This window comes from Pelmatolapia mariae, linkage group LG6 (assembly GCF_036321145.2).
Source record: "Pelmatolapia mariae isolate MD_Pm_ZW linkage group LG6, Pm_UMD_F_2, whole genome shotgun sequence".
NCBI lineage: Eukaryota > Metazoa > Chordata > Actinopteri > Cichliformes > Cichlidae > Pelmatolapia > Pelmatolapia mariae.
The window spans coordinates 43,432,220-43,503,971 of record NC_086232.1 but is presented as its reverse complement, the minus strand read 5'-3'; the positions used below and the strand labels follow the sequence as shown (position 1 = coordinate 43,503,971).

General features: G+C 44.2%; 3 protein-coding genes and 1 long non-coding RNA gene across 4 annotated transcripts; 1 reads left to right on the top strand and 3 right to left on the bottom strand.

Moving 5' to 3' along the window:
- The first annotated feature begins 1,663 nt into the window (after positions 1–1,663).
- mtmr7b (myotubularin related protein 7b) lies at positions 1,664–13,631 on the top strand. The gene is made up of 14 exons (XM_063477091.1): positions 1,664–1,993; positions 2,739–2,864; positions 4,624–4,786; positions 5,016–5,173; positions 5,878–6,006; positions 6,092–6,226; positions 6,329–6,461; positions 6,918–7,027; positions 8,500–8,625; positions 8,707–8,756; positions 9,218–9,418; positions 10,127–10,261; positions 11,484–11,610; positions 12,360–13,631. The coding sequence occupies exons 1-14, from the start codon at positions 1,970–1,972 to the stop codon at positions 12,711–12,713; spliced, it is 1,971 nt and encodes a 656-aa protein (XP_063333161.1). The 5' UTR covers positions 1,664–1,969; the 3' UTR covers positions 12,714–13,631.
- Positions 13,632–17,190: 3,559 nt separating this feature from the next.
- Positions 17,191–18,804, bottom strand: LOC134629846 (E3 ubiquitin-protein ligase TRIM21-like). Its single transcript, XM_063477356.1, has one exon. The coding sequence runs from the start codon at positions 18,802–18,804 to the stop codon at positions 17,191–17,193; it is 1,614 nt and encodes a 537-aa protein (XP_063333426.1).
- Positions 18,805–21,895: 3,091 nt separating this feature from the next.
- On the bottom strand, positions 21,896–51,610 carry LOC134629592 (NLR family CARD domain-containing protein 3-like). The gene is made up of 12 exons (XM_063477071.1): positions 51,526–51,610; positions 46,476–46,595; positions 46,308–46,391; positions 45,734–45,850; positions 41,285–41,357; positions 40,918–41,122; positions 36,626–38,423; positions 33,588–33,758; positions 28,134–28,304; positions 26,966–27,139; positions 24,475–24,521; positions 21,896–24,328 (listed from the first exon to the last, which is right to left on the bottom strand). The coding sequence occupies exons 2-12, from the start codon at positions 46,550–46,552 to the stop codon at positions 23,799–23,801; spliced, it is 3,447 nt and encodes a 1,148-aa protein (XP_063333141.1). The 5' UTR covers positions 46,553–46,595; positions 51,526–51,610; the 3' UTR covers positions 21,896–23,798.
- A 4,532-nt stretch (positions 51,611–56,142) lies between these two features.
- LOC134629629 (uncharacterized) lies at positions 56,143–59,341 on the bottom strand. Its single transcript, XR_010094077.1, has 3 exons — positions 59,123–59,341; positions 56,797–56,843; positions 56,143–56,650 (listed from the first exon to the last, which is right to left on the bottom strand). It is a non-coding gene; the product is annotated as an uncharacterized LOC134629629 (long non-coding RNA).
- Between the last annotated feature and the right edge of the window lie 12,411 nt (positions 59,342–71,752).

Below are 71,752 nucleotides of genomic sequence, written 5' to 3'. Positions count from 1 at the left end.
CTCAGTCTTCCCCAGACTTCACATGCCTGATAGAGTTCAGCATCCCGGTGCTGACTCACTGTCATACTGGCAGACACACAACATCTTTGCTGTGGTTTCTACACATGATACCCAAACAGTGTGTCCTCTGTGGGTCCACACGGGGACAGGAAGTGCGAAGTCATTCATGTGTGCAACAGTCACTGGAAGTCACTGGAGGACAGGAGGAAGACTTCATATTTATATTTCTGATTTTGTTTCAGTCAGTTTGTAGAGGGCTTCCTCTCTGAGCTTAGTTACTATTAGCTTTGTTATTATTTATTATAATGTGAGTGGCCTTCATCAGCCAGGCGGATGAGAGGCTCTGAGATGATATTTCAGCACAAACACACAAAACTTTCACTGATGTCATCCAGGTCTCAGGAAACACAGTCACTGATGGCTCCTCCGGCTCCTCGTCCTGAAGAACTCATGAAGAACTCATGAATTATCAGCACTGAATGACAGCTCAAACATCTGAAACCGGTCGAGTTCAGCTGCTTCTTGAATGACTTCAAGAACTTTTCCAGGCCAGAGGTTCAAGACGTGAAATCACAACCTCTATAATACCCTCAGAGAGAGAGAGCAGCCATAATGTCCTTCGACATGTACGATCACAGTAAAGAACTCTTCTTCTATTCTAGAGCTCATAACATGAAATCATAACCACCATTTCACTGTTTGGACACCTGATGAGTCACACTGAAACCTGACTGCCACACACACACACACACACACACACACACGCACACACTTACCCTAACCATCAAAAATGAATCCTAATCCTAACCATAACCCAACTGTAACCCAGGGTTACAGTTATTATTATTATTATTATTATTATTATTATTAACTGTAACCCTGACTCTAAAACCACATTTTGAGCCTCAAAAATGTCTCCAAACTCGTGAGGACGGGCACTTTGTCCCCATAAGTGACGTTTGGTCACGCTGGTGTAGTAGCGTGCAAATTCTCTGTCCTCACAAAGATGTCGAAACATGTACACACACGCGCACACAATATTTAAACAGCGTTAAATCAAACTCACGTTAATAACACAGCGTCAGTTTGAGGAATTAACTTGAAAATCTTTCAAACGAACGCACCCCGCCCCCCCCCGCACCCAATATAAACCCACTTGTGTTTAGAAACACGTTATTAAAATTACAAAATAAGGCGAGAAATGTAGCATGATACAAAGAAACAAAAGAGGACCGTAGTGTCTGAATATATGACACACAGCAGTAAATACTAAACATTTATATAAAGGAAACACAAAAACACGATTATTACATCAGAAAAAAACAAACAAATAAACAAAATACAAGGTAAAGTTTGCGCACGCGCTCTTGCGGTTTGGCGCGCACGAGCCTGGCGCGATATGTAATCAAGTTCACCAAAATAAGAAAAAAAAACACTTTTTACCTTTCAAAATAAACCGCAGGTTTCCTTTTGATTTCACCATAAATCAATAAATTCAAAAATAATATTTTAAGAAGTTGTAAAAAGTTATACGAATAAAAGTTTTTAAGCAGCATCTTTTATTAAAGATGGACTGCCGCTGCTGCTAACGTTAAGGAACGTGTATTAGTCTACATTTTATTTTGAAAGGCATCACCGGATGTTATGAATGCTGACGTGATGGTGGTGTCGGGAGCAGCTATAAGGGGCTCTGTTAGCGGCCGGGCCCGGGAGACGTGGTGGGAGCTCGGGTGCTGGCGGTCTGCGGTGACACGGACTCGGTTTTGTCTCGTTTAGGCTAACCGAACCGGGACACGGAGGGACGGAAGTCATGGGAGTCGCTTCAGGGCAGCTCTGGAGCAGCCGCAGCGGGGAACACGGCTCATCTCTCGGCGTGAAGCAGGGAATTTAACCGCTGGCGAGGATAAAGGAAAACGTCGGGCCACTGTCTCCATCACCTCCTCCACCTCCGCTGTGTCAGCCGGCAGTGATGGAGCACATACGGACACCCAAGGTAAGATCTTATTTAAATAAATAAAATAAAATAAATAAATGATGATGATGAGCAGCAGAGGCGGCGCGCGCGACCAGCAGAACGTGAGAGGCTAACACTGCGTGTCCGATAATGGAAGCAGCCCCGACGTTAGCCGTAAACACCTGCCGCGTGTGGCTGTAAGGATGCTCCCACGCAGCTCGTCATTTTCATTTTAATTATTATTCTTAATAATCAGCACGAGCACATCTGCACAGGCATGAGTCAGCACTGTGCTGCTGACCTCCATCTTCCTCCTCATATGACTCCTTTCTCCTCTAAAACGCATCATCATCATCATCTGTTTATGGAGGGTTAGAGAGAGTTAACGGTCCTCACACAGTCTGCCTGACATTACGGAAATATTTATATAATACTTATTAATAAAAGCTAGCCCGCAAAGGGCTTTTCTCTGCGTACGCAACCAGATTTACCTGCTCTTCACCGGATGTCACAGTTTTAGACCCACTGTGGAGATCACACGGAGAAATCCGGCTTAAACGGGCCTTCAGCATGTAGTTAAAGGAGACAGTCTGTGCATTTTCCCAGTTTTTGGCCTTTTTGTGAATAATAATGTATTAAAAGCTTGAGTGAGCTTAACCTTGCACATGCTTACCTCTCAGGTGATCTGGAGGAAAATCTCTGGATTACACGGAGCGTCATGTAGACACAGAGGATGCTTTGATCAGTGCATGTGGTTGACGTGTGCGTCTCTGACTTTGTTCAGGTGGAAAACGTGCGTCTGCTGGACCGGTCGTCAGGCCAGAGAAAGGCCAGCGTCGGGACTCTGTACCTCTCTGCCACACACACCATCTTTGTGGAGAACAACCCGGAGACGCGCAAGGAGACATGGGTAACCTGCAACAGCGTGAATAATAATTGTACCCGCCTTCACCCACGACCACATTGTTACCTGTCGAGCTCTCAGATTAGCGTATGAGGCAAAGCCTGCACGCAGTGAGAGCTGCAGGAGGCCGTGTTACAGATGGAAGACGCCATATTTGGATAAAAGAACGTTAGCTGGCCGTGTTAGAGAATCATACCAGGGAACACACAGCTGCATGCTATCAGTGCTCAGTAACGTCCCAATAAAACCCTGAGTTTCACTCAGACTTCTTGGCTGGTTGCTCAGATAATTGCATTAAAAAGGCTCCAACAGCACAAAGACCACACAGGTTTGTGCAGCAGGCTGTAAACATGATTAGTTGTGTTGTAAAAGTGGAGATGTTAACTCTGAGGAGCTCCAGCGGAGGCTGCAGGCAGGTTTCAGAGGCTGAAACATCAGCCGGTATACGAGAAATGTGGAGTCTGAGAATAAATTTGGAGCTGGACTCCATCAGCCTGGGTGGATTTATCCAGCTGCGTGTGTCGGGCTGCAGAGATGCACACGAAAATATGAAGGCGTTTTTGACAGAAATGTGATCCACAGAGAAACATTTATTTGACAGTGAAAGCTGCTGGAGAGCATCATATTAATTACAAAGCCCTGAAAGAAGGAGGTTAAATATGGATCCTCAGAGTGACAGTGAGACGAGAATTAGAGGTTTTTATGCTCAGATTAAAGGAGCAGCTTTCAGAAGCTGTGCACAGAGTTCTCATTCAGATTCATATTTCTGTTTTAAAAGCAGGAATTTCTCATGCAGGCAGATATTTCCTGCCAGTCTGATGAATCCTGTCTGAGCAGAAGCAGTAAAAGAAAAATAATAATCTGTGTTTATGCAGCTCCTCGTCTCCTCTGCTGTTAGCTGCACATTCATCATGATGAGGAGCGGCGTAGCTTCATCGGGGATATCACTGATATCAGTGGTGTGCAGTGTTTTCACAGAGTTCCGGGGGCTGGGTGGTTTTCCAGACACGGGAAGAAAAGATGCCACCCTCCCCCCTCTTAGGAGTCCGCCTCGTCCCCGTGGACCGGAGTGGATGATGAAGAGATCCAGGCGTGTCACATTTCACTCAGCAGGCTCAGACTGCTGACTGGATTAGCAGAAACAAAGGACAGAGTCAGAGCGAGGTGTAGATTAGCTTCTGCAAAAAAACGTTACTTTTCTCTTTCACAGCACAGCACGTAATTTTGTTCTTCATTAAATCTATGCTGCGTCTGATTGGCTCTGACCCAAACCAGTTCATGTTATGGTTCAGTGTTGGTTTGGTTGGTCTCAACCTCCACACGTGTGTCTTTTATCTCATGTTGGTTGAATTCCCATAATTCTTCCCTCCAAATAGTCCAAAGAAACTATGAATACAAACACAAACGGCCGACAGTGAACGCAGCTTCTCTTCTAACTACCACAGAGGCGTACCAGCCTATCAGAGGCAGAGCTGGAGCAAAGTTTCATGAGGTTTGTAACTCCAGCAGCCCAAAATGATCAGTCATATCCCAGCTCTGTAAGGTATAAACAAGAAACGAGGAGAAGAACCCCAGCACAGCTGTACTTCCTGTGGGCCGGGCACTTCCTGTTAGGAAATCAGAGAGGCTACGCTAGCAAGGCCACGGCGGGCTGCTCCATGATGGGTGTGCTTTACAGTAATGTTCTCTGCTTGGTGATGCAGGTCTACAGGAAGTAACTGCGCGTGTGTGTGCGCACATGTGTGTGTGTGTGTGTGTGTTACAGGTATTGCACAGCATGGTGAGCAGCGTGGAGAGGCCGCCCACCACCCCCTCAGGAGGTCAGCTGATCCTTCGCTGTAAGGACTTCCGGATCTTCCAGATCTTCATTCCACAGGAGCGAGACTGCTTGGACGTCCACGCCTCATTGGCCAGACTGTCACGGCCAGGTGTGTGTGTGTGTGCGTGTGTGTGTGTGCGTGTGTGTGTGTGTGTGTGCGTGTGTGTGTGTGCGTGTGTGTGTGTGCGTGTGTGTGTGTGCGTGTGTGTGTGTGCGTGTGTGTGTGTGTGTGCGTGTGTGTTTGTGTGCGTGTGTGTGTGTGTGTGTGTGTGTGTGTGTGTGTGTGTGTGTGTGTGTGTGTGTAAAACACAGATTTTTAAATCCTGGTCTCCTCTCAGAGAAGTACAGCGAGCTGTACTGTCTGTCCTTTAACCCCAACGTGAACAAAGAGGAGAGGGAGGAGTCGTGGAACTTCATCGACCTCGCGGCCGACTACAAGAGGATGGGCGTCCCTAACAACCTGTGGGTTGCCACGGCAGCAAACAGCGAATACAGGGTCAGTCATGATCATGTGACACAATGTTAATTATTTGACAGATAACGAGTACATTTCTGCACTTTGACATGAAGCTGCTGCTTATACGCCCGACGGCTCTGAGAGCTCGGCGCCTCCAGAGGCCGTCCCCATCAGTCTGACTACAAATACTCGCCATATCGCCATATTCAGACTCTGTTCATCACGTTTAAGCGTTGCTGTCTGCACGCTCAGACTGATGAAGGTGTTTTCCTCGTTTCATGTGTTTGTGTAGTTTGCAGAGCTTCGTCTCTGCTGCGATCTGAACCTGTGAATATTTGTCTCTTTAAGTCAGTGAGTAGTTTTTAAAAGGTTTGGTAGATTAGCTCAAGCAAGCCTCCCTTCAGCCTCACTCACAGTTATCATCAGCTACGTCACAGCACCACCATGAATTTCCTCCAGCTCAGGGTCCAGTCAGGCTTCCAGGTCACCTGTGGTGTTGACGGTCTCTGAATATTTCATCAGGAAGGAGCAGTAAATATTCTCAGAGGGGACGATTTTAGCAAAGCAGCTGTTTGTCTCAGTCTGCAGCGTTCGTGCTGGAACCAGCTGAGCAGCTCGGCGTAATCATCGTAACATGATGTTTAAAATGCACCGAATGAGCTTAAACAGTGTGTGTGTGTGTGTGTGTGTGTGTGTGTGTGTGTGTGTGTGTGTGTGCGCGCGCGCGCGTGCGTGTCCTGCAGGTGTGTGATACATACCCTTCAGAGCTGTTTGTTCCAAAGTCGGCCACGCCCGCCATCATCGTGGGCAGCTCGAGGTTCAGAAGTCGAGGACGATTTCCTGCTTTGTCGTACTTCCACCAGGACACACTGGTCAGACACAGACACAGACACACACACACACACACACACACACACACAGGAAGGTGGGATTCTGAGTGTGTTCTTCGCGCTGCAGGCCGCCGTGTGCCGCTGCAGTCAGCCGCTGTCGGGCTTCAGTGGGCGCTGTCAGGAGGACGAGATGATGCTGCAGGCGCTGATGAAGTCCAACCCTGGAAGTGACTACATCTACGTGGTGGATACCAGGCCCAAGGTAACACACACACACACACACACACACACACACACACACACACACACACACACACAGCATCATGAAGAGGTGTTGTGACTAACAGAGTGTGTGTGCGTGCAGCTGAACGCGATGGCGAATCGAGCGGCAGGTAAAGGCTACGAGAACGAGGACCACTACACCAACATCAAGCTGCAGTTCATCGGCATTGAAAACATTCACGTGATGAGGAGCAGCCAGCAGAAGATCATCGACGGTAACCACGCGTGTGCGTGCGCGTGTGTGTGTGTGTACGGGTTCGTACTATCCTGGTGGGGACCAAAATCTGACTTTTACTATCCTGGTGGGGTTTTACTGTCAGGGTTACAATTAGGTTATGGTTAGGTTTAAGGTAAGGGTCAGGGTTAGGCATTCATTTTTAATGGTTAGGGTTAGGGTAAGGGGCTAGGGAAAGCATTATGTCAATGGGATGTCCCCACGAGGATAGCAAACCAGACGTGTGTGTGTGTGTGTGTGTGTGTGTGTGTGTGTGTGTGTGGTAAACAAAGAGCAATCATCAGTAATGAGGAAGAAATGTTAAGCTTACCAAACGATCAGTAAATACAGACTTCCTCTGATTGCATCTTTTCCTTTGTTTGTCTCTCTCTCTCTCTCTCTCTCTCTCTCTCTCTCTCTCTCTCTCTCTCTCTCTCTCTCTCTCTCTCTCTCTCAGTGGGGGAAATGCGATCTCCGTCCATGACAGACTTCCTGTGGGGGCTGGAGAACTCTGGTTGGCTCAAACACATCAAAGCCATATTGGATGCCGGCGTCTTCGTAGCCCGGGTGTGTGTACGCGCTAGAGCAGGGCGATATGACCAAAAATATTTATCACGATATACATTTGAAAATTTGCGATAACGATATAACTGATGATATAATTGACACGAGACAAAATACTTTACAACGCCACAACTTTATTAGTGCAAAAAACCCATCAATGTATTTTCACTTAAACAAGCAGCTGTTTTTTATGTGCATTAAAGTTATATAAAACTGTAACAGTGCAAATGCAAATTCCTGCTGACAGTTTAACCAAAAGGCATTTCCAGTGGAAACTGGCCGACATATCCTCAGCATAACCATGTATAACATCCACAAAACTTAAAAAGAGGTTATACACACACAATACGGTAATATTATGTTGAAGCACAGTACGTATCACTCCGCGAGGCTCCTGCCTACGATAGCCGTAATGCTCCGACAATCCATCAAGCTGTGCGGCTTCGTAGCTTAGCAAAGTCGTACTAAAACATTTGACAGATTTTCGAGCGCCGTGTAGCACATAAAATCATTTCGAGGTCAGTAAACACAACCAGAGTTCATACATAAGGCACACGGGATTATAAGGGGCACTGTCGATTTTCAGAAAAATCAAAGGATTGATTTTAAGTGTGCCGTATTTCCCAAAAAACACGGTAATAACGACGGCCCGCTAGCATGCTCTACCAAAAATAGTGCTTTGTTGTGTATCTGACGGACGAAAGCTAAACCAGTTCCACACCACTGAAGCTGCAGCATTTTTACAAACCAGTTCTGGTTCATCCGTTTCATTCAACGATCCTCTTTCGTCCTTCTCATTCTCCGTCGCCGCCATGCTTTTTCTGCCATGTGTGTATGAAAACAAAGGCACTGCACATGCGCGTTTTACCCATATTCTATCGCCATATTTCATTTTCCTATCGTTGCCCAACATTATACCTGTGTTACCGTGAACGGTATGATTTGGCCCAGCCCTAGTACACACACACTCAGCAGAGCTAATGTTTTATTAACTAGCGGTCACTCGGGGGGGGTCTCAGTCAGGTGGATCCACTTTGCGCTCGTCAGGTTCAGTTGATGCTTCGTAATCGATGAATGATGTCACGACTTTTATTTATCAGACGTGAGAAATAAAAACTTAAACGTTGTTAATGATACGAAGTCGGGGCCTTGCGGTGGGGATGGTCAAAGTGGACGCGCTGTGCTGCTGTTTGTGGTGGAGGACGCCCAGCGTGGCTGACAGGCAGGCGGGCTTTACTACGCTACATGTAAATGCCTCCACAGGTAGAGCTGTGCACACCTGAGCACAGCCTCCATGCTCTGATTGGATTTGCTAAACTCAAAAAAACACCCGTTGCCAGCTTGCCTCACGGTAACCCGTCGTGTTATGTTTTTTTAAAACGTGGTCATTACATCAGGACTTTGTCAGGTTCGGTCAGCAGTCGCAGCTCCATCAGGCACTAAAGTCAGACTCCTGCTCTCTGCGCTCTCTCCAGGCGGTGGCGGACGAAGGCGTCAGCGTGCTGGTTCACTGCTCAGACGGCTGGGACAGGACCGCTCAGGCCTGCTCTGTGGCCAGTATCCTGCTGGACCCGTACTACAGGACCATCAGAGGCCTCATGGTAACGCAGACGGCCGCGCTGATGATCGCCTGTTCTTCCTCTGCCGTCTCACATCCATACCTCCTCCTCTTCTTCTTCTAGGTGCTGATAGAGAGAGACTGGGTGTCGTTTGGCCACAAGTTCTCACACAGGTCAGTAACTTTGAGTCTGGTCTCTCATTCGGACGCTTCTCTTGCATCTTTCTGTCCACACATGTTTTTAGTCCACGATAAAGACGTTTCAGACACTTTGGTCCTATGGTGTGAGAAAACCATGAAGAAGAAGAAGAGGGCGGCAGTGCCAGTTCTGTAATGAGCTCCGAGGTTGAAACTGAAAGAGAAGCTGAAGACGAGGGTTGATCCGAACAATCGAAACGAGTTTCACTTCAGAGGAAAACAGCAGAACCTCAGTTCTAATGTTTCAAATCTCATGATTGTAGAGACGTGAGCACAGACTCCAGTAAACGTGAGACATCAGGTTCATTAGTTTCTGTTAGTGATGTCAAGCTTACCTGTACAGGTGACATTCAACAAGAGCATCAACAGTTTAATTACTCTTTCATATTTGCTCTTTACCTGATTTAACACATGAATATTGCTCTGTGCCCTTGCAGGTACGCTCACCTGGACAGAGATCCCAAAGAGGTGTCCCCCGTCATCGACCAGTTCCTGGAGTGCGTGTGGCAGCTGTCAGAGCAGTTCCCGTGTGCCTTTGAGTTCAACGAGCGCTTCCTCATCGCCATCCACGCTCACGTGTACTCGTGTCAGTACGGGACCTTCCTGGGAAACAGCCAGAAGGAGCGTCGGGACATGAGGTGAGGACGAGCGTCCCTGATTCACAGGCTCTTACTGTCAGCAGGCGAGTTGGCTTTTCGGGGTCTGAATGGATTTAAGAAATCAGTCCTGTTTATGCGACGGATCCAAAGAGGAAAAAGTAGAAAGCAGCGACTGGTCCTGATGTAATGACCAGCAGGAGTGGGAACTCCAGGCCTCGAGGGCCGGCGTCCTGCAGGTGTTAGATCTCACTCTGGGTCAGCACACCTGGATCACATGATTAGTTCACTACCGGGCCTCTAGAGAACTTCAAGACATTTACATCAGCTGTGTTGGATGAAGGACACATCTAACGCCTGCAGGACACTGGCCCTCGAGGCCTGGAGGTCCCACTCCTGTGTTAGAGGAAGAAAATCAGTCGTCGTAGCTTTTATTTAAATGAGACGAGTTTCTGAAACTGGACAGAATGTGTTGATGGACTGATGTCCTCACAGTCCTGGCACGTCTGTGTGGATATCTGCCCGCTGCTCGTTTTTATTTAAGGAAGTAAGAAACAGGAAGTGCAGAAACCTTAAATGTTTTTAATGAGGAACAGTCCGTCGTTAACCACCTGCCACTCTGCAGGGTCACGACCTCGTCACAGACCACAGCTCGTGTCCACAGGCGACGGCGAGCACGCCGCTTGTAATCCACTTTTATTCGTAGCGCTCCAAAAACCAACAGTCAGGCTGTGCGATGTGTGTCTGCAGGCTTCATGAGCGCACTCACTCGGTGTGGCCTCAGCTGTGGAAGGACCGAGGCGAGTACACCAACCCTCTGTACAAGGCCGAGCTGAGCCAGAGTCAGGGCGTGCTGAGACCCAACACCTCCCCCTACTACTTCAAGTGAGTCACTGCAGCAAAAACACCAACATAACCGCGTTCTCCCTCACAAAACAGGAAGTGTAGTCCTGGTTCATTCCAGCTGGCTGCGTTTCCCAACAGTGTGTCTGATTCTGTGGATCCTGATAGCTTAGCTGGAAACATGATGACGATTCCTGTTAAATTTATTTATTTAAGCAGCAGGAGGTTAACCCTTTAAGACCCACCGTAGAACCAAGTCCGCCAGAGCTTACTTTATATTTTTACATGCTGTAGTGCCACTTTTGGGAGCATTTCAAGTTGCTATACATCAATATAACCGTTATAGTCCAAATATTGATAATATGTATGCATTAAGTCAATAATAACTACATAAATTACAAAAAAGAGCAATAAACTAGAAAAAAACATAGTTTTTGGGGTTTTTTACATATATTTCTAGTTAGAGAAATTTAAGAGGTTTGTCCCTTAACACTGTAAATACAAAAAAGTTGCACAAAATAGTTTCTAACAACAGGAAATGTATTTTGAGTGTCTTCATAGTTTTATTTTTGAGATGCACCAATTTGTATATACTGCTGGAAAAACGGAAATAAATATTATAATACAAATTTGCAAAGAAAACAGCATATGCATCAAAATAAACTATTTCCAGCAGTGCAACTTGAGTTCTAAGCATCCCAGAAACAATTCAGAAAAACATGGAGTCAAACATGACTTTTAAAAACACCAGTATAGGCTTATAAGGCCCCGAAGGTAAAAAACTAAATTTTCCGCGAAAATGACGTCACTTCCTGTTTCGGCCAGGTAATGGTGGACATGCGATAGTTTGCGCTGACGTCTATTCCAGTGTAGGAAGTGTTACGAACAGCTGATCGGATCAGCAAAGCGTGTTTCTGGAATATTATGTTTTTGTTGCTGCAAGTGGTTTTTATGCTGTTTTTGCAAAGCTGTATGTGGAAGGAAACCGTGACCTCGGATAAACTGATGGCATAAGATGTAAGTACAACTACTACAGTTTCATATGCAAAAAATACAAAATTATTGTGCTTTCTTACGTGGTTCCGGTTCTACAGGGATTTAAAAATAGTTACGCAAAACGGAGCGTGCCCGCTCCAACCGGCTTTAACGGGTTAAAGGAAGCTGCACTGAGTTGCTGGTTTTGTGCATTTGTTTTGTTTGCCTGAATCTCTGAAACATGCAGAGAGTTTCTCTGCTTTTATATTTTACATTTATTCTCCTCCAGGATGTGGAAGGGTCTCTATAACCACGCTGAGAAATCGACGCCTCCCCGCCAGTCACCTGCCGACTTCCTGTCTGCCGTGAGGGAGGAGTCCCAGCAGCTGGAAGAGGAGCTGACCAATCACCAGGAGGTACCGCCAGGAGGAACCGCCCACCACCACCACCCGGGCTCCAGACAAGGCATACAACACACGACACGCCTGTTATGACATCAGCACAGATCGTTAACTTCAGCTTCGCTGCTTAAACTGCGATCGTCTACTTTTTAAAACTTTTTACCCAAAAAATTAAAAATAATTCAGCAGTTATTAAACCAATTTAAAAAAGTCTGCAGAAGTTTCTAGATTAAATGTTTTTTTTAAATGTCTTATGTTGGTAGCAAAGACTGTATATAAAAGAAGGAAACTGGCTCTATATCTCACAGTTACATTAGCATGTTAGTATTAGCCGCCCTGTTGGGTTGCGTAAAGGTGACTGTATTTGGCTACCATAGACTGTGTCACACATACCTGATGTTAGCGCTCAGTAACTTCTAATTGGACGGTCTGCTAGTCCAGTAACCTTGCAGCAGACACGTTATTGGTCAGATGATGTCATTAAAAAGCTGCAACAGCACAAACACGGTACAGAGGTCAAGTTCAGGGTTAGCTGAGGTGAAGTCAGACAGCTAGCAGCTACAGTCATGTTAAAAACACGTTTGTTTCTTCTGTAAAGTTTTAACATGGGAGTCTATGGGACTGAGTCACTGCTGGAGCCTCTAGTGGACGTGAGGGGAACTGCAGCTGGGCTGCAGCCTCGTTCTAACCTCCCTGAGTGTTAGTAAAGTTTTTCCAATTATGAGTCCTCTCAGCTGATTGTAAGCTTCTTGTCGTCTATGCAGAGGATCGCAGCACTGACGGGGAAGCCGATCACCTGGGAGAAGATCGAGGTTCCCCGGAGGAGGACTAGCTGCCTGCTGCAGAGGCACAGCGGGCCGGACCCGCCCACCTTATACAGAGAGCCAATCGCCAGCCCCGCACAGGACAGCAGTCACACACTTTCCTCTGCACCAGCCAATCAGAAGACTCACACCAAGGAGCCGGCCTTCTCCCTGCCCTTAGGGCCACATGCCCAGCTCAAGAGTCACGACCCCGATGACCTCTCCACCTGCAGCGACCTGGAGTCGGGCGTGGCCGACCTCAGCAGCCGCTCATCCAGCGGCGGTGATGTCGGCAAGGACCCAGACTTGGAGTGACACAGACCGGATCGAAGGGACCCCGCTGACTTTTATTAATATTTATTCACAGGACGGCGAGGTGACGTTTTCGGGTTAAAGGGAGAAACCTCGGCGGCGTTTGAGACGGAGGTGAAAACACGGTTTAACTTGTTTGGTTCACAGAACAGACAGGCTGCTTTAATTTAAATGTTTTTAGGTTACTGACATTTGTAGAGAAACGCACGACTGCACAGTGACAGGAAGTCAGACACACACACGAGTTTAAAGCAATCAGAACAAACACACACGAGTTATTGTCTCTTCTTCTCTTCACTGAACTCTTCCTCTCTTCAGACCAGTCTGAAAACTTGTTCCCACCCAGTCTTCCTCGTCCATAACAGGCATAAAAGGTTTCACTGTAGATCATGAAGCTGACCTGCTGTCAGTCCCTCACCGTGCTGTACGTGTTCAGCATGGCCCTCGTTAGCTCGTTAGCTCTTCACAGCAATCACACCTGTGGGATCGTATTTGTGTGGACGACAGGCGGCCGTTTCCTCAGAGTCAGAGGGCTTCGATCTGATCCTGGATCAGCCGTCTGCTCAGTCTGAAGTGCTGATTATTGTTGGGCTGCTAGAGCAGCTTTGATTCAGTTCAAAAGGACCCGCCCCCTTTAAGCCCCTGGTGGGCGGGGCTTCTGCCACAGTTACTTTGGGAACACCGGGGAGAATTTTTATTAGAGACAAACGTAGTTTAAACTGTCACAGTAACACAACCCCACAAACGGACACTCTGACTGAAATGCTCCAAAACACACACACACACACACACACCCACACACACACACACATATAGACACACACACACACACACATATAGACACACACACACAGACACACACACACACACATATAGACACACATATAGACACACACACACACACATATAGACACACACACACACACATATAGACACACACACACACACACATATAGACACACACACACACATATAGACAGACACACACACACACACACATATAGACAGACACACACACACACACATATAGACACACATATAGACACACACACACACACACATATAGACACACACATATAGACACACACATATAGACACACACACACACACATATACACACACACACACATATACACACACACACAGACACACACACACAGACACACACATATACACACACACACACATACACACACACACACATATACACACACACACATATACACATATACACACACACACACACACACACACACACATATAGACACACACACACACATATAGACACACACACACACATATAGACACACAGACACACACATATAGACACACACACACACACATATAGACACACACACACATATAGACACACACACACACACACACTGTGATCGTTCACTTTCTCATCACCTTCTTAACGACACGTTTATTTCAAAGGTTTAAAGGGACTGAAGAACAAACAGGTCAGTGTTTATTTATTTTTAATTTTAGACTTTTTTGTGCTTTATCTGATTTTATTAAACTTTATTTAGATTTTGCCGTGTGAGGAGCTGATGCTGTCGGTCCTTCAGATGAGAAAGTGTAAATGATGAACTCAGAGCAGTGTTCCTCTAAACTTTAATGACCTGTAACTCTGTACATTCCCACGTTAGGCGAGCAGCAGGTTTGGAGAAGTGCGTGCGTGCGTGTGTGTGTGTGTCAGGCGTACGCCGCCTGGATCTCTGTTACTGGGAGCTGGTGATAAACTGGCTCCACCTCCTCTTGCTGCGTCCGTTTCTCTCTGCTGGGAATCATAACTGGGACTCTGACCGACACCTCCTCTGTCCACTGCTGGTTTATGGTTGGAGCGGTTTGACTTTAACTGATGCACTGAAGACAAACTTTGAAAGGACTGTGACTGGATCTAACGAGCTCGTCTCCTTTTTAACTGGTACACTGTAGCCTGTGGTGTGTCTGTACGGTCGCTGTGTGTTTCCTGTATCCACTGATGTAAATGATCTCAGTAAATCCATATTAAAGAGAAAAACTCCCGTCCTCTCCTTCTTCCTCTGTGGAGGTCGAGCAGCCGTTTGATTTACGGCTCATTCACAACGTATCTGTGTCCATCCCAAAGCAGGTTTGGGATCTTTAGTGGAATTTATTTGAAGCTTGAAGCACCTTTTATACCATTTATGGCCTGCACACATCCTTGTTCCCTCTCTTTCTCCATAATGTGTTTGTGCTGCAGACGTCAGTAAAGTTACAGTCACAATACTTGCACATGTAGCTAGTGCTGAGGAAGAGGAGGGGGAGGAAACTCCAAATCCAGAGAAGGTGGAGACTTTAAATAACCAACAATAAGCAAAACATTGTGTGGAGAAACAGCACCACACATTGCATCTGCAGGGTGAGTATACCAAACCCAAGCTTTGTACCATTAGCTATTAGATCACACTGTCTGTACTCCAGACACTGAAGCTCTGAGCAGCCACATCGCGTCACCAGCTAAATATTAAACTGAGTCTTCCCTCTCATGATGACAGGAGAGTGGGCTTGCTAGCAAAGCTAATGGCTGAGGTCATGTTAGTGAGTTTTTAGATCTTCTTGCACTCAGTAGTTGGTTTAGTACACATGCTTTCTTCTTGGATATTCGAAAAGCTGAGTTTGCACCATAAACATTTTAAGGATACCCTCAGCTGGGAAAGGGTGGAGTGCCCACTCCAGGTCAGGGACGAGTTCCTGGTCCAAGTGGAGGAGTTTAAATATCTCGGGGTCTTGTTCACGAGTGACGGGAGAGGGGAGCGGGAGATCGACAGACTGATTGGTGCTGCTGCTGCAGTGATGCGGACGCTGCACCGGTCCATCGTGGTGAAGAGAGAGCTGAGTGTAAAAGCGAAGCGCTCGATTTGGAGGTCGATCTACGCCCCTACCCTCACCTACGGTCACGAGCTGTGGGCAGTGACCGATCCCACAGCTCGTGACCGTAGGTGTGGATGGCGTCTCTCATCTGTCTCTTCAGATGTTTTTTTAAAAAAGTAGATCGATTAAAGTTTTAAACAGACTATAAAATATACAAAATTTTTTTATTTAAACACATTTCCCATTTAAAATAATTAAAAAAAACCCAGATGTTGACATTTTTTATAGGTAGTATAACATTTTAATAAATTAAAAATATAATAAAACTTTGAGATTCTTTACTATAAAAACAGACTAACAAACCTGATTACTGTATTACAGTGTTGAACCACACTGAGGGTAAATGTGTCGTCTTTACACATGTAAATACTTTTTATTTGAGAAAACAAATATATTTTCTGTACCATAAAAAAACAAAACTTCTCCATATTTTAATTACCAAAATTACAAACTGTTAAAGTTCCACTACTGTACGATATTTTTCTGTCAGATTATTTGTTTGTTTTGTTTTATTTTTACAGAATTTTACAGATTATTTCCCTTTTTAAACAATGTGCTGTAACTGTGAGATCAATGATATGAATGTAGCCGTTAAAACTGGTGGATATAAATCTTCACCTCCAAGTCCGTTCACACACAAGAAGAAGGGGAGTGAGTGGGTCAGCGCTCAGAGACTAAGTTGGCCTTAAACACACCATTTATTTCCATGGAAACAGACACAACCAGAATCACAAATACAGTTTAAAATCCCCCCTATACAATAAAGAGTGTTCTCAATACGCTAAAAACCCTGCCAGCAGAAATAACTATATACTATCAAAACAAAAGCTACACAAATGTTTCCCATATGCTAAAATTCCCCCCCAGTCCCATAATCCCACAGTCCAGCCACACGCGGGCAAATGTCCCTTATCTGAAACAGGAGAGGAATTTCTCTTCCGGGATGGAAACCACTCTGGCCAGAAGACCAAGGAGGGGGCTCCTGTCGCAGACCTGTCTCCTCCTGACAGCGCGTCACCGCACAGTCCCGCCCCACTCCACACCTGAACACGGCCTCCCTCGTAGCACCTCCAGATGCAGGCAGAGGGGCACCCCTGCCCTGCTGTGGATTGCGGGCATCGCCACCCACTGTTGCTGTTCCTGTCGTTGGGACTGGATCGCCGTGTTCCGCTGGCCGATCCGTCGCCGAACGACTCGTGGCGCCCCACAGTCAGGCAGCAGGTCCTTCGACACATATGCTGGCTTACACGCGTTTTTTTTTCTCCTGCTCACCTTTCGTGCGTCGCTCTCTCCGTCTCTGCGCTCACTATCCCCTTTAACAGGTCAGTTTGGCGGCTGATAGGCCGCCTCGGGGAACGCCCCCACCTCACAGGTGCCTACAATTGTCCGCTTAGTCCACAGTGGATTAAAAGAATATTGTGCAACAACACTAAAATACACAATATAAATATGAGGATAAAACCATGCAAATAAAATCAACACTATGTACCAATACACAGTGTGATCCAAAACAAAATATAAAAAGAATTTTCCACTGTGTGACATGAACACCAAACTCATTGAGTGTTATCAGTGAATGTTTTTAATCCAGACGGTCTTCACACAGAATGAGATTGACAGGAGTGATCAGCAGAGGTGCAGCGTTCTTACCATCATCCTTATTACATGGATTCAAGTACAGGTGGAGTTTCTGAGTGAAGGAGCAGCCAGTGAACGAGTAGATCAGAGCTGCAGCATCTACGTCATAGAAGGAGACCAGACCCTCCTCATAGTCCACAAACACCCCCACCTTCTCAGGACCAGACCGGAGACAGAGACGGACTGGAGGGGCATCAAGAGCTGCGTACTCACTTCCATTTCTCAGACATGCAGTCCAGAGACCGTCCCCAGGACTCAGTCTGATTTTTCCCTTCCTGTTGATCGACTCTGTGGCCACTCCTAAATCCCAGTCAGTCTTTCCTTTAACCTGAACCTCAAAGTAAAATCTGCCTGAAGAGAAACTCTGCTCTCCTAAAACACAAACACACTGAGAAAATCTCTCTGGGTTGTCTGGAAGATTCTTCCTCACATCACCATGATTCACTTGTTTTCCATCGTCAGACAGGATGAGGTCAGGATTTGCTGTATCAGGATCCAGAGTCACGTCCACTGCATACTGCTGGACCCTCTTCAGCTCTGCAGCCTCAAACAGCTTCTTCTTCATGTCTTTCCTGAGTGTCTCCACTGCTCTCCCCACTGTCCCCTCATATGATGATGGACGGACTCTGACCTCTGTCCAGTCCTTGGTGGGTGGAGCAGCTTTCAGGGAGGAGAAGCTTTGGAGGAGGTGGAGGTGGTCTTCAGAGTGTGAGAGCTGCTCCACCTCAGAGCTTCTCTCCATCAGCTCAGAGATTTCCTGTTCCAGATCTTTGATGAGACCTTCAGCCTGTTTCTCTGTAGTTTCCTGTTTGTCTTCGATCTCCTTTATGAGCTCCTTCAGGCGTCTCTCAACAGACTCCATCAGAGCCGTGAGGACCTGAACACCTTCTGCTTTCTGTCTGTCTGCAGCATCTTTACTCATCTTCACCGACTCTTTGATCGCCTGAATCTTCAGTCGTCTCTTCTGGATCATCTGCTGAATCTCAGCCTCTGTCTTCTCCAGCTCTGCCTTCTTTCCTTCATATTCTTCTCTCAGAGGAACAAACTCATGAGCCTTGTGATCTAAAACAGAGCAGAGCATGCAGACACATGTCTGGTCGGTCTTACAGAACAGCTCCAGATGTTTATCGTGCTTCCTACACATCCTGCTTTCCAGGTTCTCCACAGGCTCAATCAGCTGATGTCTTTTCAGACTTGTAGCTGTCAGATGAGGCTCCAGGTGAGTCTGACAGTAGGAGGTCAGACACACCAGGCAGGACTTCAGGGCCTTCAGTCTGGTTCCAGTGCAGACGTCACAGGGAACTCCTGCTCTCTGCTGAGCTTCACGTCTCTGAGCAACCTTCTCAGACAGCAAAGGGTTGAGCCTCAGCTGAGGTCTATTGGGAAACGCCTTTTTACATACTGTACACTGACATGGAAAATTAATGTCCCAGTGCTGAGTGATGCACTTTTTGCAGAAGTTGTGTCCACAAGGTGTGGTGACCGGATCAGTGAACATATTTGGACAGATGGGGCACAGAAGCTCATCGTCAGACAGCAGATTGGTGGCAGCAGACATGTCTGCACTCTGAGAACAGAAGTCAAAGTTAATATTGTAATTAAATAATTGTTAATCGTGGGTTGTTTAGAAATATGAAAGTGTGACAACAACCATAAGTTCAAGCAGTGACCTGCAGATATTCACTTCAATTTTAAATTCACTTTTATTTATATAGCAACAGCAGTCGCCTCAAGGTGCTGTATACTGTAAAGAGCCTACAATGATACAGAGAAAAGCCAAATGACCAGGTGACCCCCTATCAGCAAGCACTTGGCGACAGTGGGAAGGAAAAACTCCCTTTTAACAGGCAGAGGCAGAACCAGGCTCTCCCATGTTGGCTTCTCTTCATTGGTTCCCTGTTAAATCCATTCAGGCCATGGAAAAGATTTTCAGTCTGCCTCATAGTAATTCAGGCAAACCATCAGGTGACTCCGGAGGGGAAAGCTGTGGTCTACTCACAAGGTGGGGTCCTTGGGGTCCTAACCCTAACCCTTCAACAGGTGGTCGAAGACATACTTTGAGGACCTCCCTAATGCCACTGATTGATCCTCTGTGAGGCAGAGGCTGGGAATTACTCGACCATCTCTGAGGGTGAGGTCACCGGCGTAGTGAAACAACTCTTTGGAGGCCAGGCTCCTGGGCTGGATGAGGATCGCCCTAAGTTCCTGAAGGGCCTGGATGTTGTAGGGGTGTCATGGTTGACACACTATGATACTTTCAGTGGAGATGTGGGGTGGTGCCTCTGGATAGAAGGAACCATCCCAGTCTGCCAATCTTTAAGAAGGGGGATCGGACAGTGTCCTGCAACTACAGAGGGATCACACTCCTTAGCCTCCTTGGGAGGCTAGCGTACTGGAAAGCACAGTTTGTGCGTTTATAGTTTAACCTCAGACACACAAGGAACAATGCAGATATCATCCTCAGTTCAAGTGTGTGTGGGAATTTGCCCATCTAGTCTACAATTGTGGAATTGGAGAAGACATACAGCGACATCCCTCAGAGGGTGGGGGGTGCTTTGGGAACATCTCATAGTCTTCAGCCTCTCCCATAGTCAAGAACTCTGGGCAGCAACTGAAAGACAACGACTGTAGACACAAGCTACAGAAATGAGCTTTCTCCAAAGGGTGGCTGGTTATTGGATACTTCTCCACATGAAAAGCAGCTAGTTGTGGTGGTTCAGGCATTCGCTTAATTCAAAATCCTGCTGCTCACATACAAGGTCTTAAATAATCAGGCCCCATCTTATCTTAATGACCTTGTAGTACCATATCACCCTATTAGAGCACTTCGCTCTCACACTGCAGGCTTACTTGTTGTTCCTAGAGTATTTAAAAGTAGAATGGGAGGCAGAGCCTTCAGTTTTCAGGCCCCTCTTCTGTGGAACCAGCTTCCAGTTTGGATTCAGGAGACAGACACTATCTCTACTTTCAAGATTAGGCTTCAAACTTTCCTTTTTGCTAAAGCATATAGTTAGGGCTGGACCAGGTGACCCTGAATCCTCCCTTAGTTATGCTGCAATAGACGTAGGCTGCCAGGGATTCCCATGATGCATTGAGTTTTTCCTTTCCAGTCACCTTTCTCACTCACTATGTGTTAATGGACCTCTCTGCAATGAATCACACTTTTTATTGCTTGCTCATAGGGGGTCATTGATTGTTGGGTTTTTCTCTGTATGTATTATTGTAGGGTCTACCTTACAATACAAAGCACCTTGAGGTGACTGTTGTTGTGATTTGGCGCTGTGTAAATAAAATTGTGAGATTTCATCAGAGATGTAAAAATTGCAGCTGATGTTACTGTGTCAAAGTTACCGAGGCTGGAACACAGAAACAGTAAGTAGATGTTTTCCTCACCTAATTTATTATTTATTTATTTATTTTTTAGCATAAAACCCTTTTAAAAATATGCTTTAGTTCAGTTTTTAATCCAGAAATTCAGTAATGAGATTATATAAAGATCACCTGTGCAAAAACTTCTGTTTCTAAAGTGAAACAGTAAAAAATTACAGCACTTTTAATAAATGTTTAGGTGTTTCCAGCCCTGCCCAATTTCTACACCATGGACACCTTATGTAAGTAGAAGGCGTGGGCTAGTTCTTTTAGGTTCAGCTGCTAACAAGATGGTGTATCGGTCAGAATACAGGAAGGAGGACAAGAGGCTGTCACAGTCAGCTGGTTTATTGTCACCTCAATGCTCAGTGTTGCCAGCAGTCTGCAGTAACAAATATGTTGCCATTAGACTAAATATATGTCACACCAGCAGTGGTTCAACTAATATAAACTCAAACAATATCTAATATGATAAACCTACACATGCATGCATGCATATACATGTCCATGACATAATATCTAATAACTCAAATTATGCAAATATTACATAACTTGGTTCAAACACACAGAGAACACCACATGAAAATGCGCTGCTACAACTCAGCAGAAAGTAATTCAAGCCGCGGCAAACCTCGAGATTGCAAATAAACATATTTAAGGTAACTTAGTTTTCAAGTTGCTATACATCAATACAACCATTATATCCCAAATTGTAATAATATGTATGTATTAAGTCCGTAGTAACTACATAAATTGGAAAAAAGTGCAATAAACTACAAAAGAAATTGAAAATAATTTTTTTACACATATTTCTAGTTAGAGAAATTTCAGAGGGATATCTCTCAAAACTGTAAATGCAAAAAAGTTGCACAAAATAGTTTCCAACCACAGGAAATGTATTTTGAGTGTCTTCATAGTTTTATTTTTAAGATACACCATTTTTTTATATGCTGCAGGAAAAATGAAAATAAATATTATAATACAAATTTGTAAAAAAACAAAAACAGCATCAAAATAAAATGTTTCCAACAGTGTAATTTGAGTTCTAAGCATCCAGAAATTATACAGAAAGGCATAAACTCAAAAATTAATTTGATAAACACCAGCATATCTTTGTAAATGCCCTTCAGGAAAAAACTATATTTTCTGTGAAAATGACGTCACTTCCAGTTTCGGGCAGGTAATGGTGGACAGCCGATAGGTCGCGGTGACGTCTAAACAGTGAAGGCGAGATCGATCAACTGCAGACCAGACAACAAACGACGGAGGCTCCAGAAAAGTGCAATCAAACTATGAGTTTATTACACAGGAGAAGAAGCATCAGCATATGTCCTCTTCTAACAAGAATACACTGAATGGGGGTTTTATAGGACAGAAAATGTACGCCCCCACGTACACGTCAAGTACAGGTCAAAAATACATTTTTGACAGACATGGGTACATCTTGTACATTTTTAATAGCTATAATCAGACATATAACTTCTCTCTTCTATAATACTTGCCTTTTAAGGTAATAAACTTCAAGCCTCAGGGTCTCTAGTGGCTAATTATTGACCCTCGTCACCAATCACTAAGTAGACAGAACTGCAGCCAGTCTCCAAAGAAGCAGAAGACACTTGGGCCTTCGCTCAGGCCTGTTGCTAGATTTATGTGTATTGTAAGCATGCATGCAATTAACCTGCTATGTTCTCATCCTCCCTCAACATGTATCACCTGAACATCGCGTCAGTGAAGCTTACAACCCTCCTGAATGGAACATCAACTCTAAACAAGCACAGATAAGCAATGTATATAGAATAAACACAACCTGTAAATAGAAAGGTCAATGTGGTGACAAACATCTTCAATATAACCCTGTAAAAAATATTACTGACAAAATAATGCTGTAAAACATGTTATTAATGCAATTATCATAAGGCAGATTATATGGCAGAAATAAAAGAATTTCTGAATCCTAACAACAGCTGATCGGATCGGGAAAGCCTGTTTCTGGAATATTATGTTTTTGTGGCTGCAAGTGCTTTTTATACACGTTATACAAAGCCATGTGTGGAAGGAAACCGTGATGATGTAAGTGCAACTCCTCCGATTTCATATGCAAAAGAAATTATTGCGCTCGCTTATGTGGTTGTGATTCTACCGGCTTTAAAAATAGTTGTGCAAAATGAAGCGTCCCCGCTCCAACCGGTCATAAAGGGTAATTTCATTAACATGCCTAAAAATGCTTGCTTTTTAAATATTTTTGAAGAATAACAACAGATTGACAGGCAACAGGCCCTTTCTACCCTGCACCCTGGTGAGTTTTAATGGCTTCTAGCACTTTAAACTCTGAGGCGCTGCAGCTTCAGCTTCTTTTGAGCGATTTGCATGATTGACAACTATTTTTATTCATTTGAGTCAATAAAATCATGGTAACGATGCTGCGTTCACGTCACTTCAACCAATCAGAAGTTGTGAGGCGAGCCCCACATGAACCCAAACTGATGACATGTTGTAGCTACAGCGGCTATCGTCTACTGGTGAAAATAGAGGAAATCTGTCCCATAAGGCACTTTCTGTCTTAGAGCATTTGTGCTGCTACACATTTATGTGGTCTTCTTTTGTGGCTGATTCAGTGAATTTTGGTGTTCTGGAATCTGTGAGGTCTCTGCTAGCTAACGAGCCGTTGTTTACCCGGGTACATCTGGCAAATTCTGGCTTGGTTGTTGGTGTTTAGCGCACTTTTGTGCATTTATGTAAATGCTCTTTTAATCATCGCTTGTTTTCGCTGTGTTTGGTGATTTGGGTTTATATGAGCATTTAGCTGAGACTCTAAGCTTTGTGTGGAAACTAGACATGTTGATATTTGCATAAAAGGCTTGACGGCACAGACAGTCACATAAGTCTTGAGCCCCAGTGCCCCCGTGCTGGTGGTGTTAGGGCTTAACTGGTTAAGAAAGACAAATCAAACATTTGGATTCATTTTAATGAGCTCAGACTTGTTGGAAATGCAGAGGAGCTGGATGTGAACTTTAAAGGACTGAAGAGGAAGAAGTTTACAATCATTTAGAAGAGTTTCAAACATCAACTGATTAAATCCATGAATCTGAAAACGTGTTTGTGAGTGAAAGAGACAGACATGTACAGACTGAACTATCTGTTCAACAGTGTTTCTCTAACAGGAGGACACTCTTTACACTCAGCTCAGCACAGGGACACTGAGGCACCACTTTCTAACCAAAACCCAGGATAAAGAGTTTCAGTGAAGGTGGTGTTGAAGGTGTGGAGGTGGATCAGAGTGTCAGAGGAGACTCTGTAGAAGGACAGAGTGCCAGCAGGACAGTCCACATACACTGCTACTCTGTTAGAGACAGAGGAGGAGGAGGAGGAGATGGATGCTCGAATGTTATTGTGACAGACAGCATCAGGACCATCTTTAATGCAGTCCAGACTCCAGGACTGATCGTTGTATCCAAAAACACAGTTGTAAGTCTCTCCTTTCCTTCTGATTCTTCTGTAACTCACTGATATATCAACCAGTCCTCCCCATTCGACCTCCCAGTAACAGCGACCAGTCAGACCATTTGTGCACAGCAGCTGGGGACGAACATCGAATCTGTCTGGATGATCAGGATATGACTGAACCTCCTTCACATGTGTCACCTTCCTGTTGTCGTCAGACAGTTTGAGCTTTGTGTTCACTGTGTTTGTGTCGATTGTGAGTTGACAGGAATCTGATGGAGAGAACAAACAATCCAGCTGCAGTTATTGATCCATCATCTGGTCATTGATTGACACTTTGATGATGACTCCTGACATGATGAAGATGGTTGAATGTGTGCTGCTTTGTTTTCATGAATCACATTAAAAACACACTTACACTTCCTCAGACCTGGTGTCAACCATCGGACTCCAGCAGGCTCCACCCTGAAAGGAGGAGGGGGGTCAGACCAGCACAGTCAGCATGCACACATGGACATTACATGGCTCTCATACACATACTGTTAGTGTTAGGAAGGAAAATGATTAAATAAAGCTGCTTTTGCTTGATGTTATATACACATTCCTATTGTGCTCATAAAGATGTGGCACTCCATGTAATAAGGGTCAAACGCATTAATTCAGCACTATGATTAAACTGAATTATTAAGACTGACATGCAGAGCTTGCAAACATGCTTACACATCAATTGTGGAGTTAGAGTCGGGGGGATATTTTTTCTGGGCTGAGGGAGTCCAAACACAATGTCCCAGACCTCGATAATAAGTAGAAAATAAGAGGCTAAGAAGGTGTTTTTCGTTCTCTATCTTTTTTCCAGGAAAGGAGCAGATGGTAGAGAAGGCCAGATGTGGACGGAGTGGACAAGACCCGCAGGGGAGACGGTAGGACCACCACGTCGCGGTATAAAACTGTATTGCACGCTTACAGGGCCATCCTTTTTGTGAAGCAGACCGCGTGTTCACACTGAGGTCCAGCGCGCAGTAACTTCTAACTTCAACTGCTGAAGCCAATAAAATCTTTCCAAAGATAGTCCTTCTCCTTCCTTAAGAAAGAAAAATGCACACAACAAAGTGGCGACCCCGACGGGATTTCTTCTTTTTGGAAGTGTCAAACTGGACACAACTGGTTTCGGTTCAGCTCACAGAAAGCCTTCAAAATAAAGGTAAGCAGAGCCTGTTGTTTATATCGAAATCTGCATATCAAAGTAGAGGACGTAAGCCCTGACGGTACCAAAATTTTTATTTTATGGCCAAATTCTTCCAGATCTTTGATATAAAGGCTGATTTGTTTTGGTATTGCCCAAAACAAATCAGCGTCTTGCTCAATGGTCAGGTTGGGACTGCCAGTAAGAGTTATAAGACAGGCAAAAGGTACATCAGTCCAAAAATTGGAATAGACGGTCCATATTAGACAATTTTGATCTTACATAAAAATTCTCAGCATATATAAATAAACAGGGATACAGAAAGGAGTTCCAGATGAATAAAAATTCATTCAAAGCCTTCTGTTGATCAACACTTTTAATTTTTTTTTACCTTTTTATTTACCTTTAACCTTTTGTATTGTTTATATTGTCTGTTTTATTACTTGGCGTTCTTGATGCATTCTCAATTATCCAGGAAAGTAAATCTCCAAAAGTTGATTCTGTTCATCTGGACGTAGCGTTTTGTGGGAGAAACGTTTCGTCACTCATCCAAGTGACTTCTTCAGTCTCAGCTGACTGCAGGTTTCCCCAATCTTATAAACAGGACATTTGCATAATGACTGAAACCAGCCCACTGAAGGAACAATGGGCTGGGAGGTCAGTATCATAATTATGCAAATTCTCATCACCATTGATCAACAACCTCATGGACAAGGCCCATGAATACCATTCACAGAGAGTTTGGATACTTAGCTGTTTATTTTTACCTTCATGTTCAGCTCTTTGTGACTGCCTGTCTATAAAAAGCGCTTAATAAATACACTTTACTTACTTATAAATTGGCAAACCCAACAGTTAACGGGTTTGAGTCTATAGTACTTTGCATAACACCCAATAAGAATGTTAGCCGTATTAATTATGTTCATTACAATGTGCAGAAATTGGCTAACCTGACCAGGAATGCAATAGCCGGACTGTCAGAAAAGTTGACGTCAACGTCAGTTATGACAGTCCAGAACAGGATAGTGTTAGATATGCTCTTGGCAGAAAAAGGAGGGGTGTGTTCAATGCTTGGGTTGACTTGTTGTGTGTATATTTCAATTTATACAGCTCTGGACGGGTCAGTTATCAGGGCACTGGAAGGATTATGGAAACTGTCACATGAGATGAAAGAATTGCCTGGGATTGATGTTGTCAGATCCCATGTTTGAAGACTCTTATAAACAGATTGATAACAACGGCAGTAAAGGACGAACATGTGCCACCAAACTATCAGATGCCATTGCTGGTCGGGGTCGGGTAAGGAGGATTCAGGACAGTCGAGAGAGAAGTTGGAGCCCCAGGTGTTGAGAAGTAGAAGGGCTAAATGTGTATTGCTCATTTGGTGCTTAGGCTTTTATTATTAAAAGAAACACTGAATCATTTTAGAAGATAAAATGTCTGTTTGTTTGATGCGTCTGTCTGTAAGACCCAGTAACTACGTGAAGAAGGCCGACAGCTGATTTAGCACCGACTCGACCAGAAGACTCCTCTCCAGTTAAGGCTGAAAGGCTGAGTATCACACTGGATGGGAAGCTGTGGGATAGCAGGCTGAACGAAACACGTTTCTTTGATTCACACGTGGAATATGTGTGAAAGGGAGAGAAAACATTTCAGAATCAGAATACTCTATCATTCCCTGAGGAAGTTAAAATTCATCCTCCTCTATCAGACATTCTTTCCATACCTGAGAGTGTCCAGTCTCCAGCCTGGATCCTTCAGTCCAGCCGACAGGAGCTTCATTCCCGAGTCACCTGGATGATTGTAGCTCAGGTCCAGCTCTCTCAGATGGGAGGGGTTGGAGCTCAGAGCTGAGGCCAGAGACGTACAGCCGTCCTCTGTGATCAGACATCCGGACAGACTGCAGACACAACAACGTGTGAACACTTTTCTTTTTTTTTGTTGCTGTGTTGTTTTTTTCCTTTTTTTTGAGCTTGAATGCCATGCACCCATTCCATGCATTCAGTTAAGGTTGGCTTTATTTATAGCAGCAGCAACACATAATGAGGTATAATTAGTTTTTTTTAATTCTGTTTTTTGTCCATTGTTAATCAGCAGTGCCAGCTTTGCCTTTCACAGTGATTAGACCATGAGGGTTCTGCACAGTATCTTTGCTGTTCCTAGGACTGCTCTCTTCTGGACGCAGATCTCAGACATCATTCCTGGGATCTGCTGGAGCCACTTGCCCAATTGGAGGTCACTGCCCTCGCTGCTCCAATTACCAAGAGAACCACTGTTTCCTTCACCCTCAACATCTTTTTGAGCTCATCTCACAGCCCGTCATATTTTTCAGGTTTCTCATATTCCTTCTATCTCATATTACTATCACTCAGTATAGCTACATCTATCACTATGGCTGTCTTCATCTGCTTTTTCTATCATCTCCTTTAGCCAACTGATGATCTCACCAGTAGGGAAGGCATAGGTATTGATTGCCCGGATCTTGTACTTCCCATTCGGCTGACTGCTCAGAACTTGTGGTTGCAGCTTTCCTGGAAGCCTCATTTGTCTGTGGGATTCCCAGGTACTTGTAACTATTCTCAATGTCTCAAGGTCTTTTTTGCATTTCCTGCAGTTTTTCCTTAATCTGCATTTCATAGCAATGAAAGGGAATTAGTATACCACAAGCACAAAATAGCCCTAAATTCTCTAAATGGACGGTGAATGAATTCACTTTTTAAATTAAATCTAAAACATATAAAAAACATGAATATGAAAAAAGTCAACAGTACCCAGAGTCTAACACTACACAACAAAGGTAAACAAAAATAATTTGACAATTATATGATGGGTAGCTGTTTAAATATTAATACAATTTAAAGTTTTATGATCAGTCGAAATGGCTGATTCCTGACCTGACAGATTCCAGTTTACAATGTGGATTTTTCAGTCCTGCAGAGAAAAGCCTCACTCCTGAATCCCGCAGGTCATTGTTACTTAGGTCCAGCTCTCGGAGACTAGAGGACTGGAAGTTGAGAGCAGACAGAACTTCACAGCTTCTCTCTGAAAGGTTACAGCCACTCAATCTGAAAAGCAAGATTTGTGATAAGATTAAATTACTGTAAATGCTGAACCTAGACAACCCAATTCATGGTTAAGAAAATAAGCTAAAATTTGAGTTGAAACAAATCTAATAAAACATTTAAAATTTTCTTTGTGAAAACACAAATCAAGCTCTGTCTAAATATACCTGTTGGCATAAACAGAAGGCACTACTGGTCACTTTCTTGGCCCAAACAAATCTCTTCTAAGCGACAGTTAAGTGTCCCTTAGCAAGTTGCACCTCCACCAGATGCTTTTGGTCAGTAAGGTTCTGGTATGATCACACTTGTTGGAAGAGTTCATAGCAGAGACATAGCAGAAATGAAAAAGGAGATAACAGACTACACTGAAGGCGAGTTATAAACTGAGCTATGATTAGCTAACTAAAGTATGTGTAATTGAAATAAAGAACAAAACTCCTGTCCTTGAAGACAACATTGTGAGTGAAATCATGAGGCTAGCAAATCTCCCAGACGAGGCTGAAGGATCAGATCTAGAATGCACACAGAAAGTATTCACAGCAGTTCAGTTTTAGAGCCTCATTCCAAAATGAATTAATCACACTAATCATGCCTTGCCGGCTTAAAAGGCTGTGCTGTTAGTCATTAGGTTGTTGTTGTTGTTGGTATGTGTTGGGCTGTTAAATAAAGCAGCATGCTGAAAAGCATGAAACTGTGGTTGGGTCTGCCGTGTGATGTTTACAGTGATGCCAAAAACCTGGGCTTGGGAGACCCAGGACCGGGACCAGCCAGGGAAGGAGCTGGCCTGAAAGGTGGCCATGCTGGTGGCCACGCAGTGAGAGCAGGGTGCCGCCGGTCGGAAGAACTGCAAGACTCATCCGAGTGCCGAATGCAGTGGATCACGAGTCTGGCAGCTCAGATTGGTTCCTGGTCACCACCGCCGCCACCCCCACCCACGACCCTCAACTGCGCAGCACCCGTGCTGGCCTCCAGGGTGAAACCAGCCAGGACGCAGTCTGTCAGCGCACCCATCACCACTCCTTGGGTGGGAGCGGCTGTTGGCCGGCAGAGGCCTGCACCCATCATGGCTCCCCAGAGGAGGGCCGCAGAGCGACCAGTGAGTTTTCACAGACTGGCCTGAGGTGGAGGCGCGCAAGGGTCCTGCTACGCCCGAGGTCACCGTGCCGGCCGGTCTAGCGGTGTCCTCGCCAGAGGTCAGCACACCATTTGGTCCTGCACGCCAGCCGCCTGCCAAGCCACCTGGGAGACTCCGCTTACATCTGCAATTGCCACATGGGTGGCCCCTGTCACCAGCGCCACGGATACGTGGGCAGCCACCTGAACTCACACTTCCCTGTCGCTGAGCCGCTGTAGGGGAGATGGAGTCACCTGCACGGCATATGCAATCACGCCTCGTCTAAATTTATTTAAAATGAAACAAACAAACAAAAAATAAATAAATAAAACATATAAGCAAGTATTCACAACCATGCCACTCAAAATTAAGCTCAGGTATATCCCACTTCCATCATGCTGTGGGGCTGTGTGGCCAGTGCAGGGACTGGGAATCTTGTCAAAGTTGAGGGACACATGGATTCCACTCAGTATCAGCAGATTCTGGAGACCAATGTCCAGGAATCAGTGACAAAGACCACGACCGGATACACTGCTCAAAATCCACTAAGGCATTCATGTTCTGGAACGGCCATCTCAGTCCCCAGACCTGAATATTATTGAAAATCTGTGGCGTGAGTTAAAGAGAGCTGTTCATGCTCGGAAGCCATCAAACCTGAATGAACTAGAGATGTTTTGTAAAGAGGAATGGTCCAAAATACCTTCAACCACAATCCAGACTCTCATTGGAACCTACAGGAAGCGTTTAGAGGCTGGAATTTCTGCAGAAGGCGGATCTACTAAATATTGATTTCTTTTTTTGTGGTGCCCAAATTTATGCACCTGCCTGATTTTGTTTAAACAATTATTGCACACTTTCTGTAAATCCAATAAACTTCATTTCACTTCTCAAATATCACTGTGTGTGTCTCCTATATGATATATTTAACTGACATTTTTTATTGTAACAACCAACGATTTATAGAGGAAAATAATGACTATTAACAAGGTCGCCCAAACTTTTGCATCCCACTGTATCTTATCATTTGCTGGGTTTTTAATTTTCTGAATAAATCTGTCAGCGTGCTGTTTCCGTATCCTCCAAGCAAGGAGTTTCTTAGATTTGGGACCATTTTCATAATAATTCTGCTTAATGAATTTAGCCCTTTTCTCTATTTGGTCGTCATATAACCCATTTAATATCTGTTGTGTTTCTTTAATTTGTGATAAGGTGTCATCACTGTTACTTTTCATATGTTCTGTTTCTAGGTGTTTCAGTCTCGTAGTAAGGTCTTTTAGATACTTCTCTTTTTCCTTTTTTTATATGAAGACCACAAAATTAGCTTCCCTCTAAGAACTGCCTTCGCTGCATCCCATAAAATACTAGGAGAAACACCACCATTGTTATTACAGTCCATGTATTCCTTAAATTCTTCATTTACAAAGTTTTTGAAATTTTGCATCATTTAGTAGACTAGTATTAAGCCTCCATAAAGTCTCTTTGCGATCTGAGTTCAAATGGAGTGTCAGGTACACCCCTGCATGGTCCGAAATATCTCTCACCCCTATATCACAATTTACAATTCTATGCTTATCAAAGTGTGACATAAAAAAATAGTCCAGTCTTGAATACATATGGTGGGAATGTGAAAAAAAACAACGTATATTTCTTTTCCACTGAGTGCGAATCCCTCCATCCATCAACCAACCCTAATTCCTTAAGCATTTTTTTAACATATACTGCTTCTGATTGTGACAATTTAGTTTTACTGGACGTGTCCTGAAAAGGATTCAAGTGAATATTCCAATCTCCACCGCATATTAATACGCCTGATGTTTCTGTTGCAATTAATTCAAAAAGGGTCCTGATCAAATGTTTATCAGTCCCTGGTGGTCTGTACACATTAAAGAATGTAACTTCCTTGTGATCTATGTACCCTTTAACCAGTATATAACGCCCCTCCTTATCTCTGATTTGTGAGGAGAGTTGGAAATGTACTTTGTCAGACAATAAGATGGCCACTCCTCTAGAATGGTTTTTTATATGTGAGGAATAATACACATTTTTAAACCCCATTTTACACAGTTTTTTGTGCTCAGTGACAGAAAGATGTGTTTTTTGATAGAAAATTAGATTTTGTTTTTCTCGTTTCATTTTAGCAAGAGCTTTCTTTCTTTTAATGAGGTTATGTAAACCATTAATGTAAAGTGTAATTACTTTATATTGTTGTCTTATCTCCATCAGCAAAAAGAAAATACACAATACCTGTAAACCTCTAGGTGCTCTGAAAAGAAAACATTGGTCTGCCGAACAAAGGAACAACATACCTGAACAAATAACATATATGACTTCCAATTATGAAGTATACGCCCAACTTCAAAACAAAGAGGAGAGTCCCTAGAGTCCCAGAGAGCCCCTCGTAGTGCTGCTTGGTAATCTCCGCCCATCATAGCAGCGCTCTTGGAGAAAGCGAGTAACATCCCATAACTGGGGTCAAACCTATCACTCTTATTTTACAGAGGAAAACTGCAGTCTTAGGTGTGGAAAAAAATTAGGTGTTACTATCCATACGCTTGAATCCCTGGAGCTTTTCCTGAATGTATTTCATCCATTCCTCCCGGGTCCTCCGTGGCGCCCCACTCGCTCTTTCCCAGAAGGGCGTCCTCGGCTTGGGTACGGGGATGCGTGCTATTGGATTGTCCGCTCCCTTTTCCATCAACACCCTCTCCAGGTCGTCGGATGCCTCTTGCGCATTGTTGTAAACCATTGGCCTGTTTTCATAAAACACACGCAGTCTCGACAGATACAATGTTTGGAAGCGGAGCCCCTTCTCTTTTAAAATCTTCCTGATCGAGTTGTTTGCTTTGCGTTTAGCTAAAATGTCACTGGGGTAGTCTTGGTCGAAATACACACGTCTCCCTTTCAGCAGTATTTCTTTTTTGGTCCATGCATAGCGGAGCACCAAGTCCCTGGTCTTGTATTCCAAAAAATGAATCACGATAGACCTGGGGTTGGAGCCCGGTGGTGGTTTGGCGCCGAGTGAGCGGTGGCACCGCTGTACGCCCAGATTAGTGTGCGAGAGGGACAGTTCCTTCTTTATAAAATTCTCCATGAATTCGAGCATGTTGTCCCCTTCTTCACCCTCTGGTATCCCGTGAACACGTATGTTATTCCTGCGAGAGCGGGCTTCCAGGTGGGACAGACGTGTCTGGAGGTCCTCTTGTAACTGGAGAGTATGGCCGAGCACATCTTTAAGATCGACTGTGACCTCCTCCACCTCGGTTACTCTCTGTTCGACCTCCTCAATCCTGCTCCGTGTAGCTTTAGCTTGCTAGCACCGTCAACTTCTTTCGGTGAAAAAACTCCTTCCTCCGCGTTTTCTTGCTGAATTCCTCTTGTCTTTCTCTTGTTACCCCCGGCATACTATTATGAATATTCTTAGTTGTGTTATAACATGTCAATTTTCAAGGGGTAACCAGACCGCCCAGGAGCTGAAAGATTATGCTGCAACCAGTTTCCTTACCATCCAGAAGTCCTTTTGACTGACTGTGATTTTTAGAGGCACAGACTTTTCTATATACGGTCCCATTTTTGAGAGAGCATTTCAGAGCAAACAGGGAGGTGACCAAAGATCTGATGTTTACTCTGACAGAGGTCTAGCGAAGAGAGAACCTTCCAGAAGGACAACCATTTATGCAGTACTCCACCACTCTGCCTTTATGGTAGAGTTACCAGACGGAGGCACTTCCCAGTAAAAAGCACACGACTGTCTGCCAGCAGCTTACGAAAAGGAACCCGAAGGACTCTCAGACCACGAGAAACAAAATTTTTTTGGTTGCAGCTTTCCTGGAAGCCTCATTTGTCTGTGGGATTCCCAGGTACTTGTAACTATTCTCAATGTCTTAAGGTCTTTTTTGCATTTCCTGCATTTTTTCCTTAATCTATCATTCGTAGCAATAAAAAGGGAACAAAATAGCCCTAAATTCTCTAAATGGACGGTGAATGAATTCACTTTTTAAATTAAATCTAAAACATATAAAAAACATGAATATGAAAAAAGTCAACAGTACCCAGAGTCTAACACTACACAACAACGTTAAACAAAAATAATTTGACAATTATATAATGGGTAGCTGTTTAAATATTAATACAATTTAATGTTTTATGATCAGTCGAAATGGCTGATTCCTGACCTGACAGATTCCAGTTTACAATGTGGATTTTTCAGTCCTGCAGAGAAAAGCCTCACTCCTGAATCCCGCAGGTCATTGTTACTTAGGTCCAGCTCTCGGAGACTAGAGGACTGGAAGTTGAGAGCAGACAGAACTTCACAGCTTCTCTCTGAAAGGTTACAGCCACTCAATCTGAAAAGCAAGATTTGTGATAAGATTAAATTACTGTAAATGCTGAACCTAGACAACCCAATTCATGGTTAAGAAAATAAGCTAAAATTTGAGTTGAAACAAATCTAATAAAACATTTAAAATTTTCTTTGTGAAAACACAAATCAACCTCTGTCTAAATATACCTGTTGGCATAAACAGAAGGCACTACTGGTCACTTTCTTGGCCCAAACAAATCTTTTCTAAGCGACAGTTAAGTGTCCCTTAGCAAGTTGCACCTCCACCAGATGCTTTTGGTCAGTAAGGTTCTGGTATGATCACACTTGTTGGAAGAGTTCATAGCAGAGACATAGCAGAAATGAAAAAGGAGATAACAGACTACACTGAAGGCGCGTTATAAACTGAGCTATGTGTGGCACACCCAAAATGTGTGACCACTTTTGTGTTAATCATCTAATTTAATTTGTTTATTTATTTTCTGTGACTATGAATATTCAAAAGGATTTTGGAAACATGACCAATTCATGCAGTATATTATTTTGGACTGTACAGAAGGACAGGAAAATGGAGCAACACCTCAGGTGGAACTATTATTTCAAGGCCGGTGCACCCCAGTTGCTTTAGGGGGATGGACTTCAGCCCACTATTCAGACGCAATCTGAGAGGCAAACCGAGTGCGCTGTGTCTTCATTGCTCCTGAACTTTACCTGTATTTGCAGGTTAGTACCTGGTAAAAATACTACCACTGTTTGTTACATAGCAATGTTTCATCTCCATGCTAAGTTTTAAGGAAGTAAGACGTTACCTGTAACACTTATGGGCACAGCCGCGCGTTTGACCCACATCAGTGTGAGACAGCGGGGTCAGGCTGCGCAGGCCGCTAGCAGAAACGTCGCGGTAATGTTTTGTTATTGTGGGTCGTAGCGCCCAGAGCATTGTCTTGAAGGAAGGTCATTCATATAGATTTATTTTCTTTTCAATATGAAGGTTGGTACTCCCGCACACTTTACTATTTTATGATACAAAGATGTTTTATTGCTTAAGTGTCATTGATGTTTGAAAAGTATAAAGCTGTTTAATATGTGAGTGTTAATGACAGGTGAAGTAGAAGGAAGTTGCCCATGTTATGCAAAAGTGAGTTTCATCTTCAGTGTGCTGTAAATGATGTGTGTTTATTTTTGCTCAATTTCAGTATTCAGAACCGGTACAGTTGTCCACTTTAATTTCAACCAGATAAGAGTGTGGTTTGCTTTAGATACAGTTGAATATTGCTGTAAATTCACTGTAGATTACAGTGGCTTTTAATCGCTTAAGCTAGAGCGTGTGTGTACTTTTGTTTTGCTTTCACTGAGCGATCCTATGAAGTACATGAAAAATGCTGGAACGTGTAGAGTGTGAATCCATTTATGTTTATGCTTGTGACTTTGGAAAATGGACAGATATGAACACAGGGACTGAAAGAGTCACGCACACTGGATATTGTTAATGTTGTTCATGTTTATTGAAACTTGAATAAGAGATGCAATCTGAGAGGCAAACCGAGTGCACTGTGTCTTCATTGCTCCTGAACTTTACCTGTATTTGCAGGGATTTCTTCTTTGTAGATAGCACAATAATAATGTGCTATCTAGGCGCTGCGAGGGGCCTCTCCAGCCAGAGGTCGAGGAGGTGCTGCGAGGGGCCTCTCCAGCCAGAGGTGGAGGTCGAGGAGGCGCTGCGAGGGGCATCTAAAGCAGGTGGTGGAGGTCGAAGCGTGCAAGGGTCGTGCTACTCCTGAGGTCACCGTGCCGGCCGGTCTAGCGGTGTTCTGAGGTCAGCACGCCAAGTGGTCCTGCACGCCAGCCACCTGCCAAGCCACGTGGGAGCCTCTGCTTACATCTGCAATTGCCACATGGGTGGCCCCCATCACCAGTGCCACGGATACGTGGGCAGCCACCTGAACTCACACTTCCCTGTCGCTGAGCTGCTGTAGGGGAGATGGAGTCACCTGAAAGGCATATGCAATCCCGGCTCACGCTGCAAGCTGCGGAGCTGCAGCTGACGGTGTGTGTACAGCAACCGGGAAAAAGTGTTAAATACAGCAGGATGCAAACTGTGAAACTGTGGTTGGTTCTGCCGTGTGGTGTTTATAACCCATAGTGACAAAGTAAAAAAAAAAAAGTCTGCTTGAAAAAGTTTCAGAAACTTATTTAAAATGAAACAAACAAACAAACAAAAAATAAATAAATAAAACATATAAACAAGTATAAACAAGTATTCACAACCATGCCACTCAAAATTAAGCTCAGGTGTATCCCGTTTCCACTGATCATTTGATAGATATTTCTACAAGTTGAATAGAGTCCACTATTTGATTTCAGAGCAAATAGAGAGGTGACCAACGATCTGATGTTTACTCTGACAGAGGTCGAGCATTGCTCTGTGAAGAGAGGAGAACCTTCCAGAAGAACAACCATTTATGCAGTACTCTGTACACCACTCTGCCTTCATGGTAGAGTTGCCAGACGGAGGCACGTCTCAGTAAAAAGCACACGACTGTCTGCCAGCAGCTTACAAAAAGGAACCCGAAGGAGTCTCAGACCACGAGAAACAAAATTCTTTGGTTTGATAAAAGATTGAACTCTTTGGCCAGAATGCCAAATGTCTAAAGGAAACCAGTTATAGCTCATCACCTGGCCAATACCATCTCTACAGGTGAACAGGTGGTGGCAGCAGCATGCTGTGGGGAAGGTTTATGGCAGCAGGAACCAGGAGACTAGTCAGGGAAAGATGAATGCAGCAATTTACAGACATATCTTTGATAATGACTGGCTCTAGAGGACTTTTGACAGGTGAATTATTTTGAATATTTCACAAATTCAAAAAGGAATGACCACATATTTACTTACAGAGCTTTGTTGGAGGCTTTGACCACTGGCAGCAGCCTCTGAAGAGCCTCCTCTGAAGCAGAGTATTTCTTCAGGTCAAACACATCCAGATCGTTTTCTGATGACAGTAAGATGAAGACCAGAGCTGACCACTGAGCAGGAGACAGTTTATCTGCGGAGAGACGTCCTGATCTCAGGGACTGCTGGATCTCCTCCACTAGAGAACGATCATTTAATTCATTCAGACAGTGGAACAGATTGATGCTTTTCTCTGCAGACAGATTCTCACTGAGCTTCTTCTTGATGTACTGGATCGTTTCCTGATTGGTTTGTGAGCTACTTCCTGTCTGTGTCAGCAGGCCTCGTAGGAGGGTCTGATTGGTCTGCAGTGAAAGACCCAGGAGGAAGCGGAGGAACAAGTCCAGGTGTCCATTTGGACTCTGTAAGGCCTTGTTCACAGCAGTTTGGTAGAAGTTTTTCTCTGTAGATTCTCTTGTTTCAGACTTCTTAGAGGTTGATTGTTGTTCTTCCAGCAGATTGAGTCCAGAGTTGATGAAGGTCAGATGGACATGAAAAGCAGCCAGAAACTCCTGAACACTCAGATGGATGAAGCAGAACACCATGTCCTGGTACAGTCCTCTCTCCTCTTTAAAGATCTGTGTGAACACTCCTGAGTACACTGAGGCTGCTCTGATATCGATGCCACACTCTGTCAGGTCTGATTCATAGAAGATCAGGTTTGTTTTCTCCAGCTGATCAAAAGCCAGTTTTCCCAGAGACTCAATCATCTTCCTGCTCTCTGGACTCCAGTGTGGATCTGTCTCAGCTCCTCCATCATACTTGACCTTCTTCACTTTGGCCTGAACCACCAGGAAGTGGATGTACATCTCAGTCAGGGTTGTGGGCAGCTGTCCTCCCTCTCTGGTTTTCAGCAGATCCTCCAGAACTGTAGCAGTGATCCAGCAGAAGACTGGGATGTGGCACATGATGTGGAGGCTTTGTGATGTCTTGATGTGGGAGATGATCCTGCTGGACTGCTTCTTATCTCTAATTCTCTTCCTGAAGTACTCCTCCTTCTGTGGGTCAGTGAACCCTCTGACCTCTGTCACCATGTCAACACAGTAAGGAGGGATCTGATTGGCTGCAGCAGGTCGTGTGGTTATCCAGAGGCGAGCAGAGGGAAGAAGGTACCCTCTGATGAGGTTTATCAGCAGCACATCCACTGCGGCGGACTTTCTAGGGTCAGTCAGGATTGTAGTTTTGTGGAAGTCCAGAGGAGGTCGACACTCATCCAGACCATCAAAGATGAACACAACCTGGAAGTCTTCAAAGCTGCAGATTCCTGCTTCTTTGGTTTCAGTAAAGAAGTGATGAACAAGCTCCACCAAGCTGAACTTTTCCTCTCTCAGCACATTCAGCTCTCTGAAAGTGAATGGAAATATGAACTGGATGTCCTGGTTGGCTTTGCCTTCAGCCCAGTCCAGGGTGAACTTCTGTGTTAGGACAGTTTTCCCAATGCCAGCCACTCCCTTTGTCAGCACTGTTCTGATTGGTTCATCTCTTCCAGGTGAGTCTTTAAAGATGTCTTCTTGTCTGATTGTTGTTTCTGGTCTGTCTGTTTTCCTGGATGCTGTTTCCATCTGTCTGACCTCATGTTCATCATTGACCTCTGCAGTCCCTCCCTCTGTGATGTAGAGCTCTGTGTAGATCTGATTCAGAAGGGTTGGGTTTCCTGCTTTAGCGATGCCCTCAAACACACACTGGAACTTCTTTGACAAGACAGACTTGAAATGATGTTGAAAACCTTCAGGGGGAATTTCTAAAAAAACAAATTAATTAAATCTCAGTCAAGAACTTATTTATTTATTTTATTTTATTTTATTTTTTTGCCTGTCCCGTTTGGCTCTTTTGCCATCAGAATTGTTGTCTACAGGCGAAGAAAGATGCCCAACAGATTTACTTTACGAAATGGACCATCCCAGCCTTGCTGTAATGGTCCATTTGATTCACCATTTATTATTTATTTTATTTTCATTTGCTGAATCCGGGACAGACTTGATTGGGGGAAAGAAAGGGGAGAAAGAAAGAGGGAAAGAAAAACAACTGAGAAGAGGGAGGGGGAAAATGGGCAAAAAACAAAAACCAACAGAATAAGCAGACAAAAAATGCATATATCGATCACCTGGATCACCTGTTGAGAAAGAAAAAAGAAAACAAGCAGAAGAAAACGAGAGCAACATAATAAACAACATCACAATGATATATGGGAATATGACAGTAAATACTAAATATTAAACATTATTGTGCAGCACGTAAGATCGACAGCGCACAGTGTGCTTTGAGGTAGGAGCCAAAAAGGGTGTAGTTTGTGTGTGTGATCACCTGTGTGTACACCTGTGAGCATGGACACGCTTGTTTTTTTTAAAAGGTTCCTTCATGTAATGATCTGCTAGAGGGTGTGGGGGGGCCACAGTCCCATCCTCCAGGGCATGAAGCAGGTATGGAGGAGATCAAAACTCCAGACATCCAGAGGCCCTCAGAGCACAAGAGACCAAGGAAGACCAACAGAGGGGCAGCCGCGCCACTATCCCAGAAAGAGCTGAGGAGAGTCCCAGATGAGGGATCACTCAGCAGCCGCGGAGCAGAAGCCAGAGGGGGTTGCAGTGACGTGCCCGTGAGCTCCGCCGGCAGCCAGCTGTGCCTGAGTGACCGAGCCCCAGGCCGAGGGCACCCCATCCCCGAAGTGGCCCGAGCGAGCCCCAGGCTCCAGGCCCCGATAAGCAGCCACCAAGGAGTGAGCCAGTGTGTACCTGGGCGCCCATCCCCAGACACAAAGAACCACTAACGCACCGATGTCTGAGGGCGTCTGCCACCGGCAGGGGAAGTGGTGGGGGGAGATAGGCCTCCATACCTTGGAGGGCCTGAGATGTCCCCAGAGAGGTGGCGTCTGATACCCAACCTGACATATAGACACAGACAAACAGGCACACTCAAATACAAACATCCATTCCCACCCTCATGCTCTCATAAGCAATTACTCCACACTCAACCAACGTGGAGACAGACATAAAGAGACGCTGTACACACAATCACACTCCCCAAGCGTACTCTAAGAACCGGGTCTAGGTACCCTTGCCCCCGGAGGGGGAAACTGCACCCAAACCTAGGTGGTGTTACCCTTTTCCCTGCGGTGGGGAGAAGCAGACCGCCCCGACTCCGCAGCAGCAGGGAGGCCCCACATTCCAGACCCCAATCGGGCGGCCAGCTCCTCCTCCCAGCCCCCCCGCTCCAGCAGGCCGCAGAGACCGAGGGTGTGAGAAGACTCCAAAACTTCCTCCGCCCGCTCATATGTAGTGTTGATGTATATGTGTTCTAAGGTGCATTTAAAACCCAGGAGGGCATGGAGCTACCTGCCAGAGAGCAGCAGGTAAGCGCATAGCCCCTCCTGATAGCCCTCAATGTCTACGTGTATTTAAAATTGAGAGGTGGGCAACGACGCCAGGGGTGAGGTGTACACCCTGATGGTAATTTGGAGTCCGTGTTGTGAGCCCACCCCCAAGATCCTATATGTATGTGTTATGAGAGTGTGAGTAATGTGAATGTCTAAGTCGTGGGATAAAATTGAGGCACAGGCAGCCAGAAGGGGACAGAGGGGGGGGATGCCTCCTCTGCACCCTGGTGACACACCCCTACCCCAAGGCCCTGCATGTGTGGGTGATTGTGGTGGAGCGGGAAGAGGGAGGCAGCTGGAGATGGGGAGGGAAGAAAGGGAGGGGCAAGTGACCCCTCCCTGGGGCCAGCTCCCCTGCTGACCCCAGTAGGCACCCCCATACTCTGCAACCCGCCAGGGAAAGGGGGCCCAGGCCCATCCGGACCGGGGCCCAGTGCAGCAGTGCCGCCCCGCCGCACAGAGCCTGGGACAGCCCACCCGACCCCACTACAGAGAAAACTGCACCCACCCCATCATCCACTCATCTTCCAGACTACACAAGACAATAGACGCCCAGGCTGAGATCTTCCTCCACCTCTCCTATATCTCCCCCTCCTGCAGAGAGAATTCCTGAAGAGAGGAGACCTCCTGCAAGATGTAACAGCCTCCCCCACCAGTTGAAGACCCCCTCAGATGGCTCGATGCACTGGCGGCACCCTGCGCCAGGGCTGGGCCCCCAGACACCCACCCGCCCACAACCCCGGCAACACACCAACTAGGACCCGAGCCTGGATTTATTAAGTACACGTGCATGCTGTCCATCTGCAAGATATTAGTTAATGTAGCATTTTTTAACCAGCTCAAATCTTTATCTGTTTCTTACTGCGCTGCAGACGGTCAGCCAGCTCCTCCTCATTCAGTCTCCTCAAGAAGTCCAGTGTGATCTTCACAAATGCCTCTCTGCTTCTGCTCCTCTGCTCATCATCCTCCCTCTGACTCTCTGAGCATTCTGGGTAATCTGGACTCAGAACCTTCTGGATCTCCTTCAGCTCGTTCTTCACAAAAGTGATGATGTTGTCCTCCAGCAGCTGGAACAGAATACTTTATGAATGAGCCAATCAGACTGAAATCATGGAGCCAAGCATCAGATCCATGTTGGACACACTGACACTGCGCTGGTCTACAAAGAGCAGCATGGAGATGACTGTGAACAGAATAGATGTAAAAGTAGTTGTTGTACATGTACAGACCATAAATATGGAGTCCAGGTGTGTTTGATGGGCAGACTGACCAGTGGGAACCTCTGAGCTCTGCTGGTCCACTCTGTGGAGGAATCATCATCAATTCAGCCAGTGATATTTTGACACAGACATTTATTCAGATGACTGCTCGTAGTTGTATATGGCTGTAATTTCAGCTGATCGTACTAAAAATCAACAGCTCAGCTTAGTTTTTTTACTTTGAGTTTCCCAAAAAGCCAACATCAGCTGCTAACAAATTATCTTTGTAAAAAAACCCATAATCAAATAGTTAAATAACAATCAATCGTCTAAGATATGATTAATTCCTCGACTGTACTTGAAGTAGATAATTATGTCTCTCAAACTTCATCATTTTTTGGATCATCGTGTTGGACACGAGTACAGAGCTGCTAACTGTCTCTGACTCATCTGTGTCCTGGTAAACAACCATGTACATAGGGCTGTTCGATATAACGATATATATCAGATGACGATATAAAGACGTCTATCGTTTCATTTTATGCTATTGTTTGTTTCGTGGTGTCGTAAAATAAACTGTTTACGGCAATATTTTTTCACTGTTTTGATGGTCACTGTAGTGGCTGTATTAATTTCTTAAAGTTCTCTCTTTCTCTTATATTTAATATAACCACAATACAGACGGACAAGCGCCTGTTTATATGTGTTGTTGTTAGCAACAACGCCGGTAGCACGGCTGCCCCTCCGTTGGTCTTCCTTGGTCTCTTGTGCTCTGAGGGCCTCTGGATGTCTGGAGTTTTGATCTCCTCCATACCTGCTTCATGCCCTGGAGGACGGGGCTGTGGCTCCCCCACACCCTCTAGCAGATCATTACATGAAGGAACCTTTTAAATACAAGCGCGCTCATGCTCACAGGTGTACACACAGGTGATCACACACACAAACTACACCCTTTTTGGCTCCTACCTCAAAGCACACTGTGCGCTGTTGATCTTACGTGCTGCACAATAATATTCAATATTTAATATTTACTGCTATATACACATAGAGTATCGCGATGGTGTTGTGTTTATTATATTGCTGTTTTTGTTTGCTTGTTTTCTCTTTTTTTTCTCTCAACAGGTGATCCAGGTGATATATATAAAAATATGTAATTTTTTTGCCCCCCCCCCCTTTTCTTTTCCCTTTTCTTTGCCCTTCATCACTATTCCTCTTCCCCGCTGTCTTTGTTTCCCTCCCCCCAGTCATGTCTGTCCCATCTGTAACAACTGAAAATAAAATAAAATAAACAAATAATAACAACAAAGGTCAATCAAATAGACCAATACGGCAAGGCAGGGATGGTCCACTTGGTAAAGTAATTCTGTTGGGCTTCTCTGAAAGGAAACAGGAAACACTGTGCAGTGAACGCTCTGCACAAGAACAACATTCAACATTCAACAACATTTTTGTTTTTTGCCCTTTTTCCCCGTCCCTCTTCCCCGCTGTTTTTCTTTCCCTCTTTCTTTCTCCCCTTTCTTTTCCCCAGTCAAGTCTGTCCCGTATTTAGCAAGTGAAAATAAAATAAAATAAACAATAAAAGGTGAATCAAATAGACCATTACGGCAAGGCTGGGATGGTCCATTTGGTAAAGTAAATCCGTTGGGCATCTGTCTTTGCCTTTAGACAATAATTCTGATGGCAAAAGAACCAAACGGGACAGGCGGCCCAAAAAAAAAAAAAAAAAAAAAAAAAAAAAAATAACGACGGTAAAACCATCGCGTGTCCGCTTGTTTATTTTCCACATAAACCTTTCACAATAAAGCTCAAGATCATGTTGAGACTTTTCAAAATAAACTGAATCACGTGAAAGATGCAGAGTGTTTATGGATGAGAAGCAAAAAAGAGCCGTCAGGTGCTAAAAAATAAACCCTAGACCAGGGGTCGGCAACCTGCGGCTCTGGAGCCGCATGCGGCTCTTTAGTCCGTATAGTGCGGCTCCGCGTGGCTTGGGGAAAATAAATTAGAAGTATTTAGCTGAAGTGTATTTTATTTATGTTAGATCTTTTTTAACTTGTAGTTCTAAATTGGAAGATTGTGATATTGAAATATAAAATAAAATTATATTCTATTATTTTTCTCATGGCTCAAAATAAGAGTCACACTCGCGGATGCCGGTGTACCCGCCGAATCGCCATGCAGTTATCGAGACTTTCAACCCCAGGTAGGCCAATTATGGATCTTCGGATCCACATTATGTCAGCAGCTGTTCTCCGCCGTGAACTATGTTAAAGACAAACACTGCTCGCGCTTCACAGATGACAGCTTACAGTCCTGCGTAAAGATGAAAGTGACTTCGTAAAGCCCCGATTTGCAGACGCTGTGCGCAGAGGTTCAGGAGCAGAAGTCCCATTGTAAACATATCACGGCAGACCCGATGAACATGCTTTTCAGCATCTCTTTATTGACAACTTCTCACACACGGTTGCTGAAGGCATAAAGCCGGCTGTAGCTTTTCAGCTCACAGCCCGACACACACCAACAACAACAGCATAGATGGCACAGACGTTAAGGCGGCGAGGCGTGATTGCGGGTACCGCTCAGGTGCGTCCGCCTCCCCTGCAGCGGTGCTGCAGACCACGCCCCGCCACACACATTAACCAGGTAAAATACATATTTAGGCAGAATTTCTCAAATATCTATTTTTCGTTTTTTAACAGCATAGTGCTTTTTTCCCCAATTATTTTTTAAAAGCCAGGTCAAGGCTCCAAAAGCCCAAAGGCGATATAAGGGTGTTGGCTCACAGTTTTTGTTTGGTACATGGATCATTTTAGTTCAGCTGGGTGTTTTTCCTTTTGTTATATTTCTTTAAGAGTTCAAAATGTGTTAATTACATAAATAAAATGTAATTTTCTCATTAGCACTTCATGGATTTCATAAGCATAAGCTTAGTTGTTCACACAAAGCATAAAAGGTAAAAAACAATATATACAGTGTTGTCTTCATTTCAGATGTCAAAAAGTATTTGCGGCTCCCAGTGTTTTCTTTTGCGTGGAAACCAGGTCCAAATGGCTCTTTGGGTGTTAAAGGTTGCAGACCCCTGCCCTAGACTCAAACGTTAGAACAGGCTTTTCCCCGCAGCACGATGTGTAATAAATACTCACAAAAAAAAACAGCGGCCGTTACAACTTATGACTAAAATGTATCATTTCATGCATCGGTTAAAACACTCGACTCCAGGTACACGACGCCCAGCTGGAAACACTTCATGCAAGTCGAGCTGCCCGAGATTCACAGAATTTTCAGAAAATGTAAAATTTTGGTGATTTATATCGTTATTGGGACGATAGATGTCTTATATCGGGATATGAGATTTTGGTCATATCGCACAGCTCTACATGTACATATCCAAGAGGTTGAAATCTCACAGTTTTGTCATAAAAGAACCACAGAGAGGTCCCTGTATTAAAGTTTACCACTGACAAAGGTTTCATAAGATCAGAGTAGCACACACAATATGATTTGGATCAGACGATGGAATGAATCGTTCAAACCTGAGTCAGGATGCTCAGGTGTCATTTGGTAGCAGAACGTTTCTGCTATACAGAACCAGTATGTGTAATGGTTTTGGCTTCCTGCTTTATTTAGTTTTAAAATGGGTCAGTCAGTTACAGTGTGGCAAGGTTTCTTGTAATTAAAATAATGAACTTTGTTTTTTTAATGAATGATCTGTGGCCAGAGATGCTCTTTAGTTTTTAGTTTCTCCATTTTTGTCGATACATCCGCGAGATCTTCAACTAACACCTCCAGCAGACCTTCAAGAGAGGTTCGCTCTGAGTTCCTGAAGACTCTGGATGTTCTAGCGCTGTGTTGGTTGACTCATCTCTACAATGTTGCGTGGGTATCAGGGGCAGTGTCTCTAGACTGACAGACTGTGGTGATTCCCATCTTTAAGAAGAGGGACCGGTAGGTCGCACCCTTCCTGGTGGGTGATGGTCTCTGTCAGGGCTGCTCTTTGTCCCTGATTCTGTTCATATTTTTACAGACAGAAATTGTAGGTGTAGCCAAGTGCCACGAGGCTTTCACTTGGGTGGTCTCAGAATATCTTCTCTGGTTTTCACAGATGATGTGGTTCTGTTGGCTTCATCGAGTGATGGCCTTCAGCCCACACTGGAATGATTCGCAGCTGAATGTGAAGATGTGAATGTGAGACCTACCTAACCCTAACCTGGCTGAGCTCTACTCTTAAAAACTAAACAAAAACACAGAAAAATCTTAATATCAATAAGATGAAAAACACTACATAGGTGGCACCAACCTACTTACTTAGCGTTTTTAACAGAAAACAAATGGAACTGTCCAGGGTCCACCAGACTTACCCAGTCCTCTTACTCCCACCACAAACCTTACACAAACAGATAAACGAGGAGGTATAACAACATTCAACAACACCAAGCAGTTAAATCAGCTCTCAAAGAGTTGATGTTACTAACCACTCACCTCTCTGCAGCAGACACCTGCTGGTCTTTAAAGGTAATAGGCTCACGTTTAGACCGGTCACTCTTTAAGGACACACAGCTGGGTCCAGCTTCAGGTCCAGCAGGACTCCCATGGGTCCTGTTAGGGAGGAAAATTTTTTTTTTATTTGCAGCCACAGAAGCTGATGAAGATTAGGATACCTTCATCATCCCAAAGACAAACTGAGCAGGCTGAGCATGAGCAGAAGGAAACTCCAAACTAGTGTTGGCAGTGGGCATGCTGGTTTTGGTCAGTTTAGCCACGAGGCTAAAGTCAAACTACCCACTGCTAACATTTGTTTCTATAATAGTTCAGGATCCAGATGTCTGATGTCTAAATTTCCACAACTTCTTAAAATAAATAGTTAAAAACAGCCAATTCTGTCAAAATGTGGCTTCAAACCAGATAAAAATGACAGTTACAGCTGAGCCTGTGTCCTTTGAGACATTTTAGATCGTTTTAAAAACCACAAAGCAAAAATCAAACAAACAAAATCATCATAACTTAAATCAGACAACAAACTGACAGCAGGGACTTCATGTTACTAACAGCTCACCTCTCTGCAGCAGACACAGGCTGGTCTTCTATGGGAGGACTTTTAGACTTGTCAGGCTTTCTGGGTGGAGGTCCAGGTTGGTTCCTGTGAATAATGATGGAGCAGTGATGTGAGTGCTGAGCTGTGACATGAAGAAGAGTCATGGACAGTTAGAGATGGTCATCTCACCTCTCAGCTTTGGGCTGGCTCTCTCTGGCTCTTTTAGAGGGAGGGACTCCCTCCTCTCTGTCCTCACACTGATCCATGCTGCTCAATTCACACCAGCTCACACACACTTTCTACCTTCACCTGCAGAGGAAACACAAATCATTCATGTGCACATCAACTGAGAGCTGCAGAGGTCGTGTCTGATGTGTTGATCTGCTCCATCTGAGTGCAGATAATATGAAGTATCTGCTGTAGTTGTAGGACTGAGCATCACATATCAATAAGGGATCAATAATAACAGCAACAAGCAGCGTTGATCTTAGAGACTGTAGGGACTTCTACAACCAGAGTTAATCAATATTATTTTATAAATTATAAAATAAATAAATGTTCATATCAAATAAATGTACTTATGATAATATCATGTTTCCTGTTTCCTTTCATTTGATAAAAACTGTAAATGTTCAGAGACGATCAAACTGAGTCGGAGTTGCACTGGCACATATGGAAAGAATAAAATACACAATCGTTTACAGCAGCAAACCTCAGAGTAACAGAGTACATGTCCAAATATCATAACTGAGAATCAGCCAGACAGTTTCCTCTGTCACAAACTGCTTTCATCAGTTCACCACAAGAAGTCACAGAGTTGATTTCAGCCTCCAAATCACCCAGTCGTAGTAACCATAGTAAATGCATGTCTGCAGGCGACATCATGAATATTACGAATGAAATAGTTGTTGGGTTTTCTCTGTTTTTCTTGTATTATTGCAGAGTCTTTACCTCACCCAGTCATGATTAAGGAAACACACATTAACTGGTGATGGTCTGAGACATTCACTGGTTGTTGTAAAAATTAAAATCCTCTTTAAATAATCAGTGTCAGGTGTTACAGAGAATACACAAACATCAACTATGGGCAGAACTTTGTGCCATCAGAAACTAAATTTGAATGAGTTAAATTTGAATGGCTCAGATTGAATCTGAATTGTAACTTGAATCAATGCTTTTTAAAACTGAATTTGAATTCACCTAATTTGAAATTCATTATATTTCTTTGATAGTCACTAAATTAAAATTGAATTTTATATTTTGAAAATGAATTCATTTGCTCTGAAACTGTATTTTATCCTTTAAAAATGTAGCTCTCGACTAATTTCAGTTTCAGTTCTCCAGTTCAGTTTTTTGGGACTTACATTTGGTTCTGGTTCCAGAGTAATCGAGCGCAGATTAATAGAACCACGTTTTGCCAGCTTGTTACTGTCGGGAATCTACAGCGTCTTGAGCTGGATTAAGACCTCAGAAGTCATGTTGAATGACCAGCGGATGAACTCCCAGGTTGGTAATAAATGTATTACATGTATAAGAACAAGCGTCATGTTAACAAATGATAGCCGTACAGTAACTTTTATGCTTATTGTAGCATAAAAGTTACCTCAGATCCTCGGACCACCTGAAGACACTGAGAATGGGCGCCCCACTCATTTCCTTTCTAACCTTCTCTGTGAGTTATTGCGCAAAGATGTGCTTCCATCTCCACCTGAGCTCGATAGAAAACATTGCTCCCTTGCAGTTAAGCCGCCCGTGGGGCACCCGCCCTGCCCGGTGATCTTTCGTCTCCACCGATACCAGACCAAGGACCTCACCATATGAGGAGCCTGGAGGAGCAGGAGATTCACCTGCTGAGGCGCAACAATCTGTAGTGTGGAAGACTACAGTCCTGAGGTCTTTAATCAGCGGGCGAACATTATGTTGGAGCTCTACAGGCGAGGCTTTAAGAGGCTCCCAAAGACTCCAGAAGCCTCACAAAGCATTATTACTAAACTGTGATGACATCTTTCTATCTGAATATGGAATGTGTGATGTTTGGTGTACCTTAAATCCTCACAAGAGAGACTACTTCTTCTCACTCGTGCACCATACATTACATTAATTATCTGCAGCAGGTCCACTCCTGTGCCTACGATACCATACTTACTTCAGATCATGCCCCACTTACTCCGTCTCTTCTACATCTTACTGCAAAAGCTGCACAACGGCGTTTCAATTCAACCCTTCTGTCAGACAAGTTTGTAAAGTTTATCCAGCATGATAAGCTTTTACTTTGCCACTAGCCCCTCTCCAGAGACTTCCAGCCTTGTTGTATGGGATTATTTTAAGGACTATATCAGTGGCCAGATTATTCATTATTACGTAAAAGTTTAAAAGCTTTACACCTCAGAGTCACAAACTGACTGCAATGCAATTAATGACTTTCTAGCTAAACTTAACATTCTTGAAATTCCACCAGAATGTAAAACAGGCTGGATGAACCCATCTCTCAGTTAGTTTCCTTGGCTATAGCTTCTGGGGTCATTTGAACAACTTGGTAATAAATACAGTCAACCAGTATCACACATTTTAAGATACTTGCAAGCCAGGCACTTTATTTGTTCCCAGATATCAGTTTCAAGCCCCCCACCTCCACCAGCCTACACTATTAGGAACTATCCAACAATTGAATCCAGCCAATAGGGTGCCTCTAGAGCCAAACGCAAAACATTATGGGAAGAAGACTTGGACATGACATGGGCCTGTATACTCAAACATGTCAACACAACATCATTATGTGCCCTCCACTGTTTGATCCAGTTCAAAGTGGTGCATAGAGCCCACTTTTCAAAATCCAGATTATCTCGTATCTATACTGAACTCCATGATGTAATTAGGGCAGAGCACTGTGGCCAAAAATATTTATCATGATAAATATTTGAAAACGATATAACTGACGGGAGACAAAATGCTTTACGACTCCACAACTTTATTATTCCAAAAAAACCATCAATGATTTTCACTTAAACAAGCAGCTGTTTTTTTACGTGCATGTAATATTATGTTGAAGCACAGTACGTATCACTCCGCGAGGCTCCTGACTACGGCAGCCGTAACGCTCCGACAATCCATCAAGTGGTGCGGGTTCATAGCTTAGCAAAGTCGTACTAAAACATGTGACAGATTTTTGAGCGCCGTGTAGCACATAAAATCTGTACGGTAATAACGACGGCGCGCTGGCAGGCTTTACAAAAAAATGTGCTTTGTTGTGTATCTGACGGTAAAGCTAAACCAGTTCCACACCACTGAAGTTGCAGCATTTTTACAAACCAGTTCTGGTTCATCCGTTTCATTCAACGATCCTCTTTCGTCCTTCTCATTCTCCGTCGCCGCCATGCTTTTTCTGCCATGTGCGTATGAAAACAAAGGCACTGCGCATGCGCGTTTTACCCATATTCTATCACCATATTTCATTTTCTTATCGTTGCCTAACATTATACCGGTATTACCATGAACAGTATGATATGGCCCAGTCCTAGTTGTAATTGATGCAAAACTGATCCTCACTGATTTGTTCCCTGTTGGCCAGCAGGGCAGTTTTACTGAGGCGGCGGGACGCTGCCCCTCCCACTCATTAACAGTTGTCATGTGACCTCATGTCTAAAAAAAGAGAGGAGGAAAAAAGAGGAGCATCATGTGACTGAAGTAAATTTCAGCTTTCTTCTTTAAACACAGTTACAAGTTTAACGTTTTTTTTTTTTTTTTTTAATTGAAAATCATTTCAAGAACTTCATAGTCATCATTATTGTTTACTGAGTGTTCATGACTGTTTTCTGCTTGGTAACAGAGGAGGTGGTTTAATCAAACTCTCCAACTTCCTGTGGTCACAGTCATGTGACTGTTAGCTGTTTAGTGTTTCTCCAAAATAAGGACTCATAGAGCTGTTAAAAAAGAGGAAGTGTGCTGATGTCACACTGTCTAGAATGAGGTGCAGTATAAAACAGTGAAATCTCAGACTGTTGTCTTCTTCCTGCTCTGGTCAACGGTCGTCTTCCTGTTTATTTAACATCTGATAAATTTGATCTTTTCATTTCTGATCTTTAAATGTTTGCTTTGCTGGAACTTTTGCTCGAGTAGAAGGAAACTGAAGTGGCTCCTTCTGAGCTCCTGAAAACATGTCTTTTCTTCTCTTTGTGTTCTGGTACTTTCTCAGCTGCAGGGGCTCTCCTGGGGGGAGGTGAAGGTGCCCCTGTCCTCTAACATCCTCTCAGTGTTGGGATGGTGAATGAAGGAGTTTTGTGTAGCTCCAGCAGAGACACTAAAACACAACAGTGATTGTGTCTAAACAGACAAACATGAACTAAATGCAGTGAAGCTGCTGTTTGTCTGAGTGTAATCAAATGTCTGAGGGAGCTCACTGCACAGGAACATTTATGTCTTTCCTCTTTTATTCACTGTGAAGGCTGAACCCTCTCTGAAGTCAGCAGCATCATTTCACACAGAGGTTTACAGTCGCACATTTTAAACAGGAAGTGATCACAAGTCTCCAAAAGTCTCTGAATCCTGAAACACTGAGAGGAAATCTGCTGTTCAGCTCAGCTGCTGATCATAGTGTCAATATTTCAACCCATCCTCACCAACTCCAGATGTTTGCAGCTGCACGTCTATCACATCAAGAAAGTTCTGACAGCAAAAACTGACCAAAGGCTGAAAAGACGCATGTTGATCTGTGAGCAGCAACAACCTTTAGACAACAGGAACCCATCAGCAAGAAATTTACATCAGTCCTTAAAACAGGATTCAAACCGTCCACTTACAGAGCTGCTAAAAACTGCTCTACATGCTGAACCACAAACTCCACCCTGTACAGAAAAAGTCTTCACTGTTATTCTTCTACAGATCATCACTGAAAACATTCAAACTGACTCATGGCGTCTTTTTTCCTTCGAACTAGAAACATTAAACGTGTCCTTAAACAGCAGCTGAAACTTCCAGAAACTGAAGACAACCACCGTTTGAACACAAACAGTGTAACAGTGGAAATCATCATTTAGACCTTTTCATTTAATTTTAAGACAAAGTCACACCCACACTGAAAGGAGGATGTGTGTTTAGCACATGCGCTTAACCAACAGCCTCGTTGGTCCAGCTGTGAGTCCGTTACCGTGAACTATGGAGCGGCAGATGTGTGCTGTTCGTGCTGAACTAAGCTGCACACAGCTGATGTTAGTCAGGAAACATTACACACTGCTAAGGTTACCTTCACACGGAGCTTCACACGGAGACGATCAGCCAGCAGAAACAGGAAGTTCAGGAAAGAGAAAGTAAAGTTTGAGCAGGAAGGAAACACCCACAGGGTTGTGTGACGTCACCGTTACGATCAGGAGCGTTAGAAACTGTCAGTGCTGCATTCAGGTGCACGTGGGAAACTCCCAAATCTCTGGCAGGTTGTCCAAAGGTGATTTATTTCTGCTGGTTTTCTGGAGGTCAAAACACAAACTGCATGATGTCACTGTAACCACCACAGTGACAGGAAGTGTTTTTAAATGACTGAAGCACTGAAATGATGCTAACGGCTGTCGTTAGGCTCACTGACAGCAGTGCTGATGTGTTCATGTCAAACACTGGCTCAGGTCAGACTCCTTCATCCTTCTCCAGCGTGAAGCCGCCCTCAGACACACAGGAGCTCTGACCTTTGACCTCCTGCGACCTTTTTATAAAAAAAAGTTTGTATATTCGAAGCTTTTGATGTGCACGAACATCAGTCCAGCTCCTTTAGCTTTGAAGCATCGTGGTGAGTTATTAAAAGCTCTTTGAATTCTGCTTTTATATTTTTATGAGCTCCCAGCTCTGTTTGAGCCTCCAGCTAAAATAAAACATCTGAGCTAAAACACACATTTATGATCACAGTCCCTGTACACTGACACATCAGTGATGTTTGTTTCTGGGTTTGAGGTCAAAGGTCAGCTTCATACCTGCATCATGTTATTAGTGTTGAACGTGTCACTGCAGAGGTGTCAGTGTGTGTGGAGCTCGTCTTTGCTCCCTGATGTAGGAACGTCTTTGACTTGTTTGAACTGTTTAATCTGAGTTTGTTACTTTTCAGCTGCAGTGACATGTTGATGCTGTGCATCAGCTCAGCTCCACAAATGACCTTTAGACTGAGGTCACTTCCTGTCACTGTCCTGACAGAGTCTTCAAAGGCTGATGACATCTCCAGCAGACAAACATGTGTTTTGGGTTTCAGTCACTTAGTGCCACAGTTTCATCATCGCTTTTTAAAGAGGGAACTTCATCTGACACATTTTCACAGCTTTGAAGTGGAAATGATGCTTTGAAGGAAACACAGAATGGATTTGCCTCCACAAAAGAAACAGCAGCAGACTGAGGAAGAAGATTGGTGAAAAAAGAAGATCTGATGTTAGAAATGAAAGCAAAGGCAGGAGGTGTGTGGACTGTGTGTAGAAGCATGTGTGTGTTACTGAAATGTTTGAAGTCTGTTTATGAATCCAGTTATGTTTAGTTCAATATAGCGATGTGCTGATCTTTACCATGTTGTTCTTAGTTATCATGACAAAATGAGAACAATGGACCAATTAGCCTGTGACAAAGGTGTTGCTGAATGAAAATGTTCATATCGACAAGCGCAAACTTGTTGTTCTTGGTAAACAGAATAATCTCAACGAGTCAGGGCTGCACATCTAAAAAAAACCCTGTCAATACTTGAACTTAAAGCTACATTTGAGATGATACACAGAGATAGTAACATTACTTACATTATTATAACAGAAGATTTGTATAACATGGATTTATGAGCTCCAGCTGCAGAAAACTGACTGAACCTGCAAATAACAGCAGCGTGCACGAGCGCTTCCTCCTGAGTGTTTGTGTGTGAGCAGCGCCCAACAGAAACTGACGCTTTCTTAAACCTGAGTAAGTTTGAACTGTGCACTTTAGTTTACAGTGTGTCGCCTCTTTGTCTTTGAACATTAAAGCTGAGCTGATGTTTCACATAAAGTGAAAAATGATCAGCCTAAAGGTTGATGTTTTTATTGTTTACTCAACAAGAATTTCTGTGTTTTTCTGTTCAATCAATAATCTATAAAAGCTTATCGATGGTTCGCCCCTACAACACTATTCAGATTTTTGATTGACGGACCACGTGACTTTCGCGCATTGCATGCCGGGCACTAGTGGCAAAACAATCCAAGTACCGCATCAAATGCAAGCATATGCAGCACCGCAAAACGTTCATTCTCCGGTTCCAATACTTTCTTGCTTTTTCTTTGCCCCCCAAAAAGGTATGTACAAAAACGAAGGAGAATAATGCCGGACCGTACAAAGAGAGACTTGATGAAAAGTCAAAGAAAAGATACGAGGAAAAAATCAAAGGAGTGAAAGGGTCAGACCCTTACGAGCACACAGAGTGGACAAAAGATGTCAGCGTGCTGCCCAACTTTCACCACGCTCAGATTTATAATGATACGGTTCTTTGGGGATGGGGTGCCCTTGGCCTCACGGCCCGGGGCTCGGCCACTCAGGCACAGCTGGCTGCCGGCGGAGCTCACGGGCACGTCACTGCAACCCCCCCTGGCTTCTGCTCCGCGGCTGCTGAGTGACCCCTCATCTGGGACTCTCCTCAGCTCTTTCTGGGATAGTGGCGCGGCTGCCCCTCTGTTGGTCTTCCTTGGTCTCTTGTGTTCTGGGGGCCTCTGGATGTCTGGAGTCTTGATCTCCTCCATACCTGCTTCATGCCCTGGAGGTCGGGGCTGTGGCCCCCCACACCCTCTAGCAGATCATGTGTTGAATGTAGAAGTTCACTCTGACGCCTCTGCCTTTCTTTTTTTTTCTTTTTTTTTTTTTTTTGTCTGTCCCATTTGGTTCTTTAGCCGTCAGAATTGTTGTCTGAAGACCAACAAGGATACCAAATGGATTTATTTTGCCAAATGGATCATCATGGCATTGCCGTATTGGTCCATTTGATCAACTTTTGTTGTTATTATTTATTTTATTTTCAGTAGTTACAGATGAGACAGACATGATTGGGGGATAGGAAAGGGAGAAAGAAAGAGAGGAAGGAAAAGAAAAACAGAAGGGAAGAGGGACAGTGAGAAAGGGCACTTACAAAGACAAAGAGAAAAAAAAATCTCCTGGATCACCTGTTGAGAGAAAAAGAAGAGAAAACAAGCAAAAAAAACAAAGCAACATACTAAACACAACACCATCATGTTAATCTAGCTAAGTGTAAACAGCAATAAATACTAAATATTGAATGTTGTTGTGCAGCACAGACAGCGCACAATGTGCTTTGAAGTAGCAGCTAAGAAAGGTGTAGTTTATGTCTACGAACAGTGAACACCCGTGTGCACACCTGTGTGGATCAGCGCGCTTGTATACAGAAGGTTTCCCCATGTAACGGTCTGCTAGAGGGTGTGGAGGGCCATAGCCCCGTCCCCCAGGGCATGAAGCAGGCATGGAGGAGATCCAGGCTCCAGACATCCAGGGACCCCAGAGTGCGAGAGCCCAAGGAGTACCACCGGAGGGGCATCCGTGCCACCCTCCTGGGAAGGGCTGAGGAGATCCCCAGACGAGGGGTCACCCAGTAGCCACGGAGCAGAAGCCAGAGGGGGCTGCACTGGCGCGCCCGCCGGCTCTGCCGGCAGCCAGCTGTGCCAGAGTGAACCGAGCTGCAGGCCCCAAGGCCGGAGGTTCGAGGGCCCCCTTTGCCCCGGAAGAGGCCTGACCGAGCGACAGGCACCAGGCCCCGCCAAGTAGCCACCGGGAGTGAGCTGGTGTATACCTGAGCGCCCAGCCCCGGACACCAAGAACCACCAATGCACCGACCCCTGAGTGCATCAGTTACCGGCAGGGAGTGTGGTGAGGGGAGATAGGCCTCCACACTTTGGAGGGCCTGGGTGTTCCCAGGGAGGTGGAGTCTAAGACCTGACCTGACATATAAACACAGACAAACAGGCACACACAGACACAAACATGCATTCCCACCCTCATGCACACATATACAAACACTCAGCACTCATCCAACGTAGGAATAGACATATATGCACATGTACACACAATCGCACTCCCCAAACATACTCTATACCCCGGGTCCAGGGGTATAGAGTCTGCCTTTCTAAACGGAGGGACAGTAACTGTGTGTGTATATGTAAAAATGTAAAATCTGCAGATAGTCAGAATAACAGCAACAGCATTTTGTCTCTATCCACCATTGTAGAAATTCATCTCATGTAAACAATAATGTGGCGCACAGTGTGACATCAAAAAAGGCGCACACCTTTGATGTGGCGTGATGAACTCCGTATTGCTCGTCCACACGAAAACACAAAAACAAGTTTGCGAAAATCTCCACCCTGGCAGGAGTCTTTAAAAATCCCAGTTTTCGGTGATTATGTGTGGACGAAAGGCCTAAATGCATAGAGAACAACTGCGTTTTCAAAAACACCTGTGTAGTTGTGGACGCGCCAGGGGGATTTTCTTGTAAAACAAACGGGGGTCTAGCAGAAAAAAATTTGGGAACCACTGGATAATTGCAATAGCAAATTGTGCCTTGTTCTCAGAGGAACAACAAGTGGATGTTCACTGTGAAGCTTTGAGTGGAAAAAGACAGAAAAACAACATGTGGATCCTGGAATAATGGGAGCTTCCATCTTTAAAGGACTGAAGAGGAAGAAGGTTACAAGGAATCATTTAGAACAGTTTAAAACATCAACTGATTGAATCCATGAATCTGAAAACGTGTTTGTGAGTGAAAGACACAGACATGTACAGACTGAACTATCTGTTCAACAGTGTTTCTCTAACAGGAGGACACTTTTTACACTCAGCTCAGCACAGGGACACTGAGCAACCAGGAGACATGAACATAAACCCAGGATAAAGAGTTTGAGTGAAGGTGGTGTTGAAGGTGTGGAGGTGGATCAGAGTGTCAGAGGAGACTCTGTAGAAGGACAGAGTGCCAGCAGGACAGTCCACATACACTGCTACTCTGTTAGAGACAGAGGAGGAGGAGGAGGAGGAGGAGATAAATGTTGTTCTGTTATTGTGCCTGAGAGACTGAGGACCATCATCAGAGCAGCTCAGAGTCCAGGACAGAGCATTCCATCCGAACACGCAGTCTTTACTGTTTCCTTTCCTTCTGATTCTTCTGTAACTCACTGATATATGAACACATCCTCTCCACTCGACCTCCCAGTAACAGCGACCAGTCAGACCATTTGTGCACAGCAGCTGATGATAAACATCAAATCTGTCTGGATGATCAGGATACGACTGAACCTCCTCCACATGTGTCACCTTCCTGTTGTCGTCAGACAGTTGGAGCTTTGTGTTCACTGTGTTTGTGTCGATTGTGAGTTGACAGGAATCTGATGGAGAGAACAAACAATCCAGCTGCAGTTATTGATCCATCATCTGTTCATTGATTGACACTTTGATGATGACTCCTGACATGATGAAGATGGTTGAATGTGTGCTGCTTTGTTTTCATGAATCACATTAAAAACACACTTACACTTCCTCAGACCTGGTCTCAACCATCGGACTCCAGCAGGCTCCACCCTGAAAGGAGGAGGGGGGTCAGACCAGCACAGTCAGCATGCACACATGGACATTACACGGCTCTCATACACACACTGTTAGACACTGATAAAGGAACAGTCCAACATTTTCACAAATACACTTCAATCTATACGTGGATCAAACTGCTGATGATTTGGACTGATCCTGGATCTGTCAGTACACCACTGTATTGAATGAAATGTGACTGATTCAAATTGTGACCTTCATTATCTTTATATTCCTCTTCTGTTTAGCTGGAAAAGATACCTCCCTGCCTTTGCTGCCAGCTGTTTTTCATCTCTTTGTGTCAGTGTGGTTACTGTTCAGTGGTGTACAAAAGTTTTGAGAATGAGAAAGAGTGATCAGATGAATTTCAAAGTCCCTCTTTGCCATGTAAACGAACTTAACCCCCCCCCAAAACCCCACATTTCCACTGCTTTTCATCACTGCCATAGTAGGACCTGCTGCGATCCTTTTAATAATCTTCTTATTAACAGAGGTGAGAATGTTGACGAGCACAAGGCTGGAGATCATTATGTTATGCTGATCAAGTTAGAATAGCGCGATGGAATCGTTAAAATGTGGGTGAGGTTTGAAATCATTGTGGTTAATCATGGGTAACACTGCATCCACAGTGAGGTGAAGACTTTTGGAGGATGGCCTGGTGTCAGGAACAGCAGCAAAGAAACCACTTCTCCTCCCGCCCCCCAAAATATGAGGGACAGACTGATATTCTGCAAAAAAGTAGAGCGAGTGGACTGCTGAGGGGTAAAGTCATTTTCTCTGATTGTTTGGGGCATCTGGAAAAAAGGATTGTCCAGAGCAGAAAAGGTGAGCACTACCATCAGTCCTGTCTCACGCGAACAGCAAAGCATCCTGAGATCGTTCATGTGTGGAGCTGCTTTTCATCCAATGGAGTGGGCTCACTTACAATTTTGCTGAAAAACACAGCCATGAGTAAAGAATAGTACCAAAACATCCGCCGACACAAATTCTTCTAACCATACAAGAACAGTTTGGTGACGAACAATGCCTTGTCCAGCATGATGGGGCACCATGCTATAAGGCCAAAGTCATAACTAAATGGCTTTGGGAACAAAACATTGACATTTTGGATACATGGCCAGGAAACTCCCCAGACCTTAATCCAATTGAAAACTTGTAGACATTCCTCAAGAGGCAGGTGGACAAACAAAACCCCACTAATTCTGACAAACTCCAAACATTGATTATGAAAGAATGGGCTGTCATCAGTCAGGATTTGGGCCAGAAGCTGATTGACAGCAGGCCAGAGCGAATTGGAGAGGTCTTGAAATAGAAGCGCCGACACTGCAAATACAGACTCTGTATAAACTTGATGTAATTGTCAATAAAAGCCTACATACTTTAATACATCACAGAAACAACTGTCACAAAGATCTAAAAACACTGAAGCAGCAAACTTTGTGAAAACTAATATTTATGTCATTTTCAAAACTTTTGGCCATGGCTGTACATGACTTCTGAAATTTGAGTCAGTGCAGCATCCACACACAGCACAACACACAGCAGCAGAGAGTGTATACAATGAACAGCAAACAGACACACAAGCTGTGTGACATGCTTTTTAGTTTGATAGTCAATTAGGGAATTAGAATTAGAGCGCAGTGATGGGTAGCAGTGGTATATCCCTCACCATGGGGTTTACCATCCTACCAAGAGGAAGATGCCGGTCGTTTTCAACTGTGCAGCATCATTCAAGGGTGTCTCTCTTAATGCGCAGCTCCTGAGTGGCCCTGACTTAACAAATGGTTTGGTTGGCGTACTGACGAGGTTCAGAAAAGAGCCTATTGTTTTGATGTCTGACATCGAGGTTATGTTTCACCAGGTGCATGTGCCAGAGGAAGATGCTGACCTATTGAGATTTCTCTGGTGACCTGGTGATGACTTCAATCAGAGCATGCAAGAGTACAGGATGGGTGTTCATTTGTTTGGGGCAACGTCCTCTCCAAGCTGTGATAACTATGCCCTGCGAAACTGCGCAGAGGACAACAAAGCATACTTCAGCCAGCAGGTGATTGACACCATTCTGAATAGTGTTTATGTGGACGACTGCCTTGCTTCAATAGGCTCTGAAGAAGAAGCCATCAATCTTTACCTAGATCTCAGAAACATCTGCGCCAGGGGCAGCTTCCACTTAACAAAGTGGATAAGTAATAGCTGAAGTGTTCTGGCAGTTATACCTGAGGAGGAAAGAGCAAATGAAGTTAAGGACCTCGACCTGGATTGTGACCTCTTACCTGTTGAGCGAGCATTGGGAGTGTGGTGGTGCCTACAGTCAGATGCATTTAAGTTCTGCATATCCATCCCAAACAGGCCATTGACTCGGAGAGGGATCCTATGCACAGTAAGCTCCTTCTAGGATCCTCTGGGGTTTCTTGTTCCTGTCATCTTCACAGCCAAGAGGATCCTTCAAGATCTGTGCCAGAAGGGGATAGGATAGGATGATGCTATACCGTCAGCAGTTGCTCAAGAGTGGAAAAGCTGGGTACAAGAATTGCATCTGTTGGACAACATCAGCATCAGACGATGATTAAAACCTCCTGATTTTGGAGAGACGACCACTGCTCACCTACCTGCTGCTGCACAACAGTCGCTCACAGACACACAGCTCCTTCATAATAGGAAAGTCCAGGGTGGCACCTTTAAAACCACTCACAATCCCTCGCATGGAATTGATGGCAGCAGTGGTAGCAGTTCGCATGGATAGAATGTGGAGAAGGGAGTTAAGAACACCCCTCCTAAACTCAGTGTTTTGGACAGACAGCACCACAGTGTTGAAATATATCAATAATGAGACTTCCAGGGCTGTCTTTCATTGGGAGAGATTGAGGATGCTGAGATGCAAATAATCAAGTTCTATCAGAAGAAACGATATGCCAAAGAAATTTCCTGCCTCCAAAGGGGAGAGACTGTGAAACGAAGCAGCCTGAACGCCTGTTCTGAAGGATGATGTGCTGCGGGTTGGTGGACGTCTCAGTATGGCTGTCATGTCAGAAGATTAAAAGCATCCTGTCATAATCGCTAAAGATCTTCACATTTATAATCTCATTAAACAGCATATTCATAAATAGGTGGGTCATGGTGGAACGAACCACATACTCTTGAAGCTGCGTCAAAAATACTGGATTCCTGGTGCTGGTACTTTGATTAGAAACATTATGTTGAGGTGTGTGACCTGTAGAAGGTTTCATGGAGCTGCAGGCCAGCAGCAGATGGCTGACCTGCCTGAAAGCAGAGTGACCCCCGAGAAACCCCCTTTTAGCTTTGACTATTTTGGTCCATTTGAAGTGAAGCGTGGGAGAATCTTGTGAAGCGGTAAGTTGTTATCTTTACTTGTTTGGCGATTAGAGCAGTACATATTGAGGTTGCCTCATCTCTTGACACTGACTCCTTCATTAACGCCTTACAACATTTCATTGCAAGACGAGGAAGAACTGCGCTCCGACAATGGGACCAACTTTGTGGGCGCAGAACGCGAGCTGAGACGAGCTATGGAAGAGTGGAATCAGGAAAAGATCTCTGATGTGCTGTCTTTTAAGGGAGTGAAATGGATCTTTAATCCTCCTGCTGGATCGTATCATGGCAGAGCATGGGAGCGGTTGATTCGTTCTGTCGGAAAGGTCCTTAATTCCACTCTGCAGACAGCATTTGGACGAAGAAGGGAAGTGGAGTCCATCCTCAACAGTAGACCCATTATGCTGGAATCCACCGATCCAAATGATTTGGAAACCTTAACACCAAACCACCTCCTCCTCCTCAAGTCCAACCCGTGTTTACCACCTGGTCTTCTCCAGAAAGATGATGTCTACGCACGTAAACGATGGAGACAGGTCCAACATATATCTGACCTGTTTAGGAAAAGGTGGATTAAAGAATACTTGCCACAACTTCAGCAGCGCCAGAAATGGGGAAGGATTAAACGCAACTTTGTTCCTGAAGATGTGATCCCCATAGTGCAGTGGTTCCCAAACTTTTTTTGCTAGGCCCCCCTTTGTTTTACAAGAAAAATGTTCGCGCCCCCCCACCACGCACAAACACATCCTGCAATCACACTCCATTGCAGTTTATTTCTCACCTTAAACATTTAGTAAACAATTAAACAAATAAAAGTAAGCTGCAATAACACACGTCCACATGTAAACTGTGTTTCGAAGCACAGAAAGCGGAGATTTTTTAAAACTGAGTTTTTGCGTTTACGTGTGGACGAGGAATACAGAGTTCATCACGCAACGTCAAAAGTATGCCTTATTTCATGTCACGCTGTGCGCCATGTTATTGTTTACATGAGATGAATTGCAGAATGGCAGGTAGAGACAAAATACTGTTAATCTGACTGTCTGCAGGTTTTACACGCTTACATACACACACGCAGTTACTGTCCCTCCATTTAGAAAGGCAGAGGCGTCACGGTGTAATTATTTTACGTGTAGTTTTTTTTTCTGTGTAATAATTTTCAACATTGCTATCAATACATTTTTCAAAAAATGCCTCTCTGTGCAAAATGGGTTTAAAAACATAAACAGCTGTGGGATACTGTTTGTCCGTGATTTGAACTGGGGGAACAAATCGTGGCAGGATGAGCCTGATGTTATTTGTATCCCGCTGTAACTTTACTGTATAAAGAGCTAACATCTCCAAAATGTCAGGAGTAGTTAGTCATTACAACAAGTGTTTGTGAACTAAAAATCAAGAATGTGGGATACTGTTTGTCCGTGATTTGAAGAGCCCAGCGCTGCTCCCGACGCAGGGGAAACTAATTCTGCAGGGGAGCCCTACCTTGGCACTTGTGCAGGTGAAGCCAAAGGGAAGATTTGCTTCACCATATTTTCTAGTCTTTGGCTTGGAAGGAAGTTGGTTTGGAAGCATATTTGGTGATGCTTCATCTCCTGCTTTGTGTTTGTGTGGGAACCCCATCAAAAACCTGTCCATTATGCTAGCAGTGTCCAAGAGTTCTTTTTTTTTTTTTTTTTTTTTTTTTTTTATACCGCGCCCCCCCTGCAATGGCAGTGCGCCCCCCCTAGGGGGCGGGCCCCACACTTTGGGAACCTCTGTCATAGTGGATGATTCTGCACCTTGCTGTTCCTGGGTTATTGGCAGAGTCACAGGAGCTGTGCCAGACAAAAAGGGGGCTTGTATGTCAGGTTTGGATTAAGACCCCAACCAGCCACGTGTGCAGACCCGTCACAAAGATATGCCCTCTTCAGGAGGCCTCTGACCCATGACGATGACATTTCTGACACAGTGTGACATAACTAACTTTGAATTGACTTTAACGCTATGAGATGCACATAACAGACTGACTATTTTTAGACTAGGTGCTGGTAACCTCTGACCTATGACTGACTGACCATGTGCAGACAGAAGAAAAGACGAGAAGAAAGGAGAAAATAACTTTGGTGGATTTTTGGGTATGTTATGTTGTCTCACTGGGTGTCTCTGATGTGATGTCTTGCGTTGTGGTATTGGATGTGTAATTATTACTGCAAGGATGTAATAATTAGGGGCCTGAATGTTGTGGATAGGCGTAGCTTTGGGTCACGTGGTGTTGGTAATAGTAGTAGTGATTACTATATCACCTGTTCGCCTCCTGAGGGAATTTTTTTGAATGAGTGGGTGATGGGCGAAGTCGACTTTGCTGACCGCTCAAGCATGAAATGTTTTCATCACTGTTGTTTTTTGATGGATTTTAAGGATTTTGATAACAAATAAAGGAATTTTGACTTACATTTTAACGAGAGCGTGTTAACATTATTCAGCTGCTCGGCGACTCAAAGGTTTGACAGTCGCCAATAAACATATTAACAAGTGCTTTGGCGATAGAGGGAAGGAGACACTCAATTAATCAGATTATCCTTTCTTTCAAAATTCTCACAAACCTGGATCATTCTAATAGAATTCTAGTGAGATAGGCATTTCTAGTTTCCTGAAATATTATATCTAAATATGGAGCTGCGGTATTATTAAACATTTCACTGCACATTAATGAAAATAATACACACCTACACAGTTGATGAAAAACGGATTACCACGTAACCTGACCTGAGAGAATTCAGTTTACAATTTGGACTCTTCAGTCCATCAGAAAGAAACTTCACTCCTGAATCCTGTAGGTTGGAGTTACTCAGGTCTAGCTCTTCCACACTAGAGGACTGAAGGCTGAGAATTGTGGACAAAGCTTCACAGCTTCCCTCTGAGAGGTTACACCCAGTCAATCTGAGAGGAAAAAGAAAAAACATTGATATACATATATATACATATAGCTATACAGTTGCAAAAGTATTCGGCCCCCTTGAACTTTTCCACATTTTGTCACATTACAGCCACAAACATGAATCAATTTTATTGGAATTCCACATGAAACGAAAATCATACATGATTCCAAACATTTTTTACAAAAAACCCCTGCAAAGTGGGGTGTATATTATTCCATTCTTATTATTTTATGGCGCTGTTATTCAATCGGGGGATGCTCTCTGTTGAGGATAAAAGCATTAATTTGTTTGTAAATGGATTATCCATTGTTTAAATATCCCGGGCAGTCGAAAAGGAGGCAGAGCTGTTGAGAAATGCTAGGAGCTAACTAGGAGCTAACCGTGTCATTCAAATACATTAACTGTCACAATGTTGGCAAAGAGAGGAAGTGACGCAAGATTTGCGCATGTGTGGTACCGACTGGGTTTCTGATACGGATCGGGCAGTGACACACCCGACCCATCCTTCAAATCTGGGGAAAAGGAAAACACATTTGTTGACCGCATTTGAAGGAGTCTTCTAATTTGGACAGCCTTTGTTGCGTCGCTGTGATGTAATTGGCCTACAAATGCGGCCTCAGGAGGATGCGGCCCGTGAATTGGGACACAGCTCAAGTGGCAGGGCCACTTGATACAACACATTGTAATGACGTTCATTTTCGTCTTTGTCATCAGTTGAAATATAAAAAAAACATTCACACATCAAATAAAACTTCCTTTTATTTTTTTTAATGTTAATAAATAAGAGAAGCACAAAATTATTCCTTCAGTCCTGTTAACTGCTTCTTGATTCTGTATAAATGCATTTCTTCATGTTATTGCTCTCTTAGCCTAATACACATTAGTTTAGATGAGGTTTAATTACACGCCCTGATTTTAAAGTGACAAAAACAAAATTTCTGCCCCGTGTTAAAAAATGAATCACATTTTCTCAGTGGTGAAAGTCTATATAGAGAAACATGTGCTGCAACTGTGATATCAATTATAGATTAATATAATTGATATCACAATTATAATAATTGAGGAGGCCGGTTGTTATATTAATAACAACAGGCCTCCTCAACACAGCCTCTGATTGGCAGCTACAGGCTGACCTGGGTAAACAGCTAAAGTTCCCTCAGAACATTGCAAAAACATCCCTCCGGCCAGACATGATAATTATTTCTGAGGCCTCAAAACAGCTGATCATGCTGGAACTCACAGTGCCCTGGGAAGAGCGGATCGAGGAGGCCAATGAAAGGAAACGAGGAAAGTACCAGGAAGTAGTGCAGGAGTGCAGGGGAAGGGGCTGGAAGACTTTCTATGAGCCCATAGAAGTGGGTTGTAGGGGCTTTGCAGGACGATCACTCTGCAAAGTCCTAGGCCAGCTGGGCGTGGCTGGGGCAGCCAAGAAGAGGGCCATCCAGGCTGTGAGTGAAGCGGCAGAGAAAGCCACAAGGTGGCTGTGGATCAAGAGGGCTGATCCATGGGTAGCTACTGGTACGCAAGTCGGGGCCTGATCACCCCCGGCTGGGTCGCCTGGGCGAGGGTGTATGATGTTGTGAGACCCGAAACACCTGATGACCCCAGGATACATCACTGAAGATGCGTACCAGTGCATCCAGGAGATGTGTCTTTTATAGTTTGTAGTGATATAATACCCAAGACTAATCAATCACAATCAGAAGAGAGAAAAAATTCACTGAGTGTTACCAATGATTATGTTCTTAACACAGAAGCTTGTAGAGAATCAAATCATACTCTACTAAGTGAGATTGACCACAGTGATCAGGAGAGGTACAGGTTTATCCCAGGGATTGAAGAATGGGTGGAGTTTCTCAGTGAAGGAGCAGCCAGTGAACGAGTAGATCAGAGCTGCAGCATCAACGTCATAGAAGGAGACCAGACCCTCCTCATAGTCCACAAACACCCCCACCTTCTCAGGACCAGACCGGAGACAGAGACGGACTGGAGGGGCATCAAGAGCTTCATAGTCATTTCCATTTCTCAGCCACACAGTCCAGAAACCATACTGAGGTTTTAGTCCAGTGGTTAACTTCCTGTTGACTGACTCTGTGGCCACTCCTAATACCCAGTCAGTCTTTCCTTGAACCTCAAAGTAAAATCTGCCTGAAAAGAAACTCTGCTTTCCTAAAACATTCGTATAAAGTTTAAATCTCTCTGGGTTGTCTGGAGGATTCTTCTTCACATCACCACATTTCACTTGTTTTCCATAATGAGACAGGATGAGTCTAGGATTTGCTGTATCAGGATCCAGAGTCAACATTGACACCTCTCATGAACATCCCAATACTGAGTGATGCACTTTTGGCAGAAGTTGTGTCCACACGATGTGGTGACCGGATCAGTGAACACATCCAGACAGATGGAGCACAGAAAGCGACCTTCAGACTGCAGATTGCTGGCAGCAGACATGTCTGCACCCTGAGAACAGAAGTATAAAAATGTAAACTTTAATTAAATATATCTGTAAATGGTTTAGAAATATCAAGGAGAAAATACAATTAACATTCAGCCTCTAACACTAGAAATAAAAGGTAAAGAATGGAAAGAAAGAGGAAGTGACAACGTTCATCTTGTGTGGTTTCAAGAAATTTATTTCTCTATAAGTTTTTTGTAGGAGCCATTTTCTGTGTTGTTACCTTCTGTGAGCCACTAGGGGTCACTGTTTGTGTTTTACAGTATGGTATCTTTTTAAGGTTTTTAAAGCGATACAGGTGTTAAACAGACAGGATAGGTATGGCTGGAGTATTGGACCATCTCAAGTTTCATTCAGTGGAACCACGTCACCCCGCCATCGAACACCTCAGTGGCTTAAAACATAGGCTTAGCTTCTACTTTCTGATTATTCATCGTGTGACTGATGGATTATTTCAGCCTCAAGTCCAAACGTCGTTGGGAAGCTGTGTAAAATGTAGGTGAGGGTAGGAACGTAGATAGACCACTAAATTGAAAGCTTTGCTTTCATGCTCAGCTCTTTTTCCATCACAACAGATTGGTACAGCATCTGCATCACTGCAGACGCTGCTCCAATCCATCTGTCAAACTCATGTTCCCCTTACTCGAGCACAAGACCCTGAGATACTTGGTCACAATCTGATTAAGCCAACAGAACCAGACCTCCATGCAATGTTGCAGAGACATGTCAGCCAGGACAGCCCTTCAACATTCAGAGCTTTCAGGAATTCAGCGCCTATTTCATCCATTCCAAGGGCCCTGCCACTGAGCAGTGGTTTAACTACATTGGTGACCTCACCCACAGTGATAGGCGAGTCACAGACCGTATGCCCAGACTCTGTTTGCATAGCAGAAGCTGTGAATGTGGGATTGAGGAGGTCCTCAAAGTGTTCCTTCCACTGCTTGGCCATATCTTTGGTTGAGGTCAGCAGCGTCCCATCACCACTGTAAATAGTGTGTCTAGATCACTGCTTCCCTCTCCTGGCTCATCTGGGATTTAGCCAGAATCACTTTAAGGCCAACCTAAAGTCTTGTTCCACGGTCTCCCTGAGCACCTCCCACACCTGAGTTTTTGTATAAGCCACTGCTACTGTTGCACGTTGCTGGTTCTGCTGGTACCTGTCAGGTGCTTCTGGAATCCCACAGGCTGACCAAGCCTCATAAGACTCCTTTAAGGTGACGGCTCCCTTCACCTCCTGTGTTCTGGGACAGCTGCCACGACACTCGCCAACAAAAGTCCAATCACAAAACACCACTCAGGTCCAACGTGAGCACTGAAGACCCCCAGCAGAACAGTCCCTAGGTGGAGCACTCTCCAGCTCCCAGTGAGTGATTCCAAGAAGCCTGGGTACTCTGAACTGTTATTTGGTGCATGGGCACAAACAACAGTCAGGACTCATTCCCAACTGGCAGGCAAAGGGAAGCAACCCTCTCGTTCACTGGGAATAACCCCAATGTACAGTCTGAGATATGTATTCAGGTGAGCCATGCTATATATAGTTGGCATTTCTTGACCTTATGCACCAGCTCTGGCTCCTACCCCACCAGAAAGGGTCACTCCAAGAGCCACAAGCCAGTTTTTGAAGCCAGGGATTGGAGCACCAAGACTTCCACCTCTGGCTGCTGCCTGATCCACAGAGCAAACCCCTGATCCAAACCCTTATGGCCCCTCCTGTGGGTGGGTACACAGGAAGATGGACCCACGTAGCGTCTTTGGGTGGAGCCCGGCTAAGCCCCTTGGACTAAGCTCCAGGTATCCTTTGATATCTTACATACCAGCCGCCTGAAGTTTCAAAATGCTGTTAAAATGGCTAAAGCGGCTTTCTTTTCTGAAATTATTGAGACTAATGGCCATAATCCTCGAACACTGTTTAAAATCTTTAATTTAGTGGTCAATCCCTGAAATGCTGATGGTGTCTTCTCCAGCTCTCTGCGAACAATTTTGTTTTTACTTCACAGATAAAAATTTTATCTCTCAAGTCTTCACACCCTTTAGTTGTGAGCCCTGCTTTCACCCCTGGATGTTTATCAACTTTTCATCAGTTTGAGCCGGTGTCACTCCCGCCCTTAAGCAAATAATTGAACAACTGAAAAATACAAATTCTGTACATGATATTCTCCCATCATGCATTATCAAGGATGCTTTTGATGCAATTGGGCCCAGTATTTTAACTATAATGAATTCATCATTGCTTTCCGGCCATGTTCCGTCAGCCTTTAAACACGCTGTAGCGCAGCCTGTTCTCAAAAAAAGGAACCTCGATCATAATGACTTTGTGAACTACAGGCCGATCTCCAAACTCCCGTTCCTGTCCAAAATCTTGGAGAAGAAAGTTCTCTCGCAACTCCAGGCCAACTCCAGGCAAGTCCAGTAAGAACTGGACAAGTCCAGTTCTTACTGGACTTGTCCTCAGCCTTTGATATGGTGGACCATAATATTCTACTAACGAGGTTAGAACATAGAGTGGGCATTAGAGGTGACGCCCTTAACTGGTTTAAATCATATCTTTCGAACAGGTCCTCATCTTTCACTCTGGGTACCTATTCTTCCTCTGTTGCATCCTTCTGCTGTGGCGTGCCTCAAGGCTCTGTGTTGGGCCCAATGTTATTCTCACTATATATGCTACCTCTAAACTTAATCTTTGAAAAATACAACATGTCATTTCATTGCTATGATGATGATATACAAATTTACTTTCAGCTAACTGACGATGTTGCTCTGTCACTGCACTGCTTCCTAGAGTGCATGAGAGAAGTCTAAGAATGGCTTCTGTGCAACTCTCTTATCTTAAATGAAAAAACAAACAAAATTGTGGTGTTTGACAGTCATTTCCCCCAGGGCCAACTAGTTGATACCTTTGGATCCCTTGCCACTTTTCTCTCTGACACTGTTAGTAATCTAGGAGTGCTGCTGGACAGCTCTTTCAAATTTGACAAACAAGTGTCTAGAGCAGGGCGATATTTATCACGATATACATTTGAAAATGTGCGATAATGATATAACTGACGATATAATTGACACTAGACAAAATACTTTACAACTCCACAACTTTATTAGTGCAAAAAAAAAACCATCAATGTATTTTCACTTAAACAAGCAGCTGTTTTTTATGTGCATTAAAGTTATATAAAAATTTAACAGTGCAAATGCAAATTCCTTGCTGACAGTTTAACCAAAAGGCATTTCCAGTGGAAACTGGCCGACATATCCTCAGCATAACCATGTATAATATCCACAAAACTTAAAAAGAGGTTATACACACACAATACGGTAATATTATGTTGAAGCACAGTACGTATCACTCCGCGAGGCTCCTGCCTACGATAGCCGTAATGCTCCGACAATCCATCAAGCGGTGCGGCTTTGTAGCTTAGCAAAGTCGTACTAAAACATTTGACAGATTTTCGAGCGCCGTGTAGCACATAAAATCGTTTCGAGGTCAGTAAACACAACCAGAGTTTATACATAAGACTTACTTAGACTTAGATCCTCCTGCGCCGATCGGCGCATCGGGCGACAAGAGAATGCCATCGAACTCGGTCTATCGCGGCAGTTGTTGCTTCATCCCATGACAGTTCGACTGAACGTAAATCTTCAAGGAAAGTCCTCCTCCATGTTATTTTTGGTCTTCCTCGCCGTCTCTTTCCATTCTTCGGGTTCCACAGAACCGCGAATTGGGCAGGTCTCGGGTCCAGTAGCCGAAGGATGTGACCGGCAAATCTGAACCGACGCTTGGTGACTTGGACATGGAGCGGCTCTACTCCCGCACGGCGATATACTTCTTCATTGGTAACGCGATCCCGATATGTGATCTTGAGCAGCCGTCGAAGACAACGTTGTTGGAAGACGTCAAGATGGCGGTTGATCTTTGCAGTTGATTTCCAAGTCTCTGCTGCATACAGTGCCATCGGTATAACGATGGTCTTCAGGAGCCGCAACTTGGTTGATAAAGGCAGTGCGGTGGTCATCCATATAAGTCGTAGTCGTTGAAAGGCCATGCTTTCCCAATTCTCCACTTAACGTCATGCTCCACGTCCCCGTCACTGCTAAAAGTGCAACCCAGGTACATGAACCTGTCCACCTCTTCTAGCTGCTGCTGCTGCTTCACAGTAACCGCTGTGTTTGATGGTGTCATACATAAGGCACACGGGATTATAGGGGCACTGTCGATTTTCAGAAAAATCAAAGGATTGATTTTAAGTGTGCAGTATTTTCCAAAAAACACGGTAATAACGACGGCCCGCTAGCATGCTCTACCAAAAATAGTGCTTTGTTGTGTATCTGACGGACGAAACCTAAACCAGTTCCACACCACTGAAGCTGCAGCATTTTTACAAACCAGTTCTGCTTCATCCGTTTCATTCAACGATCCTCTTTCACCCTTCTCATTCTCTGTCGCCACCATGCTTTTTCCACCATGTGCGTATGAAAACAAAGGCACTGCGCATGCGCGTTTTACCCATATTCTATCACCATATTTCATTTTCTTATTGTTGCCCAACATTATACCGGTGTTACCGTGAACAGTATGGTATGGCCCAGCTCTACAAGTGTCCTCTGTAGTCAAATCTAGCTTCTACCAACTGCGTCTTATTTCGAAGGCTAAGCATTTGAAGGCTAAGCATTACGTACCACATAAGGATCTTGAAAAGCTTATTCATGCCTTTGTGACCTCTAGATTAGATTACTGTAATTCCCTTTACTTTGGTCTCCATGCTGCTCTTCTCCATAGATTACAGCTTGTCCAAAATGCCGCGGCACGCCTTTTGACTGGAACCGGAAGGTTTACCTCTATCACCCCTGTCCTTGCTGATTTGCACTGGCTTCCCATCAAATACCACATCGAGAGCCCTCAGATCATCTGACCAATTGCTCTTGGTTCAGCCTAGGTCTCGGCTTAAGACCAGAGGTGACCGTGCATTTGCACTGGTTGCACCTAACCTGTGGAACAACCTTCCCATTGCTATTCGCGCGTCTGACTCCATCCAATTATTTAAATCACATTTAAAAACTCACTTATTTAACCTTGCTTTCCCAGTTAGTTAATGCCTGTATTTTGTACTCAATTCCAATTTTATCTTTCTATATAACTTTGTCTACTTAAAACCCCACTTTGCAGTTATTTATTTGTAAAAAATGTTTGGAATCATGTATGATTTTCGTTCCACTTCTCACGTGTACACCACTTTGTGTTGGTCTTTCACGTGGAATTCCAATAAAATTGATTCGTGTTTGTGGCTGTAATGTGACAAAATGTGGGAAAGTTCAAGGGGGCCGAATACTTTTGCAAGCCACTGTAAATGTAGCATGACAGGGTTATCTCAGGTCATTATTCTCATTTTTAACCACCACCAATGCCATTTTTTGTGTCTTAATTAATTTCTTTATTTTAAAAAAAAATTACTTTACTTTTATGGAAAATGTAACAATAAAGTTTAGTGGTGTCACTTTCTTAGACTACAGCTAGTTTTTAAAGTAAGACAGCGAGGCTGTCATCTGTGAGTCTCTGCAACTCCTGTTTTTGCAAAGAAAAGCACATTTTAAAGGAGACTTTTTAAATTTTGCAGTTTTAACTTGAACTAATCTGTTGAACACAGTAACTCTGATCGGCTGCACTCACCTGTATTTGAGTTCGTTGATGTTCTCCAGACTGCAGCTCTGCTGTTTCTCACTAACTTTTACTTTCATTTCAGGAATGTGATGTTGAATCTTTGTTGTTCCGCCTCTTCCTGTAGATTTTCTTCTATTGGCTTCATGTAGGTTAGTCAAATGAAAGGTGTTCTGCTGCCCCCATCAGGTGCTTTGAAGAATTACAAATCCTCACATAAATTCTGGTACTTTGCAAACACAGATGGTCCAAGTAAAGTATTATGCATATGTGCATATTATGCTTAATGTTTATTTGTATAGCACAGTTGAAGCAGTCCTTTGTCAGGTTCTACTTTAGTGTGTCTATGGCTGTTATGTGTGCAGTCTTGTTCCCTTCTACCTTAACACGATCCACAGAAACACCTCCATCCAGGATCCTCCATCGTTTTCAGTTTTATACACCAGAGCCAACAGCTCCACCATCAGGTCTTTCTAGTGGCATTTCCCTTATTTCTACCAACAAAGCTGTGACTGGAGCTGTACACAGGCCCCACAGCATGAACTCTGGG

What these genes read in the sequence shown, in the direction of transcription:
- LOC134629592 (XM_063477071.1), bottom strand. Translation starts at nt 46,552, where the DNA reads ATGGATCAGTGTGAGGACAGAGAGGAGGGAGTCCCTCCCTCTAAAAGA. An exon ending in CCTGTGTCTGCTGCAGAGAG is followed by an intron (nt 45,851 to 46,307) that starts GTGAGCTGTTAG and finishes CCTCCCTAACAG; the next exon opens with GACCCATGGGAGTCCTGCTG. An exon ending in TGGAGACTGGACACTCTCAG is followed by an intron (nt 24,522 to 26,965) that starts GTATGGAAAGAA and finishes TCCTCCTTTCAG; the next exon opens with GGTGGAGCCTGCTGGAGTCC.
- mtmr7b (XM_063477091.1), top strand. Translation starts at nt 1,970, where the DNA reads ATGGAGCACATACGGACACCCAAG. An exon ending in AGACGCGCAAGGAGACATGG is followed by an intron (nt 2,865 to 4,623) that starts GTAACCTGCAAC and finishes TGTGTGTTACAG; the next exon opens with GTATTGCACAGCATGGTGAG. An exon ending in GGACCATCAGAGGCCTCATG is followed by an intron (nt 8,626 to 8,706) that starts GTAACGCAGACG and finishes TTCTTCTTCTAG; the next exon opens with GTGCTGATAGAGAGAGACTG.
- LOC134629846 (XM_063477356.1), bottom strand. Translation starts at nt 18,804, where the DNA reads ATGTCTGCTGCCACCAATCTGCTGTCTGACGATGAGCTTCTGTGCCCC.